Raw genomic sequence first — 72,089 nt, forward strand, 5'->3', positions numbered from 1 at the left:
AACACTACAGACTACAGAACGCTGCTGCGATGCTAGCGCTCCATGTTGTAGCATGTCACATTGCAGTGAACAGAAGACAAGCGACGTCTTTGATCAAATCTACAGCGAGGCCCTAGATTTGATCAAATATTGGACGGCATTTGACAAAGTTCCCTATTACACCATCAAATATCTTTGACAAAGAAATTTGATAGTGTAATACCGGCCTAAGAACCTTAGGCTTGGCAGACTTGCACGTTATGAGAAAGGGGGCGTTTGAACACCGTAAACAAAGAGGCAGAGTGGAGTAGTGTAGGCAGGCGACGCGCGTGCCTCGCAGTCGGCGGTCAGTGGCCTCTGGAGCACGCAGGAGCAGCGGCTGCAGCGGAAGGCGCGCCAGTCATGGCCGACACGCGGAGACCGACGCAGGCCCTGGGCGCGCTGCTGCTGGCGCTGCTGGCGGCCGCGCATGCGCACGCGCTGCCCGCCGACGTGTTCGACCAGCGGCAGAGCGGCCGCGTCAACGTGCACGTGCGCGTCGCAGACGCCGCACTCGTCGCCATGCTGCCCCACGGCACGCTCTCGGTAAATAACGCTCGGCACATCGCAGTTGTTTTACCGTCGCTATCCGTATTACTAAAACGCTGCCCTGGAACCCGGCGCCAGCTTCAGCGTAGGGGCAACAAAAATTCGATTTTGAATATTTCGCGTAGTTAATTATTTAAAATGGTTTCATAATCTACTCATTCAGACTTATAATCTTATCTTAGAAGTTAAACAGAATGAGACAAGTATTGCAGTTAAAAACTGTGTTTGTATTGAGGCAACGTAACTGACGGCGCGCAGGTATACGGATTTCATTCGAGTATTTGACAATCAGAGCACTTAGCGACTTTCAACCAAGTTTAAACGTAATTTCAAACCTTTACGAAATTTCTGCTCGCTGACACCTCCCACAAAACGATGAAAGGAAAAGAAGTTTATAGCTTACATTTTCGTTTTTCGTTCAGTCGAACTTCAGCATCAAGCATAACGTTTTACCTTATAACATCTTTACCACTAACTCTATTCGCAACAGCTTTCGCGGACTGTGTCCAAATCTGCCGCTGAATGTACCCACAAAAATATATCATTGTACGAGACATAGCTGACAAGGTATGACCTCAAGTACAGAGATGCGTGAAAAACTGCCTCATCATGTACGCCGTTTTAATTTATTACTTCTTTGTTACTTACCCTATTCGAAATTCAGCCGGCCCCAGTGCACGAGCGGTTCTAGGCACTTCAGTCTGGAACCGCGCGACTGCTACTGTCGCAGGTTCGAATCCTGCCTCGGGCATGGATGTGTGTGATGTCCTTAGGTTAGTTAGGTTTAAGTAATTCCAAGTTCTAGGGGACTGATGACCTCAGAATTTAAGTCCCATAGTGCTCAGAGCCATTTGACCATTTTTTTCCAGATCCAATTTGCAGGCAGTATCCACATATACTAGTGAATGTACCTGCGAAATTATATCATTGTGCGCCCAATAGTTCAGGAGGTATGACGTAATAAACATTCAGCTTGTGTAAATCCACCCTTATAGCAGGAGGTCTCTGGGACGACGGCCGTTTACTATCGTGACAAGTAAATAAAAACACCTACAGCCGTCCTTACGATTGTATTTTATTTTGTCGCTACCAGTTTCAACGCTACAATGCGTCATCTTCAGACTGTTTTTGATGCGATACAGGTTGATATGATTCCCATGAATACCACATCTGTTGCCAGCATTACTGGATACGCAGATAATGTGTCAGCACTCCAACCATAAAAATTTAAAACGTTTTAATACAGTAATAATATATTGTTCAACTACAATTAATATGTATAATGTTTGAACGTCATAATAAAACAATTTGTTTACATCAGTACCTTATTATATCTCTGAAGCATAATTTGCAAGAAAATACATGTCGGAAAAATACAACATTTGAGAAATACAGTGTCATGTAACTGACCTAGAACAATGCCAGCAACAAAGTCTCCCAAATTTGACAGCGTCGTATCTTACACGATACGAAATCGAAGATTATCATTAATTCACTTAGTTTAACAATTGAGAACAGAGGTCTGCAAACTGTGGCTATGCAAGCGAGTAAACTGAGGTGGCGGTGGCGGGTAGGGATTGTTTGTTTCAGACGTTCTCGCCTGCGTTGGGGAAAGTCAGTCTGTAAGTTATTGTTCTTTTAATCTAAGATTATCCTTTCACGTCTTGCCTTACTCTACACCTGTGGCTTCATGGTTCTACCACTGGACTGATGAAATGTGTCGGATTTGTTGTTGAGCGCAGGTATGTTCAACCTCTGCATCTGGTCAGGCACATGTACTACTTACCTTTCCCGTAGTAAACATAATTTCTAGTTTGTACACTTTCTTGTCATTTTCGAGCTTTATAGTTACCGTTCTACTTTATTCTCCGAAAGTTAACTGAGAGATTGGGAGAATTTATATGTGTAAAAATATAAACGCTTTTACCAAAAGGTCTTTTCGGGGGGCGGGGGATCGAGCGTGAAGGCCTTGTTGGACTGCGCCTTTTGGGATCATGGGAGCAGTGAAACAGATACGCTATCGGTTGTATTTTAAAATGAAAGACGCGAATTTTTCAAATGGTTCAAATGGCTCTAAGCACTATGGGAGGTCATCAGTCCCTGAGACTTAGAACGACTTAAACCTAACTAACCTAAGGACATCACACACATCCATGCCCGGGGCAGGATTCGAACCCGCGACCGTAGTAGCAGCGCGGTTCCGGACCGAAGCGCTTAGAACCGCTCGGCCACTTCGGCCGGCTCGCGCATTGTATTCACCCACACAGGGTGACGGCTTAAAATTATGACGACGGCAGTAGCAGCCGAAAATAGCACATCACATCAGCTGAACGGGTGGAATAAATGACAGTGATCGTGATATAGCCAAGGAGAAGCATGGGATTGTCTTTCACATTTACGACACTATTCTGTCTTCCTTGCTTGAGCCATCGTGCCACTTTTTTCTCTGTGGCGTCTTCATATCTGCATAGAGAAAAAGCCATGGTAAGATTTTGTTGGACTGAAGTGAATGAAACACAATTCACGAAGGCGCTTTTCTACCTCCCGCTCGTATAGCCGATCGGGTTAGCACGCCCCTGCCGTGGCCAATGTCTCTAGGGGGGAGAGGCGCTCCTAAATGATTGAAAATGAAGCGCAGACCATTCCCGCTTTCAAGAAAGGTAGCAAGCGGACGCACAAAACTACAGGCCTGTATCTCTGACGTCTGTTGTAGTATGTTGAAACGTTTTAAGCTCGCGTATTATGACGTTTCGGCAGACCGAAAATCTCCATTGTAGGAATCAACATGGTTCCTTAAACAACAATCGTGTGAAACCCAGCTCGCTCTGTTCGTCCACGATACCAAGGAAGCAGCAGATACCGGCGCTTAGGGTGTCGCCGTGTTCCATGACTTCCGGAAAGCGTTCGATACAGTTCTGCACTGCCGTCCAATGAACGGAATACGAGCGTACACAATATAGTACTGTGTGACCGGATGGGAGAATTTCTAGCAAACAGTACACAGCATGTCATTCTCAACGGAAAGAAGTCTTCACACATAAAGTCACTTCGGCGTGCCCCAACGGAGTGTTATACGACCATTAATTTTCACGATGTAGCATAATTGCAGAACAACCACTGGAAGCAATTACCTTTATAAAATACGAGGGCGTTCTTGGGAAATTAACACACCTTTTTTTCTGAAAACACGTTGGTTTTATTCACGATTCCAGTACATCCTGTTATTCCCTATTCTTCTGGCTACAAAACCCCGTTTTTGAACAGAATCTGCACTTTATGCGATAGCCTTACGCCACGTTACTCAAAGGGCTCGTGTTCCCACATGTACCACTCTACCGGTCGATGTCGGAGCCACCGTCTCACTGCGTCAATAATCTCCCCGCAAAATCCGTTTACTGCTTCCAGCGGAGTGCATCCTTCATTGGGCCGAACAGATGGAAGTATGAAGGTGCGAGATCCTGGCTGGAGGGTGGATGAGGAAGACGAGTCCAGTGAAGTTCTGTGAGCTCCTGTCGGGGACGCAGACTTGTTTGAGGCCTTACGTTGTCAAAGAGAAGGAGAAGTTCGTTTGCATTCTTGTGGTCACGAACATTCTGAAGTCGTTTCTTTAATTTCCTGAGGGTAGTACAGTAACACTTCCGAGTTGATCGTTGCACCATGAGAGAGGATATCAACGGAATAACATCATCGGAGTCCCACAAGACGGTCGCGATGATTTTACCGGTGGAGGGTGCGGCACTGAACTTTTTCTTCGAAGGAGACTGCCATTTCGTTTCCGGTCCGAAGTGATAAAATTGTCAACATCAGCCTCGTGCCGAGGAACCAACTCCGCACAGATGGTCCTTCGTTGCTCTGCATGATCTGTCAAGAGCGGACACACACCTTTGAGTATCCCAACTGGTGGATGAGGTGTTTGATCGTCAACCGTCGATCACCTCGAATGAGAGCGTGCGTGGGTCCGACACTGCAGGAGTCCTGAGCCGTGTGCGGCCGGCCGACACGCGGGGCATCGGGCAGATTTGCGCGGCCATGTTGCGATGATGACAGACGCCTCGCTCAACGACTCGCCGTGTTCTTGTTCGCTGCTAGGCCTTCATAGACATTCTACAAGCGCCTATAAATATCTTATATGCTCTGGTTTTCCGCCAAAAGAAATTCAATGACAGCTCTGCTTGGAACGCGCCTCCGTCACACACGCCATTTTAAAGGCTACGTACAGCGCCGCCACCTATCGGAACTTCATGAAACTACAGGCGCTGAAGTGAGAATATTCTAGGACGTCGCGCAACAAATTCCGCATTTTTTCAACCGAAACTAGCCGAAAAAATAAATGGTTTGCATTACTTATTGATCGTCTCTCGTACAGCGTACGGGGTAATTCGAAGTGGAACAACCACATAAAATTAACCGCGGGTAGGGAAGATACCAGATAGATTCATCGGATGAACGCTCTGAAAATCTAGTCCTTAAACAAATGGCGTAGCTTATAAAACACTCGTCTGATCAGTACTTAAATATTGCTCGGCAGTTTGGGATCCGTACGAGACAGGATTGTTAGAGGAATTAGAGAAGATCCAAAGAAGATCAGCACCTTTCGTTACAAGTTCTCAGGGAGGCTCCGCCCACTCCAGTGGCAGAGACTGCAACATAGACGTTCTGCATCACAGTGTGATCTACAGTAAAAATTCCGAGAAGAGCCACCCGTTATATTGCTACCTTGCAAGTACTTCTTGCGAAAAGACCATTAAGATAAATTTTGTGACATTCGAGCTGACAATCATTCTTCCAACGAACCATTCGTGATTGGAAGAGAGCGAAGATACAGTGCTACACAAAGTACGCCGCAAGGTGGCCTGCGGAGTGAACGTGTAGGTGGTGCAGATGTAGAAAGGCGACGGATGCCCCTGGAACTTCTTCAAACGCGACTTTAGAAGTCTTTCCTACAACTATTTTTGGGTCTGAAGTCGACGGACGCTGCACCTAGTCACTAAATCTCTGAGTCTCATAAAGTGTTACAACATTTTTTCCGGCAACAAATCGGTTCTCGATTTTTCCGGTGCACTTTCATCTTAGTCAACTCGTCATTGAGACTGTAGTTTTGTTTCTAGAATGTAACGGTGGAATCAAGTTTCGCCTATAAACCCGTAATGACGTCCTTAGAACTATTTTGAAATACGTAACCATGACATGTAAATGTTAAAACAGTCTAGTCATAAAATTATTCATCATCACAAGATTAAGATGAGAATTCTACTGAAAGTGCGAATACTCAGCCTATGGATGCTATGATTATGCAATACATGTCAGATATTTTTAAAAAATTTTGACATTTGCTGAAACACAAACTTTATCTATGTTCCACTTGAAAATAGCTGTACCCCCGAAATTGCTATAGAGGATTTTATGAATGAATAGTTTTAACATTCATAGGCGACGAGATGTCTTCCAGAAAGTTTTATCAACTGTGAACCATAGCCACGCAAAGTTAAACTTAGAATTATGCATGAAAGTTTTCAAAGAGCATTTTTTTCCAGCAATAAACCCGACAACCATCGCCCTCTCAGATTTCTCATATGAAGAAATTCATCAGGAAATTTTGTGCTCTTATTCATACGATCCTTGCAATTTCAACAATCTCCATACGATAGGGCTTTTTCGGAAGTTATCTCTATCCGGCGTATGGAATGTATCTTGTAATAAAGAGCTTGGTACTCGTGCAGAGGCTTTCCATGAATTTCTTTCGATTCGCTATTTGTCTTAATCAATGATCTCTATACTACATGGACATCGAACTCCAGCTGTTTGAATATGCTGGCCAAAGACGCTCGCAGTTCATTTCTTGCCTAATTACAACATGGCGGATTACGCAGTTCACAAGAATCTGTATGCACGCCGAAGTTCCCTGCTCTGAGATCGGAGATCTACATCCAGGTAGTATGGAATAGTTGTGCGCACTGCACTTGTTTAGAAGTTAGAACAAAACCGTTTAGAAACGGTTCTGCCGGTTCAAAGCGGGCGCATCGGCTGGATGCAGTGGTGCCGGCTGCCGGCGTTGGCGTCTCGCAGACGGAGCAGACACGCGTCCCGCGGGCTACGAGGAATGCGGGGACGTGCTGCCGTAATCACCTCCAGCCACGCCCCCCACCCCGCCTCCTGCAATTCCGTTTTCTAGTTTTTCCGGTCCTGGGTGAACGACTCCATCACAGCACACCGTTTGTGAGCTAATCCTCACACAGTTTGTTTTGCCCTCAAATTTCTTCCTCTTCATAGTCGTGCTTCCTGTTGATTCTGGTTTTAGTGTGTTAGTCCGACCTGACTTCCTGCTTAGCAAAGTTTTTCGACCAAATGTTTCTTTGCTCATCCTTCTTCCCCACAAAAGTATAGCTGTCCAAGCCTCAATGCAAATTTAGCGATGTCTTAATAATAATAAAAAAATACATCATCTGCTTGACACGAAACTCCCGTACTCCGATACAAATTTTGATCAAGCAGAACTATCTCATTTGTAATGAAATAACTGTTTCACTATTGAGTTACGGAGAAGCACTTATGGTAGAAAATATTTGCGATCTGACTTTCGAGTTCTTCTCTGTTTCGTGTCATTTTATAGCACTCTTACACTGATACACTCCAACATGTTGAAACCACTTATAGCACTGGGGTCCGATCCTGGACTTTTGCGTTTCGCATTCGACGCTCCTATCGACTGAGACATCAGACTTTGCCTCACAGCCTGATTAAAAACTTCCTGCACATTTTTGTTTGCTGTTGCTAACACCACAGAAGTTCGGGGCGTATCATAATAGACGAGTACCTCTGCAGGAGGACGACGGTTCAATCCCGCGTCCGGCCAACCTGATTTAAGTTTTCCATGATTTCCCTAAAGTCGCTCCTGGCAAATGCCGGAATGGCTTCTTGGAAAGGGCACGGCCGACTTCCTTCACCGCCCTTCCCTAATCCGATGAGACCGATGATCTCGCTGTCTGGTCTCCATCCCCAAACAACCCACCCACCCACCTCTGCAGGACGATATGACGGAGAAAGTCTAAAGTTTGTTTTCCGCAATGAGCGCCGATCATACAGCAAGGATTGCAAAATATTTTCACTACATTAAAATCTTTGGTTCTTACAGTTTATCACGTTTCCTGTTCGTACTAGCCCACATAAGAGAGACATAAATAGGTTTTTAGGGACGGTATGTCTAGACAACGAGGGTAGAGAACATGTAAATAAGAGATAATAGTACACTACTGGCCATTAAAATTGCTACACCAAGAAGAAATGCAGATGATAAACGGGTATTCATTGGACAAATATATTATACTAGAACTGACATGTGATTACATTTTCACGCAGTTGGGGGTGCATAGATCCTGAGAAATCAGTAGCCAGAACAACCACCTCTGGCCGTAATAACGGCCTTGATATGCCTGGACATTGAGTCAAACAGAGCTTGGTTGGCGTGTACAGGTACAGCTCCCCATGCAGCTTAAACACGATACCACAGTTCATCAAGAGTAGTGACTGGCGTAATGTGACGAGCCAGTTGCTCGGCCACCATTGATCAGACGTTTTCAATTGGTGGGAGATCTGGAGAATGTGCTGGCCAGGGCAACAGTCGAACATTTTATGTATCCAGAAAGGCACGTACAAGACCTGCAACACGCAGTCGTGCATTATCCTGTTGAAATGTAGGGTTTCGCAGGGATCGAATGAAGGGTGGAGCCACGGGTCGTAACACATCTGAAATGTAACGTCCACTGTTCAAAGTGCCGTCAGTGCGAACAAGAGGTGACCGAGACGTGCAACCAGTGGCACCCCATACCATCACGCCGGGTGATACGCAAGTATGGCGATGACGAATACACGCTTCCAATGTGCGTTCACCGCGATGTCGACGAACACGTATGCGACCATCATGATGCTGTAAACAGACCCTGGATACATCCGAAAAAATGACGTTTTGCCATTCGTGCACCCAGGTTCGTCGTTGAGTACACCATCGCAGGCGCTCCTGTCCGTGATGCAGCGTCAAGGGTAACCGCAGCCATGGTCTCCGAGCTGATAGCTCATGCTGCTGCAAACGTCGTCGAACTGCTCGTGCAGATCGTTGTTGTCTTGCAAACGTCTCCATCTGTTGACTCAGGGATCGAGACGTGGCCGCACGATCCGTTACAGCCATGAGGATAAGATGCCTGTCATCTCGGCTGCTAGTTATACGAGGCCATTGGGATCCAGCACGGCGTTCCGTATTACCTTCCTGAACCCACCGATTCCATATTCTGCCAACAGTCATTGGATCTCGACCAACGCGAGCAGCAATGTCGCGATACGATAAACCGCAATCGCGATAGGCTACAATCCGACCTTTATCATAGTCGGAAACGTGATGGTACCCATTTCTCCTCCTTACACAAGGCATCACAACAACGTTTCACCAGGCAATGCCGGTCAACTGCTGTTTGTGTATGAGAAATCGGTTGGAAACTTTCCTCATGTCAGCGCGTTGTAGGTGTCACCACCGGCGCCAACCTTGTGTGAATGCTGTGAAAAGCTAATCATTTGCATATCACAGCATCTTTTTCCTGTCGGTTAAATTTCGCGTCTGTAGTACGTCATCTTCGTGGTGTAGCAATTTTAATGACCAGTAGTGTATCTAGCATCTACGTATCTATACATGTTACAAAGTGCTTTTGCACACAGTTTCTTCAGACTAAACTACAGAAGGAATATTCATGCGGTTTGTACTTAGATAGATTGATTCATGAGGAAGTTTTGTGTATATAATTTATTATCGCTAAGTATTGGTGAGTATGTAACGTTTGGACTCACATGTCATGGCTGTGACGGGAGCTACGGCTGCTCAGCTAAAGGGGATACGGTAACTGGTGGGAAACCAGTAAAGTAAATAGCCGCAGCAGCTGCGGGGACCAGCAGAGCGTGACCAGCTGGTCGGGTAGAGATAAAGTGTGTGCCTGGAAACTGACAGGTTACGGATGGAACCCTGATCGGACCAATGATTTTTCAGTCTGCCTTCTAATGTAATATTTCCCTCTCAACGATGTGAGGATTCGCCAGAGACGACACGTGGTGTGTATTCCACGCTAACTGTACGTCTCCTTTCCCTGGTTTGGTTAGTGTCTGACAAGTTGCCAAAGTGCCGTCCAATTGAAAGATTTACACCAGACCATTGAACCACGTGAAATTATTATTATCAGGTTCTACACATATCTTCTTCTTTTATACATACTGTAAATTAAAGTCCCCAGCGCGTTTTCCTGTCCCTATGTGAAGGCTAATGTCAGGGACTAATCTAGGGATTTTAATACAGTTTTCTCTGATAGGTACAGTAATTTGCAAGGGAGGTTTGTGTATATCGTTTATAAATACTTCATGCAAACGTGGTAAAGTCCCCTAACACTGTGAAAATTATGCGAATTGTGACAGCTACGCCATTGGGTGGGTACAAATGCCACATGGCATAGCGTGCTTTGTACCAAGTGTTCCATGGCAAGAGACGCTTTGCACTGACATTGAGTGGTAGGTGGTGGCTAAAAATGGTTCAAATGGCTCTGAGCACTATGGGACTTAACATCTGAGGTCATCAGTCCCCTAGAACGTAGAACTAACCTAAGGACATCACACACATCCGTGCCCAAGGCAGGATTCGAACCTGTGACCGTAGCAGCTGCGCGGTTCCGGACTGAAGCGCCTAGAACCCCTCGGCCACAACGGGCAGGTGGTGCTCCGTACCAATACCTGCGGGGCAAAGGATGTTTTGTAGGGGCTAGGGGGCGATAGAATACTTTGCAACGATGTTGCGCTACGCAGGGTGCTTGTTATCAAATTTTTGTTGCAGACGGTACTTTGTAACGAGTTTTGGTGGCAAAGAGTGCTTTTTACCAATGTTGCATGGCAGAGGGAGTTTTGTTCCGAAGTTATGTGGCAGAGAGTGCTTCGTACCAATGTTGAATGACATAGAGTGGTTCTTACCAAGTTTACGTGGCAGATTTTGCTTCGTATCCTTGTTTCATGGCAGACGGAGCTTCTTATCAATGTTGCGTGGTAGAGGGTGCTTCTTACCAATCTTGCGTGCTGGAGGCTGCTTCATACCGATTTTTTGCGACAGAGGGTACAACCTGCCAATGTTGTGTATCAGAGAACGGTTCGTAGCGGTGTCGTGTTGGGCTATGTGGGAAAAGGTCACACGGAAATTGTAGCTCATGCAGGACTGATGCTAGAGTCGGGCAGCCGGTAAGTTGCTGTAGCGTGAGAAGAATTCCACTGCTGTTGGTCCAAACGCGCCGTACTGGCCGCTGCAGTCGGCTAGCTGACAACTGGCTCTTCCTGTCGCCGAACTGGTGTTGGCGCTGCAGTTGGGAAGACTGGTTGACACATCAACTCCCAGCTTCCGCCATTGTCACGAGATGTCACTCCAAACGCCAATTAAATGTAGAACAGGTACCATTTGTCTCTCCTGAGAATTTTCCTGGTGTGTGCTGCTTAGATCTAAGTTACATGAAAGTGGCGACATTCAATTCCCTAATGTTGTTCTCTGAATTTTAATCTTAACTCTACGTGGTGGACTGTCTACAAAATTACCTTTGTGCCACACAAACCATTCGACCATAACATTCAGTGCTACACGTGCGGAGCCGTGGTGAGTCGCTAATTTCTGTTATAAACTCGATGCTGTTGAATATTTTTAAAAGAAAAATTTAATTATTGTAATAAATCGAATATCTTCGCATTCTTCGGATATGTGCCGACGAAATAAAATCCAAAATTATTACCTGAAGAGGGAAATAATCTGTGCAATAACACATGACTAATAAATATAAACTTCAAAGTCATACGTTTATGATGTTTAAGTTATAAGTACGAGGGGTGTTTGAAAAGTCCGTGCGAAGTCCGAGAGATGGCACCACCGGCGCGTATCGAGGTCATGTCTAGTTAGTAGCAGCTTTGGAAAGAACGCACACCAAGTTTCAGCCATATTGGTCTATTTCTTTATGTTTGGCATTCGTGGAAATCAAGAGAGTCGAGTAATTGTCAAAAATGAATGAAAAAGAATTTCGTGTGGTGATTAAACATTACTTTATGAAAGGCAAAACGCCTCAGGAGACTAAAGAGAAGCTTGATAAACATTACGGTGACCCTGCAGCTTCGATTAGAACAGTATATAAATGGTTTCAAAATTTTCGGAGTGGCCATAAGGGGACAAGTGATGCTGAACTTTCTGGACGCCCTGTGGAGGTCACGACTCGAGAAATCATTGACAAAATCCATGATATGGTGATGGATAACAAAAGGTTTAAGGTGTGTGGGATTGCTAGTGCTGAGGGCATCTAGAATGAACGGGTACATAATATTTTGCATGAACATTTGGACCTGAGAAAGCTATCTGCAAGATGGGTTCCGCTATTGCTCACGCTTGACCAAAAACGGAATCGTGTCAAGTGTTAGAAAGATGGCTTGCAGCTGTGCAGGAAGAATCTGCAGGACTTAAAGCGTCGTTTCGGCACTGTGGATGAAACATGGATGCATTACTAAACTCTTGAGACCAAACAACAATATAAACAATGGATTACCAAGGGAGAATCAGTATCAAAGAAGGCGAAGACCTTTCCTCCAGCCGGAAAGGTTATGGCGAATGTCTTTTGGGATTCGCAAGGGATAATTCTCATCTACTATCTGGAAAAGGGTAAAACTATTACAGATGAATATCATTAATCGTTATTGGACCGTCTGAAAACCGAGATGCAAGAAAAACGCCGGCGATTGGAGCGCAAAAAAGTCATTTTCCATCATCACAAGGCACCAGCTCACACCTCAGCATATTTGGTCGCAAAATTAATGGAAATAAGATTCCAACTCGTTTCACATCTCCCCTATTCTCCAGACTTGGCTCCCTCGGACTACTATTTGTTCCCCAATTTGAAGAAATGGCTGGTGGGACAAAGATTTCATTCAAACAAGTAGGTGATTGCAGCAACTAATAGCTATTTTGCAGACTTTGACAATTCTTATTATTCGGATGGGATCAACAAATTAGAACAGCGTTGGACGAAGTGTATAAGTCTAAAGGGAGACTATGTCTAAAAATAAAAAAAAAAGGTTTACCCCAAATACGTTAGTAGTTTTTATTTTCGCATTGGCTTTTCAAACGCCTCTCGTATCTATGTACCGGTACAACTCTATGTACTGTACAACTCAGTAAGTGCAATTAGTTTTGTTTGTACAGGGTTATTACAAATGATTGAAGCGATTTCACAGCTGTACAATAACTTTATTATTTGAGATATTTTCACAATGCTTTGCACACACATACAAAAACTCAAAAAGTTTTTTTACGCATTCACAAATGTTCGATATGTGCCCCTTTAGTGATTCGGCAGACATCAAGCCGATAATCAAGTTCCTCCCACACTCGGCGCAGCATGTCCCCATCAATGAGTTCGAAAGCATCGTTGATGCGAGCTCGCAGTTCTGACACGTTTCTTGGTAGAGGAGGTTTAAACACTGAATCTTTCACATAACGCCACAGAAAGAAATCGCATGGGGTTAAGTCGGGAGAGCGTGGAGGCCATGACATGAATTGCTGATCATGATCTCCACCACGACCGATCCATCGGTTTTCCAATCTCCTGTTTAAGAAATGCTTCTGCTTTGGCCTTTTCCGTAAGATTTTCCAAACCGTCGGCTGTGGTACGTTTAGCTCCCTGCTTGCTTTATTCGTCGACTTCCGCGGCTACGCGTGAAACTTGCCCGCACGCGTTCAACCGTTTCTTCGCTCACTGCAGGCCGACCCGTTGATTTCCCCTTACAGAGGCATCCAGAAGCTTTAAACTGCGCATACCATCGCCGAATGGAGTTAGCAGTTGGCGGATCTTTGTTGAACTTCGTCCTGAAGTGTCGTTGCACTGTTATGACTGATGTGAGTGCATTTCAAGCACGACATACGCTTTCTCGGCTCCTGTCGCCATTTTGTCTCACTGCGCTCTCGAGCGCTCTGACGGCAGAAACCTGAAGTGCGGCTTCAGCCGAACAAAACTTTATGAGTTTTTCTACGTATCTGTAGTGTGTCGTGACCATATGTCAATGAATGGAGCTACAGTGAATTTATGAAATCGCTTCAATCCTTTGTAATAGCCCTGTATATATTTCGTCATTAATTAGTTGCTTAGTGTCTGAAATGGATTAGTGGTGTAGAAAGAATAGCTTCACTAGAAGAAGAGCAAACACACATTCGAAAGACATTGACATATTCTGCAACTAATAACACACACGTATTGAGCAAGAAAGTGCTGGGACCGGAATTGTTAGTTTGCAAGTGGAGTGGGACAATACACTGATCAGCCAGAACATCACGACCACTTAACTAATAGCCGATATGTCTACCTTTGGAACGAATAACAGCGGCGAGGCGCCGTGGCATGGAAGCAAGGAGGCGGCCTCGGTAGATCACTGGAGGGAGTTGGCACCACATCGGCACCCACAAGTCACCCACTTTCTGTAAATGCTGGGGAGGAGGCGATGAGCTCTGACGCCAAGCTCAGCCACGTCCCAGACCCATCAGGTTCAGATCTGGTGGGTTGGGGGCGCGGGGGGAAACACATCAGTTGGAGCTCCCCACTGTGTTCCTCGAACCACACCATCTCACTCACGGCCTCGTGACATGGCGCATTAATACCACTGACGTCGGGAAACATGATCGTAATGAAGTGGTGTACGTGGTCTGCAAGCGGTGCACGATACTCGTTGGCCATCGTGGTGCCTGGCACGAGCTGCACCGAACTCATGGCTGCCCACGTCAATGCTCCCCAGAGCATAATGGAGCCGCCGTCAGCTTGTCTCCATCCCGCAGTAGAGGTGTCAAGGAGCTGTTCCCCTGGGAGACGACGGATTCGCGCCCTCCCGTCGGCTTGATGAAGAAGGTATCGTGATTCATCAGACAATGAAACGCTCTGCTACAGTGTCAACTCGAGTGCTGATGGTCACGTGCCCATTTCAGTCGTAGTTGCCGGTGGCGTGGTGTTAACAGTGACACATGTTCGGGTTGCCGGCTGCGGAAGCCCAGCGTCAGGAGTGTTCGGTGCACTCCGTGTTCAGACACAGACACCCTTGTGATACGCCCGCTAAACCCGCAGGGCAGAACACGTGATTAGGATTGTGGACAGGGCCAAATAAGCTGTCGGTCAGGTTCACTAAAAAGTGTAATTTATTATAATTTAACAACACCTTTAAACCACAACGGCGGATAGCCGAACCTTTAGAACTACGAGTTTCAAAAAGGCAATTACACTCCTGGAAATTGAAATACGAACACCGTGAATTCATTGTCCCAGGAAGGGGAAACTTTATTGACACATTCCTGGGGTCAGATACATCACATGATCACACTGACAGAACCACAGGCACATAGACACAGGCAACAGAGCATGCACAATGTCGGCACTAGTACAGTGTATATCCACCTTTCGCAGCAATGCAGGCTGCTATTCTCCCATGGAGACGATCGTAGAGATGCTGGTTGTAGTCCTGTGGAACGGCTTGCCATGCCATTTCCACCTGGCGCCTCAGTTGGACCAGCGTTCGTGCTGGACGTGCAGACCGCGTGAGACGACGCTTCATCCAGTCCCAAACATGCTCAATGGGGGACAGATCCGGAGATCTTGCTGGCCAGGGTAGTTGACTTACACCTTCTAGAGCACGTTGGGTGGCACGGGATACATGCGGACGTGCATTGTCCTGTTGGAACAGCAAGTTCCCTTGCCGGTCTAGCAATGGTAGAACGATGGGTTCGATGACGGTTTGGATGTACCGTGCACTATTCAGTGTCCCCTTGACGATCACCAGTGGTGTACGGCCAGTGTAGGAGATCGCTCCCCACACCATGATGCCGGGTGTTGGCCCTGTGTGCCTCGGTCGTATGCAGTCCTGATTGTGGCGCTCACCTGCACGGCGCCAAACACGCATACGACCATCATTGGCACCAAGGCAGAAGCGACTCTCATCGCTGAAGACGACACGTCTCCATTCGTCCCTCCATTCACGCCTGTCGCGACACCACTGGAGGCGGGCTGCACGATGTTGGGGCGTGAGCGGAAGACGGCCTAACGGTGTGCGGGACCGTAGCCCAGCTTCATGGAGACGGTTGCGAATGGTCCTCTCCGATACCCCAGGAGCAACAGTGTCCCTAATTTGCTGGGAAGTGGCGGTGCGGTCCCCTACGGCACTGCGTAGGATCCTACGGTCTTGGCGTGCATCCGTGCGTCGCTGCGGTCCGGTCCCAGGTCGACGGGCACGAACACCTTCCGCCGACCACTGGCGACAACATCGATGTACTGTGGAGACCTCACGCCCCACGTGTTGAGCAATTCGGCGGTACGTCCACCCGGCCTCCCGCATGCCCACTATACGCCCTCGCTCAAAGTCCGTCAACTGCACATACGGTTCACGTCCACGCTGTCGCGGCATGCTACCAGAGTTAAAGACTGCGATGGAGCTCCGTATGCCACGGCAAACTGGCTGACACTGACGGCGGCGGTGCACAAATGCTGCGCAGCTAGCGCCATTCGACGGCCAACACCGCGGTTCCTGGTGTGTCCGCTGTGCCGTGCGTGTGATCATTGCTTGTACAGCCCTCTCGCAGTGTCCGGAGCAAGTATGGTGGGTCTGACACACCGGTGTCAATGTGTTCTTTTTTCCATTTCCAGGAGTGTATTTCACGGCAGAGGGCCTCCAAACAAGAAATCTTAAAAGTCAACAAAATAAAAATGCAGTTAAAATAGCAAATAAAATAGTTAAAACAAAAGTAGATAGAACAAACATATGCAAGGTGCGATACAAGCGGCTGAGAGCCACAATTAAATTTTAAAATTTTAAAATATATTACCATAATCTTTTAAGGCAAAAGGCCACAATGTTTTTGCTTAAAGGGTAATTTCAAGAATAAGGTTTTAAGTGGCTTAAGGCCCACAATTGAGTTTTCAAAATCAAAATATATAAAATGCAGTAAAAACAAGAATTTTTAAATCATTCGCTTTGGTAGAATATTAACAGAGAATTAAACACCGGTGAGAAGGACAGTGAAGAAAACGGCACTCAGAAGCTCCAGGGAGGTCGGTCTGCCCGCGTCACTTAGGTGAGAGGCGGTGAGCCCAACTACACTTGATCCGTCAGAATGCAACCAGGGGACAGCCACGGACCGACCGACACAACGACTTGCTTGCCACCGATCAGTACAAGAGAACTCAAACACAAAAGGTTACGAACGTGATTATCCACAACGAAATATGTATTAGCTATCAAAACTACACACCATGTTGGACAGCGGCAACAGGTGAGGAAAGGACGCTGCCTGAATTTACGACAGTGGCCAGGGCAGGTAACCAAAACACTAAAGGCCACAAGGCAGAAAATTCCGCTGGCGCACTCGAACTGTAGTCAACCAATATGGTTCATTGCACCGCATGGTGGCTAAATTTCAGCAATAGAAACACTCGGTGTTGTTCACAGGATAACCTCCGCAACAGCGAACCACCGAAACGAACCACACAACACGAATGCACGTGGTTTGGGTAGTTGAAACCACTACTCAACTTTGACGTCCTGGGTCGGTGAACCACGAAGCTAGTAGTGATCGGACAGCTCCACACACGCTCCGACACTGCGCAGGGACCGGCAGCGGACCCAGCCGACTGCACCACGCGGTGGTAACTTCCCTGGTCTGCAGCAACCGCCCGATAACCTCTAAAATAGTCGTCAGTGGAAGTAACGCCAGCAACACACACAATCTGCCAAAAACTTGCACGAAGATCTGAACGATACCCAACAGTAACTAAGCACACACGAAAACAAATAGGGAGTCGATGCACCCCCGCCCCTCTCCTCCTCCCCCCCCCCTCCCCACACACACAGCCGACTCATGAACGAGCCAACACGCGTCGTCCGGTAGGACGATTCACCAAGACCGTGGCCCGGCTCAAGTGATACGTGGCGGCAATGGTCGGGCGAGCCACGTCGACGTAGACCTCACTGCTGCTCCAACCCGACTGCACTAGTGCCGCTTTGCATCTCCCCGACTGGAGCGCGGACTGCGCTCGAGACGCGTTCCATCTGACTGGCTGCCCGAACTCGCAACCCAAACTCCTTACGACAGACAACGACCGGCACGTAATAGCAGTCGAGCAAAGATACTACGAGATGGGATATATCGATACACGCTGCTAACGCCGCTCGCGCTCAGACAAAGCAGCAACTCATTGACTGTAGGAATCTAAATTAACGTAGTGAGGTGGAAGTACTCTATACACAGGGTGTAAAATACATGATGTCGGGAACACGAGCCACGCACGGCTCACCTTGTACTCTGCCTACCATTAAAGTCTGATGTCAGTTCCGCCACAGTTCGCCGCCCGTCCTGTTTTACCAGTCTGTCCAGCCTACGGCGTCCGACATCTACAATGAGGGATGGCCGCCCAACTTCATGACGCCTGCACGTGGTTTCACCACGTCTTGAAGACACTCACCACAGCTCGAACACCCGACAAGTCGTGCAGTTTCCGGAATGCTCGTGCCGAGCCTCCGGGTCGTCACAACCTGCCCTCGGTCAAACTCAGATCGCGTGCCTTTCCCAATCTACATAGGGACAGCACGCTTATTGATACTACACACACTGTGCGTGTGTCTGACTAACAGTCGTCCCTAGCCAGATGACACTGCTATCACCTGGACGGGTCTATATCGATAGTAGCTCGATGGTCATAATATTCTGGCTGTTCAGTGTATGTAAGACAAAAGATTTGCATTTAAGTGAGAATACTAGAAGCGAAAATAAAGTAATGAGACTGAGTTTTTTTCAGCTGCTTTGTTCCAATAACGTTATAATTGAACATTATTCCTTTCAAAGTACTTGACTTGGGGAGCCACACGGAGCCAGAGACTGTCGTTCCACTAATCATACACTCCTGGAAATGGAAAAAAGAACACATTGACACCGGTGTGTCAGACCCACCATACTTGCTCCGGACACTGCGAGAGGGCTGTACAAGCAATGATCACACGCACGGCACAGCGGACACACCAGGAACCGCGGTGTTGGCCGTCGAATGGCGCTAGCTGCGCAGCATTTATGCACCGCCGCCGTCAGTGTCAGCCAGTTTGCCGTGGCATACGGAGCTCCATCGCAGTCTTTAACACTGGTAGCATGCCGCGACAGCGTGGACGTGAACCGTATGTGCAGTTGACGGACTTTGAGCGAGGGCGTATAGTGGGCATGCGGGAGGCCGGGTGGACGTACCGCCGAATTGCTCAACACGTGGGGCGTGAGGTCTCCACAGTACATCGATGTTGTCGCCAGTGGTCGGCGGAAGGTGCACGTGCCCGTCGACCTGGGACCGGACCGCAGCGACGCACGGATGCACGCCAAGACCGTAGGATCCTACGCAGTGCCGTAGGGGACCGCACCGCCACTTCCCAGCAAATTAGGGACACTGTTGCTCCTGGGGTATCGGCGAGGACCATTCGCAACCGTCTCCATGAAGCTGGGCTACGGTCCCGCACACCGTTAGGCCGTCTTCCGCTCACGCCCCAACATCGTGCAGCCCGCCTCCAGTGGTGTCGCGACAGGCGTGAATGGAGGGACGAATGGAGACGTGTCGTCTTCAGCGATGAGAGTCGCTTCTGCCTTGGTGCCAATGATGGTCGTATGCGTGTTTGGCGCCGTGCAGGTGAGCGCCACAATCAGGACTGCATACGACCGAGGCACACAGGGCCAACACCCGGCATCATGGTGTGGGGAGCGATCTCCTACACTGGCCGTACACCACTGGTGATCGTCGAGGGGACACTGAATAGTGCACGGTACATCCAAACCGTCATCGAACCCATCGTTCTACCATTCCTAGACCGGCAAGGGAACTTGCTGTTCCAACAGGACAATGCACGTCCGCATGTATCCCGTGCCACCCAACGTGCTCTAGAAGGTGTAAGTCAACTACCCTGGCCAGCAAGATCTCCGGATCTGTCCCCCATTGAGCATGTTTGGGACTGGATGAAGCGTCGTCTCACGCGGTCTGCACGTCCAGCACGAACGCTTGTCCAACTGAGGCGCCAGGTGGAAATGGCATGGCAAGCCGTTCCACAGGACTACATCCAGCATCTCTACGATCGTCTCCATGGGAGAATAGCAGCCTGCATTGCTGCGAAAGGTGGATATACACTGTACTAGTGCCGACATTGTGCATGCTCTGTTGCCCGTGTCTATGTGCCTGTGGTTCTGTCAGTGTGATCATGTGATGTATCTGACCCCAGGAATGTGTCAATAAAGTTTCCCCTTCCTGGGACAATGAATTCACGGTGTTCTTATTTCAATTTCCAGGAGTGTAGTAATGCTGGAACTTAGATACTGGAATAACCTTTAGCTGGTCGGTTAGAGCTATTTGAATATTGCCCAGGACTCCAAAGCGATGTCCGTGGATGTGTTTTTTCAATATTGAAATGAGAAAAAAGTCACAGGGACTCAAGTCGGGTGAATAAGGAGGCGGCGGAGCGACAGGAATGTTCTTACTGGTCAAAAAACGGTTTACGGTAATTTATGTGTGGCATGGCGCTTTGTCATAATGTTCCACCCAATTGTTTTCAATGTTCGGTCTCTGATGAACGGTTCTATGCCTAAGATTCAACTTTTCCCAAATCATTTAGACTACAGCCAGTGTCAACCGACGACCTGTCGATATTAGCATCAGTTCCTGAAACCGAAAACGTTCCACTACGAGTTCATCTTCAATTGACTATGCCTTCAACCACTGAAACGCCTGGACCATTGACAAACCGCTGTCTCTTCAGGCCTGCCGGAATGTACCAAATTTCCACGTTGCAACAGATCGAAGTTTGAAGCAAAATCTGATCGCACACCATTCCTCGAAATTCCTGTCGCTCATTTAGAAATGATAAACAGACAGCCACCATGGCACAAGCACAGTCCAATGCACACTAGTGGCGTATCACGTGTTTACCTGCCACCCCTCCAAGTCCGGTGTCGCCGGTGTTGCCGGATCGAAGACTACGCTATCAGTATACAGGGTTGGTCCATTGATCGTGACAGGGCCAAATATCTCATGAAATAAGCACCAAACGAAAAAACTACAAAGAACGAAACTTGTCTAGCTTGAAGGGGGAAACCAGATGGCGCTATGGTTGGCCTGCTAGATGGCGCTGCCATAGGTCAAACGGATATGAACTGCGCTTTTTAAAAATAGGAACCCCTTTTTTTATTACATATTCGTGTAGTACGTAAATAAATATGAATGTTTAAGTTGGACCACTCTTTTCGCATTGTGATAGATGGCGCTGTAATAGTCAAAAACATATGGCTCACAATTTTAGACGAACAGTTCGTAACAGATAGGTTTTTTAAATTAAAATACAGAACGTAGGTAGGTTTGAACTTTTTATTTCGGTTGTTCCAATGTGATACATGTACCTTTGTGAACTTAGAATTTCTGAGAACGCATGCTGTTAGAGCGTGATTACCTGTAAATACCACATTAATGCAATAAATGCTCAAAATGATGTCCGTCAACCTCAATACATTTGGCAATACGTGTAACGACATTCCTCTCAACAGCGATTAGTTCACCTTCCGTAATGTTCGCACATGCATTGACAATGCGCTGACGCATGTTGTCAGGAGTTGTCGGTGGATCACGATAGCAGGTATCCTTCAAGTTTCCCCACAGAAATAAATCCAGGGACGTCAGATCCGGTGAACGTGCGGGCCATGGCATGGTGCTTCGACGACAAATCCACCTGTCATGAAATATGCTATTCAATACCGCTTCAACCGCACGCGAGCTATGTGCTGGACATTGATCATGTTGGAAGTACATCGCCATTCTGTCATGCAGTGAAACATCTTGTAGTAACATCGGTAGAACATTACGTAGGAAATCAGCATACATTGCACCATTTACATTGCCATCGATAAAATGGAGGTCAATTATCCTTACTCCCATAATGCCGCACCATACATTAACCCGTCAAGGTCGCTGATGTTCCACTTGTCGCAGCCATCGTGGATTTCCGTTGCCCAATAGTGCATATATTGCCGGTTTACGTTACCGCTGTTGGTGAATGACGCTTCGTCGCTAAATAGAACGCGTGCAAAAAATCTGTCATCGTCCCGTAATTTCTCTTGTGCCCAGTGGCAGAACTGTACACGACGTTCAAAGTCGTCGCCATGCAATTACTGGTGCATAAAAATATGGTACGAGTGCAATCGCTGTTGATGTAGTATTCTCAACACCGACGTTTCTGAGATTCCCGATTGTGGCGCAATTTGTCTGCTACTGAGGTGCGGATTAGCCGCGACAGCAGCTAAAACACCTACTTGGGCATCGTCATTTGTTGCAGGACGTGGTTGACGTTTCAAATATGGCTGAACACTTCCTGTTTCCTTAAATAACGTAACTATCCGGCGAACGGTCCGGACACTTGGATGATGTCCAGGATACCGAGCAGCATACAGAGCACACGCCCGACGGGCATTTTGATCACAACAGCCATACATCAACACGATATCGACCTTCTCCGCAATTGGTAAACTGTCCATTTTAACACGGGTAATGTATCAAGAAGCAAATACCGTCCGCTCTGACGGAATGTTACGTGATACCACGTACTTAAACGTTTGTGACTATTACAGCGCCATCTATCACAAAGCGAAAAAAGTGATCCAACTAAAACATTCATATTTCTTTACGTACTGCACGAATATGTAATAAAAAAAAGGGGGTTCCCATTTTAAAATAAGCGGTTGATATCCGTTTGACCTATGGCAACGTCATCTAGCGGGCCAACCATAGCGCCATCTGGTTTCCCCCTTCAAGCTAGACGAGTTTCGGTCTTTGTAGTTTTTTCGTTTGGTGCTTATTTCGTGAGATATTTGTCCTGGTCACTATCAATGGACCACACTGTATATGTATGCATTTCAGGTTTTACCTCAATAAAGTAAGACAAAACGCGTCTCGAAAACAAAAAGTGCGTTTGCTGACGAATCTTCCAGGCTCTATGGCCGTGATTCCTGACGTTTTGTCCATAGCTACACTGAACATCTTCGGAGGTATTCCTGGCGACGCTGAATATTGCCGACTGTCGGCAAGAGTCAGCGTCACGTCGCCCGGAGCATCTGTGAAGACGTCCAGTGCAGCTCTCGAAGAAACGTCAGGAACCGAAAAAGTTTCTTACGTCAGGAACCAAAAAAATTTCTTCGACCACGGTCATGGAGCCCGGAAGGTTCAGCAGCAACTATGACTCCTGGTTCTGAAAGCATTCATTGTATGAAAAGTTGCATTTATTCACTTCAAGTAGGCAGACAGAAAAAACATTGACAAACAATAATAAAGTTGTCATCTTGTAGAATCGGGTGTACTGGCGGTGTTCCGCGTCTTCCTGACACAATATTTCGACGTCTTATCTCAGGAAACAACTGACGAAAATGCCGAGTTACGACGTCCAAATATCGTGTTGGGAATACGTGGAATACCGGCAGCACATCCGATTCTGCAAGATGACAACGAATCTCTGGGAAACTCTTAGAAATAATAATAAAGTCATTAGTTTGATATCTGTTTATCGAATGATATTATCCTTCGCAGAGAACGAATACTTCTCGCTGTCAGTGACTGTCACATTTGAAGGTGTTCAAAATGGTTCAAATGGCTCTGAGCACTATGGGACTTAGCTTCTGAGGTCATCTGTCCCCTAGAACTTAGAACTACTTAAACCTAACTTAACTAAGGACATCACACACATCCATGCCCGAGGTCGGATTCGAACCTGCGACCGTAGTGGTCGCGCGCTTCCAGACTGTAGCGCCTAAAACCGCTCGGCCACCCCGGCCAGCTTTGAAGGTGTAGCAAGTGGGGCAGTGAGCCGCGTGCAGTGTGACACGGAGGGCTGGTCTGGTGCAGGAGCTGATGGACGAGATGTACGACGAGTACGAGGACACGGAGGACCCCGTGGCGAGCGACGACGACCCGCCGGCCGACTCCCCGCCGGAGGCGGAGACGACGACGTCGTCGACGACGACGACGATTCTTCAAAACTCAGCTGCGACGCCTGCCATCGGCAACGCCACGTGCTCGGGTAAGGCCGTCTTTCTTAGTTACACTTAGCTAGTTTCCACAAGTATTAAGGAGATTCCGTATGATTAAAAACAACCGTGTTACGAATGTCGTCAAACGCAACCATAACAGGAAACACATGACATAGCAGATATAAAAGGTAATAACGTCGGTAAGAACAATCCGTACATTCAGCAACAAGTAAAGGAGCCAAACGAGAAATCTGGAAAGAAAGTTCAGGGAGGTGGAGCAAAAACTTTTGAGACTTCAGGTGTATCCGATAGAGACTCGAACAAGCAACCATTGCCTTTCATGGAAAGTGTTTTGAAGATTATGTTTTATTTTAATTAGGGCCTTCATCTTTCCCTATAACCTATATTTGCGCTCGCCATTTATCTTCGTTGGTGCGTGGACTCTGTGGCCTTACTATTTTGACTTCATTGGCGCGTTACCTTTGTTGTCATCGTATTTGCAGAATATCTAAAGACAGATCGTAAAACGATAAACGAGAATGAATAAAATGTCTTGAGTACCATTCGGAATTTATCTTGGAGTTTTCACGGTAGTTAAAAATGGAAATAAAATATTGTTCCTTCTAAATTAGAAGTTCATAGGAACTGGCTGCTTCAGAAACAAAGTTAAATTCTTGAGGCCATTTATCTACTAGTATTTTTGATGGAAGTTTACTTCTTTCTTCACAAAAGGTGAAGACGTGGCCTAGCTCGGGGTAAATGTTGCCTACTTTGATCGGTGGTGCTTTATCTGCACGAGTCATGACAGGGAAGAGTTCTATCGTATTTTACTGAATACAGGGATTGAACAAAAAATGGAAACACAACAAGTGATTGCTTGAACATAAATACAAACACTAGCCAGGCCTGCAGGTTGCGCTGTTGTATTTGACCACAAACGCCGCCTGTGCAATGTCCTCAGTACGTCGCAAGAGTCACTCGTGATCAGAACAGTGTTCTGTGTATATTTGTGAGTGCACTATGACGGAGCTAAGTAAATTCAAACGCGTACAAATTGTTTGTGCTCGTACGGTGGAAGCTTCCGTAACCAAGGTAGGAGAAGTGTTTGGTGTTTCAAAGGCACTGCATCGAAGATTTATGCGGAATTCGCGGAAAGCGAAAAACTATCCGCCAAGACGCAACGCGGACGAAAGTGTGTGTTGAATTATCGTGACGAACAATAATAGGACGACAGCTGCAGAAATCACTGCAGAACTGAATGTTACACTCACGAACCCTTGCGGCACCAAAACAACAAAAGAAGGGAGGTTCTTAAGCAGAGAATTGCAGGCCAGCAGGAATTCCAAAACCAGTCATCAGCGATGCAAATGGCCGTAACAGGAAAACGTGGTGCCGAAACCATAAAAGCTGGACTATTGAGCAAATGAAGAAAGTTATTTGGTCGGATTAGTGTAGTGGCACCCGGTTTCCATCTTCTGGACGAGTTTACGCTCCAAGAGTGAAACAAGGCGGTTGTTCGGCGATGATTTGGGCAGCCATATCGTGGTGTTCCATGAGCCCCATGGCTACTCTGGAGAGTCGCCTTACTGCCAAGGCTTATGTCACCATTTTGGCTGATCAGGTCCATCGCATGGTACAATGTTAGTTTCCCAATGGTGATGCTTTGTTCCAAGACGGCAGAGCTAATGTTCACACAGCTCGCATCGTCCAGGACATGTTTTATGAGCACGAGGATGAATCGCCGCAACTCCCCTGACCACCACAATCATCAAATCTCAGTATTATTGAGACTTTGTAGTCTATTTTGGAGAGAAGTGTGCGTGATCGCTTTCCACCTCCATCATAGTTATCTAACTTATCACTGTTTTACAGGAACAATAGCACAAGGATCCCGTGAAAACCATGCAGAACCTGTCTTTATACATTCCGAGACGACTGCAAACTATTTTGAATGCATACGGTTTCTTCTGCAAGGTATTGGGCATAGTAATGTGTTGTGTTTTTGAAGTTTCCATATTTTTGTTCGTCCCCTATATGCACCATAACTGCCTAGTTTACCTTTTCTTCGGTCTAAAGTCGCTCTCTGGAAAGGAACTTAGAATGTGTTTCCCCTACAGACATGGCGACAAGACAAAGCTAAGATATTTTGTGATATGGTTTCCAGTATTGGTAGGGCAGTGCGAAATGTTATATCTTGCTCAACACATCTTCATTACTGAAATATGCTAGCTGAAAGGAAAGCTCACACTGAGCTATCCAGGCAGGACTGAAGACCTGCCCTTACAGCTTTACGTCCGCCAGTACCTTATCTCCTATCTTCCAAACTTCACAGACGTTCTGAGGCATACCTTGCTGTGTGGTGGGTCATGAGTCATGCCTAGATAGCTCAGTCAGTAGAGGATTTGCAAGGGAAAGACGAGGTTTCCACCTTCGAGTCCCAGGTTCGAGTCCCTGACCAGCACACGGTCTTAATCTGCTAGGAAGTTTCAAATCATACTCCGTTGCAGAGTAATAATTAATTCTAAAAATACTGAGATCTGCTCATGACATTATCGTGGGGAGGCGGCAAACACCTTGGACGATCAAATGAACAGAATGGATACTGTCTTAAAACGAGTTTACAGCGTGAGTATCAACAAAAATAAAATGTGGGTAATGGAATGTAGTCGGATTAAATCAAGCTATGCTGAGGGATTGAGGTTAGGGAATGAGATGCTAAAAGTAGTAGATGAGGTTTGCTATTTGGACAGCAAAATAACTGACGTAGGCAGAAGTAGAGAGGATATAAAATGAGGGTTGACAATAGTAAGTAATGCATTTCTGAAAATGAGAGATCTGAATACATCGAATATAAATTTACGAGAGGGGTTTAATATGTAATGCAGGACTTTTTTCTGAGAGTAACTGGGTTTTATTCAGGATTTCAATACGCCATATTATTCCCCACTGTTTTGGTACAAAACCTTGTTTTTCAACATAATCTCCGTTCAATGTGTCGGCCTTACGCCACCTCGCTGGGATGGCCTGTATATCAGCAGGGTACCTCTCTAGTAGTCGAGGTCGGAGCCAACGTCTTGCTGCATCAGTAACCTCCCCATCACCCGCGAACTGCTTATTGTGAATGCTTCCTTAATTGGACCAAACAGGTGGAAGTGTAAAGGTGCGAGGTCTGGGCTGCACGGTGGATGATCAAGAACAGTCCAAAGAGGTTTTGTGAGCTCCTCTCGCGTGTGCAGACTTGTATGAGGCCTTGCGTTGTCATGGAGAAGGAGACGTTCGTTTGCATTTTTATGGCGACAACACTCTGAAGCCATTTCTTCAGCTTCCTGAGTAGTACAATACAGTTCCGACTTGATCGTTGCACCGTGAGCGAGGACATCAAAAAGAATAACCCTTCCAGAGTCCCAGAAAATGGTCGCCATGACTTTACCCCCTCAGCGTACGGCTGTGAAATTTTTCTTCGGAGGAGTGGTGGTGTCGTGCCACTCCATGAACAGCCGTTTTCTTTATGTTCGAAGTGATGAACCAATGTTTCATCGCCTGTGACGATGTTCGACAAAAAATTGTCACAATCAGCCTTGTAGCGCACAAGCAGTTCCGCACAGACGGTTCTTCGTTGCTCTCCATGGTCTTCTGTTATCCGGCGAGGAACCCAGCGTGCACACATCTTTGAGTATCCCAACTTGTGGACGAGGGTCATAGCTCTACCGACATATAGGTACAGTTGAATAACATGATGTTTTGTTGTGGTCCATCGATCACCTCAAATGAGAGTGTCCGCACGTTCCAACATTGCGGGAGTCACGGCTGTGTGCAGCCGGCCGGCATGCGGGGAGATCGGACAGGTTTGCACGACCTTGTTGCGATGGTGAGAGACGCCTCGCCGAACGACTCACCTTGCCCTTGTTCACTGCCAGGTCCCCATAGACATTCTACAAGCGCGTCTGAATATCTGCTAAGCTCTGGTTTTCCGCCAAAAGAAACTCAGTAACAGCTTTCTGGTTGGAACCCATCTTCGTTACAAACGCCATTTTGAAGGCTACGTATAGCGCCGACGCCAGTCGGAACTTCATGAAACTACAGGGGCTGATGCAGAAAGACTCCTTGATATTAGCATTTTTCAACCGAAATGGACCGAGAAAAAAGTGTGTTGTATTACTTACTGAACGTCCCTCGGCTGTGTAAGGAAGTCCTCTTAAGGTATTTGTCTGGGGTGTAGCCTTGTACTGGATTGACTCGTGGAAGATGAATATTTCTGACAAGAAAAGAATGGAAGCTTTTGAGATATGGGGCTACAGAAGAATGCTAAAGATTTGATCGTATGTCTGAAGAGAAGATACTGAATCTAATTTGTCAGAAAAGAAATTTATGACACAATTTGAGTTAAAATAGGTATCGATTGACACGGCACTTACTGAGTCATCGAGGAACTGTCATTTTGGCAACAAGGGGAAGTGTCTGGTGTAAAAATTGTAGTGAAGCACCTAGGCTGGACTTTGTTAAGCAGGTTCAAACAGACATAACTTGCAATAGTTACGCAGGTATGGTGAGGATTCCGCGTGGGGAGCTACATCAAACCAGTCTTTCGACCTAAAAGAACAACAAAATGGACGAATCAACTTTCGAACCCAACACGTTTGAAATGTGACGAAAGGATATGTCCTAGTGTTAAGTAACAAGTAACGGCAGAACTGAATGGTATTACATCAGTCACTGACACAGTACTCTTCTATCCTTCCTTTCAGATTAGACCGAACACTCGATATGACCAGAATTTGACTGTGTCAAGTTCGACTTCACTGTGATTTTTCGCAGTGCTCCCAACCTTAGGGGCTAGTCTCATACAAATTCCTCTCAGAGAGGAGTGTGCTAGTGTCATCTGTAGCTCTTAACTTGAGGAAGAACATTCTGAGAATGGACGTCTGGAGCATAGCACTGTATGGATATATGTCATGGGCTGGTAGGAAATCCCGAAAAGAGGAAAATTCGAATGTTTGAGATTCAGTGTTACAGAAGGTTGCCAAAAGTTAGGCAGTCTGTGAAGATAAGAAATGAGGAATACTTCACACAATCAGCGAGGAAAAAATATGCGGAAAATACTGACTACAAGATGGGAGAAGATGAGAGCGCATGTTTTAAGGCGTCATCAGGGAATAACTTGCATCGTACTAGATGAAACCATAGAAGTAAAAAAGTGTAAGGGAATGGATGTAAGTGTTAGGAAGTGCACCTCTCAGTTGGCGGAAAGTGACGTGGGTGACAACTTATGATAATCACGGATTCTTTGAATAAATATTTCAGGCAGTACGAAGTCTTGAATGAGTAATCCGATTTAGGGACGTGTTTGTAAACACGTAAATACGTAAACAACTTCCTGTTGCATCGACGTTGATGATCCTATCTTGAAATTCAATATTCAGTTATCTGTTATGTGTCCACGTAATTTTGTGATAGAGTGTGGAAGATGATCGATTACTCGTTACATGAGCTTGCAAATTTGCGTTTAATGTGTGCTGCAACGTGATGGTTATCCCGAAAAACTGAACAAATACCCAGAGAAATGTTTTCCAACAGGCGTCAGCCTCATAGGAAGAAATTTGCTGCCACAGAGAGAAATGTTCTAAGATCATTCCATGGTTATGGACGTAACATTTGTACAGTTTATACTGATGTGATAACATGAAAATAAAAAGAAAAGAAACAGATAGACGTAAATATGACACTGTATACAGCCAAGGTTTGATGATGTGAGCTGTGTTGATAAGCTACTAAACAAAGGAACAGTAAGTTTTACAGATGTAACAAAACCTTCACAATTAATGGACTGACCTTCTCGCATCTGTTTTTCAAGCCACAAGAGCTGGCCAAGGTACTCGACACTGAGTTGTTCGCACAGTAGTAACTGTGTTGGATCGTGTGGGAGAAGGTGCACTCGTCCGTGGAATGCACGCTTCGAATGCTAAGTATGCACAATACTGCCGGAGCAACTGAAGAAAAACTTATAGTACATGCATTGAGACTGGCAGTCTCATATTTTTACGTGTGATATGAGCTTAAGGTGCTTCATTAAATTTCGGGTGTGCTGCCGCATAAATTCAGCCTTTTGGGCTGTATATCACTCAGCCATCTTTAGAGTGAGCCGGAAGAATGATGGTTCAGTGCTCGTTCCGTCCTTTTAAAGTCACGGACTGCGCCACAGGCATGTGGCCACTGGATTTGTTACTCAACTGATACATACATACATTAATCCTTCTTCAATAGTTCATGAATACGACATTTCGTAATGATGTGGAACGTGTCACTTTAACATAAGTTTTCTTTACACAAAATAATTAATTAACTAATTTTTTATTTTTTAAAATTTTTTTTACAGTTCCCACTTCATATCTAAGACTTCATCTATTGAGTAGAAGGAGTTGTCATTTAGAAATTCGTTTAATTTGCTTTTAATGTTGGTTGGCTATCTGTCAAACTTTTAATACTATTTGACAAATGACCAAAGATTTTTGTGGCAGCATAATTCACCCCTTTCTGTGCCAAAGTGAGATTTAATCCCGAATAGTGAATATCATCCTTTCATCTAGTGTTGTAGCTATGCACTTCGTTGTTATTTTGAATTGGGATGGGTTATTAATGACAAATTTCATAAGTGAATATATGTATTGCGAAGATACTGTGAATATCCCGAGTTCCTTAAATAAATGTCTGCAAGGTGATCTTGGGTGGGTTCCAGCTATTATTCTGATTACACGCTTTTGTGCAATGAATACTTCCTCTCTTAATAACGAATTTCCCCAAAATATGATGCCATATGAAAGCAGTGAATGAAAATAGGCATAGTAGGCTAATTTACTGATATGTTTATCACCAAAATTTGCAATAACCCTGATAGCATAATTAACTGAACCTAACCGTTTCAGCAGATCATCGATGTATTTCTTCCAATTCAATTTCTCATCAATGCACACACCCAGAAATTTTGAGTATTCTACCTTAGCAACAGACTTCCGTTCATAGTCTATATTAATCAATGGTGTTATGCCATTTACTGTACAGAACTGTATAAACTGTGCATTCTCAAAATTTAGTGAGAGTCCATTTGCAGAGAAGCACTTAATAGTTTTCTGAAAGACATTATTTGCGATTTCCTCAGCTGATTCTTGCTTCTTGGGTGTGATTACTATACTTGTATCATCAGCAAAAAGAGATAACTTTACATCTTCATGAATATAGAGTGGCAAGCCGAAAATAAATATTAAGAACAATAAGGGACCTAAGACTGAACCCTGTGGGACACCATTCCTGATACCTCCCCAGTTAGAGGACTCTGCTGGTTTTTGTAGACTATCTGCACTGTTAATTTCAACCTTCTGCATTCTTCCAGTTAAGTATGAAGTAAACCATTTGTGAACTGTCCCACTCATACCACAATACTTAAGCTTATCTAGAAGAATTTCATGATTCACACAGTCAAATGCCTTTGAGAGATCACAAAATATCCCAATAGTTGATGTTTGGCTATTCATTGCATTTAATATTTGATCAGTGAAAGCATATATAGCATTTTCTCTTGAAAAACCTTTCTGAAAACCAAACTGACATTTTGTTAGTACTTAATTTTTACAAATATGTGATGCTACTCTAGAATACGTTAGTTTTTCAACAATTTTGGATGAAGCTGTCACAAGTGAGATTGGGCGGTAATCGTTAGCATCAGATCTATCTCCTTTTTAATGCAGTGGTTTAACAATAGCATATTTCAGTCTATCTGGAAAAATTCCCTGTTTCCGTGAGCTACTACATATGTGGCTGGGAATCCTACTTATTTTTTGGGAACAAGTATTCTGTTGGAAATGCCATCAATTCCATGTGAGCTTTTACTTTTGAGTGAATTTATTATTTTCCTAATTTCAGTAGGAGAGGTGGGTTGAATTTCAATTTTATCAAATTATGTAGGTACTGCTTTTTCCATATACTGCCTTGCATTTTCTAATGAATATCTGGAACCTATTTTCTCTAAAACACTTGAAAATGATTTTTAAAAATGTTTTCTAGTTCTGACTTCTTTTTAGCAAACTTTTCATTGTGTTTGATAGAAATACAGTCTTCCTGTGCTCTTGGTTGCCCTGTTTCCCTTTTCACAATATTCCAAATTGTTTTAATCTTATTATCAGATGTGCTAATCTCAGACATAATGCACATGCTTCTGGACTTTTTAATAACTTTTCTTAATGTAGTGCAGTAGTTTTTATAATGTTTCATTGTTTCAGGATCATTACTCCTCCTAGCTATAAGATACACTTCCCTTTTCTGTTTACAAGATAGTTTTATCCCTTTGGTAGGCCATTGCTTTTTACATGGTTTCTTACAATTGTATTTCACTGTTTTCTTAGGGAAACTGTTTTCAAATATACTCACAAAGGTATCATGAAATAGGTTAAATTTTAAGTTAGCATCATGTTCCTTGTACACCTCATTCCAGTCTAACTATTGCAAGCTTTCCATATAATTTTGAAGTGTTATATCGTTAATGGAACGCACTATTTTGGAGGAGTGTTTTGCATGACTGTTTGGAGCTATATCATATACTGTAACTAGCTGTGCATCGTGATCGGACAGACCATTCTTAACAGGAAAAATTTTTATTTGATTGATTTATCTTGGTCTATGAAAACGTTATCTATCAGTGTGCTGCTTTCTTGTACCACCCGAGTAGGAAATCCAATGACCAGTCCACTTTCGGAGCCACTGAGCTCCCCTGGCCAACCCGTTCTGTTGTTAGAGCTTTATACTGACAATACAAGATCAGACAGTGTGCAATACGTTTTGTGTTCGTCCTGTCAAATATGGTTCTGGTCTACGACACGTTCTCAAACTCACGGAATCGTTTATGGCATTAATGAAAATTCCGTAAGCTTGCCCGCTCTTGCATAAATGTGTACGGACGCCCAAGCGTGCGGAACAAGTAAATAATTTCGAACTTTTTTCCACAGAGGCTCCCGCCAGCACCACCACCACCGCCGCCCCATCCGCCGGCACCACGACCCCCGCCAGCACCGCCAGCTCCGTCACACCGGCGAAGCGCAGACGGCGCTGCAGGGACGGCTTTTATCGCAACCAGGCGGGCCGCTGCGTCCGCCTGCAGTTCGCGCAGTGAGTACTGTGCTCACCCTTCACTGCTTCATTCCTTGTGACAACTTAGAGAACTTCCGTACTAAGTGGCTGACCTTCTTCATATGAAGCAATAACAACATCGTCTTCCATTGAAAGAAGCACACTAGATTTAAAAAAATCACCCTAGGAGCCGGTCGCTGTTTGTTCGAATCCTGCCTCAGGCATGGATGTGTGTGATGTTGTAAAGATAAAGCATCAGTGAGAATGAACTGGGGTTTAGCTGTCTTTATATATACATATTGTCTAAGCACGTTGTTCTTGGTGTTTCTGTGTTATTGACGGAAAGTCATCGAGTAAAACAGAAGTGACTTCTGGCGTTCCCCAAGGTAGTATTATAGGCCCTTTGCTGTTCCTTATCTAAGTAAACGATTTGAGGGACAATCTGAGCAGCCGCCTTAGGTTGTTTGCAGATGATGCTGTCGTCTATCGACTAATCAAATCATCAGAAGATCAAAACAAATTCCAAAAAGATTTGGAAAAGATATCTGAATGGTGCAAAAATTGGCAGTTAACCCTAAATAACGGAAAGTGTGAAGTCATTCCCATGAGTGCTAAAAGGAATCCCTTAAACTTCGGTTACATGATAAATCAGTCAAATATAAAGGCCATAAATTCAACTATATACCTCGGAATTACAATTACGAACAACTTAAATTGGAAGGAACACATAGAAAATGTTGTGGGGAAGGCTAACAAAAGACTGTGTTTTATTGGCAGGACACTTAGAAAATGTAATAGATCTACTAATGAGACTGCCTACACTACGCTTGTCCACCCTCTTTTAGAATACTGCTGCGCGGTGTGGGATCCTTACCAGATAAGACTGACGGAGTACATCGAAAAAGTTCAAAGAAGGGCAGCACGTTTTGTATTATCGTAAAATATGGGAGAGGGTGTCACTGAAATGAGATAGGATTTGGGCTGTACATCATTAAAAGAAAGATGTTTATCATTGCGACAGAATCTTCTCACGAAATTCCAATCTCCAACTTTCTCTTCTGAATGCGAAAACATTTTGTTGACACCAGCCTACATAAGGAGAAACGATCACCACGAAAAATAAGGGAAATCAGAGCTCGTACGGAAGTATATAGATGTTCGTTCTTTCTGCGTGCTACACGAGATTGGAATAATAGAGAATTGTCAAGGTGGTTCAATGAACCCTCTGCCAGGCACTTAAATGTGATTTGCATAGTATCCATGTAGATGTTAGATGTCCTTAGGTTTGTTAGATTTAAGTAGTTCTAAGTCTAGGGGACAGATGGCTTCAGATGTTAAGTCCCATAGTGCTTAGAGCCATTTGAACCATTCACTTGCTGTTCCACGTAGTTCCACACATTTGATGTGCGATTGAAACTGGATAATTAAGCGGCCTAGTCGACCTGCTAGAGGATGCTCGAGCGTTCGTCAAATAACTGCCCGAGCCCTCCCTGTGAAAAATGCTGTTATCATCTTGGAAGATGGGAGTGTCCATGACACACACATCTGGAAATCCAAAAAATAATTAATGTAGAGTAATAAAATTTTTTGAATACAATTATCTAGGTGTCATATTTAAGTGGTTAACATTGCGAGATCACAAGTTAATGTAAGCACGAGATAAGCCATTGCAAATGTAAAATACTGGTACAGTAATAACCGGTATAACCGCCAGAATGTTAAATGTAGTCCTGAAAACTTGCATGCATTGTGTTGTATAGGTGTTGAATGTCAGTTTGTGTGGTGGGGTTCCATGCCTGTTGCACTTGGTCGGTCAATACAGGGACGGTTAATGCTGTTTGTGGATGACGCTGGAGTTGTCGTCCGATGATGTCCCATATGTGCTCTATTGGAGACAAATCTGGTGATAGAGCAGATCAAGACAATATGTCGATACTCTGTACAGCATGTTGGGTTACAACTTCGATATGTGGGCGAGCGCTTTGCTGTTGGATAACACCCTCTGCTATGCTGTTCATGACTGGTAGTACAACAGGCCGAACCACCAGACTGACGTACAGATTTTCATTTAGAGTGCGTGGAATAACAACGAGAGTGGTGCAGCCATACGAAATAGCACCCTACAGAATAACTCCAGGTATAGATCCAGTGTGTGTAGCATGCAAACAGGTTGGTTGCAGGCCCTCAACTGGCCTCCTTTTAACCAACACACGGCCATCACTGGAACCGAGGCAGAACCAGCTTTCATCACAACAACACACCTCCACCCTGCTCTCTCAATGAGCTCTCGCTTGACACAAGTGAAGTCACAAATGGTGGTGGTTTGGGGTCAGTAGTTTGTACGCTACAGAGCGACTGGCTGGGGCTGTTCTTGAAGTACACTATGTGATCAGTGGTATCCAGACACTCACAAAAACATACTTTTTTCATATTAGGTGCATTGTGTTGCCAACTGCTGCCGGGTACTTCATATCAGCGACCTCAGTAGCCATTAGACATCGTGGGAGAGCAGAATGAGGCGCTCCGCGGAATTCACGGACTTCGAATGTGAACAGGTGATTGGGTGTCACCTGTGTCATACGTCTGCGCGCGAGATTTCAACACTCGTAAACATCCCTAGGTCAGCTGTTTCCGATGTGATAGTGAAGTGGAAGCGTGAAGGACCACGTACATCACAAAAGCGTACAGGCCGACCGCGACTGTTGACTGACAGAGACCGCCGACGGTTGAAGAGGGTCGTAATGCGTAACAGGCAGACATCTTTCCAGACCATCACGCAGGAATTCCTAACTGCATCAGGATCCACTGCAAATACTATGACAGTTAGGCGGGAGGTGAGAAAACTTGGATTTCACGGTCGAGCGGCTGCTCATAAGCCACACATCACGCCGGTAAATGCCAAACGACGCCTCGCTTGGCGTAAGGAGCGAAAACATTGGACAATTGAACAGTGGGAAAACGTTGTGTGGAGTGACGAATCACGGTACACAATGTGGCGATCCGATGTCAGGGTGTGGGTATGGCGAATGCGCGGTGAACGTCATCTGCCAGCGTGTATAGTGCCAACAGTAAAATTCGGAGGCGGTGGTGTTATGATGTGGACGTGTTTTTCATGGAGTGAGCTGTTTTGCGTGGTACTGCCACAGCACAGGCCTACATCGATGTTTTAAGCACCTTCTTGCTTCCCACTGTTGAAGAGCAATACAGGGATGGCGATTGCATCTTTCAACACGATCGAGCATCTGGTTGTAATGCACGGTCTGTGGCGGAGTGGTTACACGACTGTGACATCCCTGTAGTGGACTGTACTGCAGAGAGTCCTGACCTGAATCCTATAGAATACCTTTGGAATGTTTTGGAACGCCGACTTCGTGTCAGGCCGAACCAACTGACATCGATACCTCTCCTCAGTGCAGCACTCCGTGAAGAATGGGCTGCCATTTCCCGAGAAACCTTCCAGCACCTGATTGAACGATGCAAGCGAGAGTGGAAGCTGTCATCAAGGCTAAGGGTGGGCCAACACATTCCAGCATTATCGATGGAGGGCGCCATGAACTAGTAAGTCATTTTTAGCCTGGTGTCCGGATACTTTTTATCACATAGTGTAAGTCTTCTGTAAAATTAGTTGCGTCCCTGCGGTGCCAACTGCTGCTCAAATTGCTGCAGCAGATGCAGTACGATGCGTCAGAGCCATACGCCGAACACGACGGTCTTCCCTCTCGGATGTGCCACGTAGCAGTCGGAGCCCAGTCTTCTTGCGAACGTAAATTCTCGTGATCACTGCTGCTAAAAATCATGTACAGCGTATATATACCCGTAAAGTCTTTCTGCAACAACGCAGAAGGAACATCCAGTTTCCCATAGCCCTGATACACGACCTTGTTCAAATTCAGTGAGGTGTTGATAATGGCGTCTTCGTTGCATTAAAGGCATTCAAATCACCACGTCGATTCTCAAAGGCAACTAACACTCAGGACCGTTACAGTGAGTATCAAAAGCAAATCTGAAGCGCCACTAACGCCACTCTTATGCGACTGGCGCGAAATCTGAATAGACATCATCTTTCATATGTAGTAAAACGCCTACCAGCTTTCGTTTATGTCGTATAACTCCTTCTTGGTGTTCCATTTTTTTCCGTCAGTGCATGTCGCCTTAGGTAATACATCTATTCCTATTACAGTTAAGTTGAATTTCAGGAATAAATTTCAGTATTTGAAACTAGTTCGTCATCAAAGATAAACGGCTGTTATCATCTTGGAAGACGGGAAGTGCCCCCAATATACATATCATGGAAATATAGAAGAAAGGGCAATTTTTATCGCCGAGATTTTCGTCTCTCTACTGAGCTTTTCTCCTTTAACATTCACTTGTAGTGTGGCAGCTGTGGATATCAATATGTCTGAAGCGCTTCCACTTCCAATTTTGCGGGAGATCATGCTTAACTCTCCTTCATGATTCACAAATTTCATTATATTCGTGAAATGGCTTTGGGTATCTTTTCTCTTCTAGCGTCAATCGTGCACATTTTCCCCTAAAGCTTGGAGGGTTTGTATGCATTTGTTACATTCAATATATGCAGCACCCTGACTGACTATTGTCGTGAGTGGTCATTGGTTTCAAAGCTTCACGATAGTCGAGATGAGTCAAAATTATACGGTTTCTATGTCCATTGCAAGAAACCAAGATTCGTTCCGTTTCCTCATACGAATTAGCCGTGACTGGAACACCTTTAACCAAATTCTTTGACTTGTCTTCCAAGTATCCTCGGAGGAAGACGTGCTTGTCTATAGCACACATTTCTGTCCAAGGACGACTGAAACTTTTTCCAAGTCTCAAACTCTAATCTGATGGTCGGGAGTTCGACTGTAAGTGTCACGGGAACAGAAGGTGCTGTCGCAACTGCAGCTGGCGTAAGGCCAGGTTTGCAACCGATGAGGGCAAACGTTTTGCAGTCTTTCTTGTGGCCTTCGGAATTGCCTTCCTACCTATGTCGACACATTCTTCGCACTTCGTAATGTCGATGTCATAGTCTGTGCCTCAGAGCAGATCCTGGATAGCTTGGTCTAGTACTACCAAACGATCTAACAGCTCTTGCAGTGTCTTTCGAAAGTATTAATAAATAGTAGCTTTGCTTGTGTCTCCTTCATCAATTGCCACAATGAGCCATGTTACTAGTGTTCTTTCAGTCTTTCATTTTCTTTTCAAATTTCGCAGACGTATTTCTGTATCCGTCTCAGTCAAGGTGTCTTGAATGGAGCCGGCCGCTGTAGCCGAGCGGTTGTATGAGCTCCAGTCCGGAACCGCGCTGCTGCTGCGGTCACAGGTTCGAATCCTGCCTCGGGCATGGATTTGTGTGATGTCTTTAGGTTAGTTAGGTTTAAGTAGTTCTAAGTCTAGGGGACTGATGACCTCAGATGTTAAGTCCCGTAGTGCTTAGAGCCATTTGAACCATTTCTGAATCTTGAACGACCATCACACGGGAATAATCAAACAGTGCACATATACATCTACATGTTTATTCTACAATTCACAATTAAGTGCTTGGCAGAGGGTTCATCGAATCACTTTTGAGCTTTTTCTCGAACAGCACCCGGAAGAAACGAACTCTTAAATCTTTCCGTGCAAATTGTGATTTCTCATATTTTACTACGATGGTCATTTCTCCCCATGTAGGCGGGCGCCAACAAAATATTTTCAGAGTCTGAGGAGAAAATTTGCGATTCAGGTTTCATGAGAAGGTGCTACTGCAGCGAAACACGCCTTGTTTTAATGGCTGCCACCCCAATTCGTTTATCACATCCGTGTCACACTCTCCTTTATTTCGCTATAGTACAAAACGAGCTGCGCTTCTTTGGACTGGTACTCCGTCAATCGTGCGTGATGCGGATCCCACGCCGTACAGCAATAGTCTAGAAAAAAATGGTTCAAATGGCTCTGAGCACTATGGGACTTAACTTCTGAGGTCATCAGTCCCCTAGAACGTAGAACTACTTAAACCTAACTAACCTAAGGACATCACACACACTCATGCCCGCGGCTGGATTCCAACCTGCAACCGCAGCGGTCACGCGGTTCCAGACTGTAGCGCCTAGAACCGCTCGGCCACCCCGGCCGGCAATGTGGAGGAAACAGTGACAATAGGGCTGCAGACAGGCGCTGGCACAAGGGGCTGCGCGGTAGGGAGAGGGATGAGGGTCGTGAGGATGATGACACCCTGCCTCAGAAAAGCATTTTACTGGAAGCATTTATACACTCCTGGAAATGGAAATAAGAACACATTGACACCGGTGTGTCAGACCCACCATACTTGCTCCGGACACTGCGAGAGGGCTGTACAAGCAATGATCACACGCACGGCACAGCGGACACACCAGGAACCGCGGTGTTGGCCGTCGAATGGCGCTAGCTGCGCAGCATTTGTGCACCGCCGCCGTCAGTGTCAGCCAGTTTGCCGTGGCATACGGAGCTCCATCGCAGTCTTTAACACTGGTAGCATGCCGCGACAGCGTGGACGTGAACCGTATGTGCAGTTGACGGACTTTGAGCGAGGGCGTATAGTGGGCATGCGGGAGGCCGGGTGGACGTACCGCCGAATTGCTCAACACGTGGGGCGTGAGGTCTCCACAGTACATCGATGTTGTCGCCAGTGGGCGGCGGAAGGTGCACGTGCCCGTCGACCTGGGACCGGACCGCAGCGACGCACGGATGCACGCCAAGACCGTAGGATCCTACGCAGTGCCGTAGGGGACCGCACCGCCACTTCCCAGCAAATTAGGGACACTGTTGCTCCTGGGGTATCGGCGAGGACCATTCGCAACCGTCTCCATGAAGCTGGGCTACGGTCCCGCACACCGTTAGGCCGTCTTCCGCTCACGCCCCAACATCGTGCAGCCCGCCTCCAGTGGTGTCGCGACAGGCGTGAATGGAGGGACGAATGGAGACGTGTCGTCTTCAGCGATGAGAGTCGCTTCTGCCTTGGTGCCAATGATGGTCGTATGCGTGTTTGGCGCCGTGCAGGTGAGCGCCACAATCAGGACTGCATACGACCGAGGCACACAGGGCCAACACCCGGCATCATGGTGTGGGGAGCGATCTCCTACACTGGCCGTACACCACTGGTGATCGTCGAGGGGACACTGAATAGTGCACGGTACATCCAAACCGTCATCGAACCCATCGTTCTACCATTCCTAGACCGCCAAGGGAACTTGCTGCTCCAACAAGACAATGTACGTCCGCATGTATCCCGTGCCACCCAACGTGCTCTAGAAGGTGTAAGTCAACTACCCTGGCCAGCAAGATCTCCGGATCTGTTCCCCATTGAGCATGTTTGGGACTGGATGAAGCGTCGTCTCACGCGATCTGCACGTCCAGCACGAACGCTGGTCCAACTGAGGCGCCAGGTGGAAATGGCATGGCAAGCCGTTCCACAGGACTACATCCAGCATCTCTACGATCGTCTCCATGGGAGAATAGCAGCGTGCATTGCTGCGAAAGGTGGATATACACTGTACTAGTGCCGACATTGTGCATGCTCTGTTGCCTGTGTCTATGTGCCTGTGGTTCTGTCAGTGTGATCATGTGATGTATCTGACCCCAGGAATGTGTCAATAAAGTTTCCCCTTCCTGGGACAATGAATTCACGGTGTTCTTATTTCAATTTCCAGGAGTGTATTTTCACATACATCAGTTTCCAGTTTCTGCTCACGAAGCGGCAAACCACAGCAAGTCGAGTTAAGCAAGACAGACCCTCCATCAAGAAAGAAATAACACAAAGACTGACATAACCGAACAGAAGCGAAAACGACTGAAAAAAATAGAATTATTTCCATTTAAATAGTTACACTGCCGTACTCAGCACACTTTTGTTCACAAGCGTAGTGTTCGGCGCAATTCTAATAATGGAGAGGCATATAACCATTTTACACTACTGGCCATTAAAATTGCTACACCACGAAGATGACGTGCTACAGACGCGAAATTTAACCGACAGGAAGAAGATGCTGTGATATGCAAATGATTAGCGTTTCAGATCATTCGCACAAGGTTGGCGCCGCTGGCGACACCTACAACGTGCTGACATGAGGAAAGTTTACAACCGATTTCTCATGCACAAACAGCAGTTGACCGGCGTTGCCTGGTGAAACGTTGTTGTGATGCCTTGTGTAAGGAGGAGAAATGCGTAGCATCACGTTTCCGACTTTGATAAAGGTAGAATTGCGGTTTATCGTATCGCAACATTGCTGCTCGCCTTGGTCGAGATCCAATGACTGTTAGCAGCATATGGGATCGGTGGGTTCAGGAGGGTAATACGGAACGCCGTGATGGATCCCAACGGCCTCGTATCACTAGCAGTCGAGATGACAGGCATCTTATCCGCATGGCTGTAACGGATCATACAGCCATGTCTCGATCCCTGAGTCAACAGATGGGGACGTTTAAAAGACAACAACCATCTGCACGAACAGTTCGACGACGTTTGCAGCAGCATGGACTATCAGGTCGGAGACCATGGCTGCGGTTACCCTTGACGCTGCATCACAGACAGGAGCGCCTGCGATGGTGTACTTAACGACGAACCTGGGTGCACGAAAGGCAAAACGTCATTTTATCGGATGAAGCTAGGTTCTGTTTACAGCATCATGATGGTCGCATCCGTGTTTGGCGACATCGTAGTGAACGCACATTGAAAGCGTGTATTCGTCATCGCCATACTTGCGTATCACCCGGCGTGATGGTATGGGGTGCCATTGGTTACACGTCTCGGTCACCTCTTGTTCGCATTGACGGCACTTTGAACAGTGGACGTTACATTTCAGATGTGTTACGACCCGTGGCTCTACCCTTCATTCGATCCCTGCGAAACCCTACATTTCAGCAGGATAATGCACGACCGTATGTTGCAGGTCCTGTACGGGCCTTTCTGGATACAGAAAATGTTTAACTGCTGCCCTGGCCAGCACATTCTCTAGATTTCTCACCGAATTGAAAACGTCTGGTCAATGATGGCCGAACAACTGGCTCGTCACAATACGCCAGTCACTACTCTTAATGGACTGTGGTATCGTGTTGAAGCTGGATGGGCAGATGTGCCTGTACACGCCATCCAAGCTCTGTTTGACTCAATGCACGGGCGTATCAAGGCCGTTATTACGGCCAGATGTAGCTGTTCTGAGTACTGATTTTTCAGGATCTATGCACCCAAATTGCGTGAAAATGTAATCACATGTCAGTTCTAGTATACTATATTTGTCCAACGAATACCTGTTTATTATCTGCATTTCTTCTTGGTGTATCAATTTTAATGGCCATTAGTGTATGTGGGCAGCTTGCTTAAATAACTATTGTTATGTTATTTCTTCACATGTTTCTTTATGTCCCCTCTAATATCCCTGTAATGCAGTGGAACGCATTGTTTCTGAGAGCAGTGAGTTAGAGGCATGTACTTGTTTACAGAACTATCTAGTGCCCAGGAAGGCAGTAGTTGTGATTTGAAGGGGATACGATGGACGTTACCACTATAAGAATAGAATGGAGCACTTTTGTGAATGGGCGATAGTATGAAGTAGCAAAACAGAGATTATGTGTTGCTGCTTTTAAAGTAAGACGTGGACTTTATCATATTTTATTATATTCTATTACATTTTATTTTATTTTATGATTATTTTATGCATTACTTAAGTGCCTGTGTATGAAAGATTGAACGCAGGCAGCCAGGTAGGACTCCCAAAGCGCTTAGCTATGAGTAACATTCCTCTCATTTGTGCGGTTTATGCTAAATAGCGATAACGATTTTCTTTACAGTTGTTACCTTCTAACCTTAAGACGGATAATATGAGAAATTTTATTTGCTCATTCGACAGAACGGTCTCAGAAAGTCTAACGCTATATTTGGTTTGATCGCACATATTAACAGCAACAGTGTAACACGAAGAGTAACCAGTACTCCAGCAGCGACTGTGTAGCTCTGTTACATGGTGGCAGCACGGAGGCTGGGCGGGGCGACCAGCGCACGAGACTGGGCAATTCGCCCAAAGCAGACGCTGTAAACAGATGTCGCCGACCCTTCGGTTTCTGCTGTTGCTATCGAAAGGATTAGAGACTAATACAGAATAATCCACGAGGTCATAGAAGCAATACAGCTCGAGATGTTATAATTTTCAAGACATTTACACAGAACAGCCTAATGCTTCATTTTCTGCATCCCCACCACCGTAACAAATGCTGAGAGTTTAAAGCAAACTGCCGTTTCCAGTGTCCTCTGGCAATCGTCACATCGATAACCATTAAATGTTTCGTTCATCATTTTTTTCTAGGCGTGTCGGTTCCAGGTATTTTGCTGTCTCTGTTAACAGCTAAGTCGAACACTGAAGTTGACCAACTTTGTGCCGCTCAGTCGAATGGACAAATACTGTTTTCACTGTGAGAACATTTTGTTTGCAATGAGAAGAAAAGCTATGCCTCCCTTTGAAATAGGGCGACGCGTGAAAATAGTGATCAGAAGATCCACGCACAGCAGAAACGAAATTTCAAATGCGTTATGAAACATCACTGACAATGTGCGTGATGACTCTTTGGAGACAGTGATGCGATGTCTATTCGATATGTACAGAAAATCAAACGACAAAGAGATAATTCTGAAAGGAATCGAAATGTTATGTCCCGTTTTTACAAATGACAGTACAATGATCACACTAAGAAGATTTCATGGAGCTGCTTTTCTAAATTGTTTCATGGGCGATAGTCACACATATTATACTAAAGTAATAAGCGGTTTAGAGCAATGTCCCATATCTGTCTAGTGCTATCATCCAGCTAGAAGCTTCCACGGTTTGGAGCTAAATACTATTGACCATGGGCTGGAAATAAAGAAGGCTGAAAGCGATCAAGAGAGGCGCTGTGTATTTCTAGAAGGCACAGTCATTTGTTTCACGAAAATCACAAAATGGTTCAAATGGCTCTAAGCACAATGGGACTTAACATCTGAGGTCATCAGTCCCCTAAACTTAGAACTACTTAAACCTAACTAACCTAAGGACATAACACACATCTATGCCCGAGGCATGATTCGAACCTGCGACCGTAACAGCCGCGTAGTTCGGGACTGAAGCGCCTAGGCCGTGCGGGATTAGCCGAGCGGTCTAGGGCGCTACAGTCATGGATTGTGCAGCTGGTCCCGGCGGAGGTTCGAGTCCTCCCTCGGGCATGTGTGTGTGTTAGTCCTTAGGATAGTTTAGGTTAAGTAGTGTGTAAGCTTAGGGGCTGATGACTTTAGCAGTTAAGTCCCATAAGATTTCATACACATTTTTTGAAGCGCCTAGAACCGCTCGGCCACCGCGGCTGGCTACGAAAATCACATCTAATTACCATCTTCTCTGTTTCAAGATTGTCAGAAATGATTGTGTTTCGTTATACATCATAGACATTCCACCTTCACATTGTATGTTGGAATTTGTACGCGGTAATTCATATGTTGTCATGAGAGTAAGTGTGTTTTGGTATTGATTTGTGATACGCTTTTTACGTTTGCCATCGTGATAAAATCCTTATACAAATAAAAATTTAACTTTGAAAACCCAGTTTCAAATGATATCATCGACCTAGTTAGGTTCGTGGGTCACAAGTGTCCCACCCAATCGATTTCCAAGATCACTCGCCTTAAAATGTTGTTGTTTTTTATCATAAGAGAAGACAGTTTTTGAACTTTTAGTTTTAAAAAATGTGTAAAGTGAGCTGTAGTCACGAATGGGAAGGCACTTTTGTCGCAATATGCGTTGTTCCTATAATTAAAATATTGACGTTAATTATTGACTAAAACGTTGACTAAACATAAAAAAGGAAGAAGAATTTTCGTCTGCAAATTATCTGTGGTGGTAAGATCCTATGGGAGCAAACTGCTGAAGTCATTGGTCCCTAGGCTTATACACTACTTAATGTAACTTAAACTAACTTACGTTAAGGACAACACACACACCCATGCCAGATGGGAGGACTCGAAACTTCGAGGGGGAAGCCGTGCGAACCGTGGCAGGGGGACCCAGTATCTGTCGTTACTGCTAAAAACGTCCCCGTATACATCCAATAGTCTCCCTGTGTATACAATATATTCATGAACGACAACACCACTTTTATCCTGTATAAATACTACTTATTTCTACTTTAAGTGTTGCTTTATAATTCTGGCTGTCATTCTCGCCCATTTGCATGACGTAACAAAGTGTCAGGCAGTTCAAACATATGGCTATCAAGTGATAATTCTGGACGAAATTCACGCAAACATTATACAATACGCATCACATATTAAAACTATTTGTATTAAATGATGTCTCACTAATAAGTACTACTGACACTACGCATGGGACGAATTTTGGCACTACTGACACATCAGTTAAAAATTTTACTTGTCAGAGTTTCAACTTTCAAACATAATATTATTTATATTGAGAATAGAAATTTCCATCACTGTAAGTGTGATGCTAAGCGGAGCAATGTATTATCATCGACACGCTCGATACCAGTGAGGAACGTGTATTCAGTGCAGCAACCCATTGACCCGGAAATTTCCTGGCACTACTTTCTAACAACGCACTATACATGGCGTCAAGAACACCCGGCACTCCTCCAGAACACGACAGAGAAATATATTTTCCTTGACCTGGCGTCATGCGAAATTTTGTTTCCGACCTAAAATGTGCGACATATGATAACTTGGCACCTAATGCAGTGAGCACAAGGTAGCTAACAAACGTGGGCTCACTGTGTTTGTATATGTGTGTGTTCTGTAATGCCATCCGAAAATGGAATATGTAAATGGCTGCTGACTGTGTTTATGAGAGCTGTTATTGAAACAGCAGCTCCATTATACTCTAAAAGATCGATTGTTACAACATTTGGTAAACCGCTAGTATGAGTTCTGCATCACCTTAACTGCAGGTATTAGAACTTTAAAACCAGGAAAACGTTTCTACCTGAACTGTGTGTATGGAAAACTTCAAATTTACAGTCATAAAACTCAATTATTGCGAGTATGGTACAAAGTAATTTTAGAAAATTTTAGTATCGTTGGTATGATAAACAAGTCTGAGATAACAAATATTACGTTGGCAATATTTGTAACCATTCTTCCTCTGTTAGTAGTGCTTTGCTGTTTATCTTGTAGTTAAAACTATTATTCGTTTTTGCAATTGATTCTTTTTGGTCTAACATGTTTCACCTATTTGTTTTTGGTATATCAGTGCAGCAGAAAGAACAGTAGTAGTTATTTGCTTCGCTATAAATATTTTGCTTAACAATTTATTTGGCAATGTTGCTCCAGCAAGATCAAAACTGCACACTGTTTTCTGCAACATGTTTCAAGGTTCGTCCCTAAATGAGTAATAGTGCCTGCAAGCAACATTTAAACTCTGGTATACAGCGATATTCTCCTGTCTCCGGTGTAAAATTTCTGAATAGTGTGCATCTTTAGCAGATATCTTGCAAGGTTATGTGGGCTTGAGTTACCAGTGTAGCAGTTTGATTCGATTTTCCTTTATTGTGCAACGAAACAACTTATAAACGGAAAGAGAAAGTCTTGAAGGTGAGTTGTTATACAAATGTTTTGGCGAGTTCTACCGGGGACATTGCAAATGGAGTTTCATTTTCTGGGGAGACGAAGCCTGGCTTTGATTATTAGCTGGACAAAAAGGCCAGAAGAAGGAGAAGTAAACATGTAATCCTGTGCCAGTGAATGATGTACGATCTAACAGTTTCGGTCACTGGCCACAATATGGGCCAGAAGTGAAGATGTAGTCTTCGCCCTCAGGGATAATCTAATGTAAAATTTGCAACAAGTGGAATTGTTCTGTGCTTTGCAGGAAAATTGAATTGTTCTAAGACATTTCGCATGCAGTAGTGCAAAATGAAACCATTTTTCCAGTCACAGGAACAGCGTCGTGATAGGACCTACTTTCTTTGTAGTACCTTTTGTGGGCAATGATATTTAAAGGTAACATGCTGTGTTTCGAAATTATTGTAAGCAAAACGATTCGCATCACTCCATAAATCTAATTTAAGTAAGTTAATACTTTTTTCACAATATTTCTGTGCATGCCAAATAAAGAGTTTTAGTCGTTTTGATTTAGATATGTAGGGATCTGTAGGAGATCTTTTAGGTTGACTCATTGTTTCCGTTAATGAAAGATAGATGATGTTGACTGAGTACTGTTCATTTCTCCTATGCTTTATGTATGTCCACTGTCTCTTCCATAAGTACTCTGGACCGAAATTTCTTTCCACTCCTACACAGGTTTTCACGCAACATAATTTCACACATAGCGAGATGGCGCAGTGGTTAGCACACTGGAATCGCATTCGGGAGGACTACGGTTCAAGCTTGCGTTCGGCCATCCTGATTTTCGTTTTCCATGACTTCCATAAATCGCTTCAGGCAAATCCCGGATGATTCCTTTGAAAGGACACGGCCGACTTCCTTCCTCAGAATTTCACACAGTTTTCATGTTCCTACATTTTTGTGTGATGTCTGGACTTCTTCCCAAAATATTGGGATTGAGATCTTAATGTGCAGTAAAGTGGTTTGGTCACCCATTATTTGTAAGTGATCACTCAGCCACCGTTAATTATTTTTACCTGTTTTGTACTGCTATTTTATTTTTAGTTTTATCTACCTGTTTTGATGTGCTGTGTCCAGTCTTGAAATTTGAACATTTACGATTCTCGGAAAGATCGGCTCTGAATTGATACTTGTTTAACAGATCTTGGCTGCACTCGTCAACATTTCTTTTGGGAGCGGGCGCTGATAACCTCGTTGTTGTGCGCCCTAAAACACTAATCATCATCATCATCATCATCATCATTGACCTTGCTGTTACGTTAACTGAGGATCATGGGAGTCTGTGAAATGTAGACGATGACAGCTTAGTGCGGATGTTGCAAAAGAGGAATGACACTTACTCGTATCTGCCTCCACAGCGCGTCTGACTGCAGTGCATAGGACCGGGGTTCAATTCCCAGTGTTGCCAGCAACTTTTCCTTCGTGGTACGATTGGAGACGGGTGCATTCAGCCTCGTAAAGCCGATCGAGGAGCTACTTGAATGACAAGTTGCTTTTCGAAGGTCGGGTGGAAAAGCGGTTTGTCAATTCCGTACCCGTCCATATCGCATCCAAATGACGCCCTATGGCACAGGATGGCACGGCGGCCGGTTGGAATTAAGTGGTCCTCTGGGCATGGTGGTGGAATTAATTTTACTTACTTTATTAGAAGATAAAGAACGCAATAAGTTTTATTTCAATACATGTGATCAATTTCTTCTTGTATTGTAGTACTTGTTAGAAGGAGAGCACTGAAAGAGCGATTGCTACTGTTTCAGAAACGGGTATAAACTGAGAGTGCTGCCTTTTACCTTCTCTTAACCGGTGCCAGAAGATGTCTCCCAGGCGCAGACCACGCTCCTCCATCGCCGCAGTCCGCAGATGCGACAGCCACAAACGCGCTACAGCTCGGCGGTCTCCTGTTGACGCCATGCCTGTGGCAGCAGTCTGCAGTTGTGTCGCATTTTCAGACTGCCACAGTCGCGCAGTGGTCGTGCCAAAACTACAGTACAGACGGCCGCTGACTGACTGGTACACACATGTGTTTGTATCAACAGTAACACTTCAGTCACAGTCTCATACCATTCATGTAAGCTACACTATCTTCAATATTGTACTACACATTACGCTGAACATGTAAACTTTTTCTCTTGATACCTGTTTATTCGTTCACACAGTAGCCAACTGAAAGTATTAAAAATGGTGCGTAGGGCTCCATTGGTGCAGAAATGCCAGTTGATGCCTAACGTACTCCGGCGAATTTGTAGGTTTAATAAAAATGTAGCAAATGACAAACCTTTTTTAGAAGCAAAAAAAAAAAATTATTTCAGTGTAATCTCCGCTGTGCACTACGAAGTCACTCCGGTGACATGTCTTTTTTTGAACTCTTACGAAACCTTGTTTTGAATTGTAGCTAAAGCTCCTTTACAGCGCAGCTAATCTGTTTTGTGCAAAATAAATTCTCTCAGAGAAGAAACGGATTTCAGTTCTCGAGGAAACTTTTTTTCATGACGGATAACCGCTTCATTCGGATAAAAAATTTTTGCTCTCCTAATCATTTTCTGGATTAGGAGTCAGAAAAAAAATTAAACGAGCACAAATCTTCGAAAAAAGGTAAGTGGAACTCGAGCAGTTACGCCATTGCTTCAGGATGTATACAGACTCTACCGGGAGGAATAGCAAACACTTCGGGAGGTATAGCAAATACTTCTGGAGGTGGTAGTATAGACTGAATCGAATAAAACGTCCCATGAAACATGTGTCCAAATTTCATTGGTTAAGAGAACCCAAAAAAATACTCACAGAAGGTGGTAAGCAAAAGTAAATGACTAAGATCAACGCTGACTTTCATAAATTCCACCAAACACTTCAATGCAATTTTTGATTCTCTTGACAACACTTCTTGTAATTCTTCTGACGTTTCTGTTTTGGAAGAGCACAACTGCATGGAAGCCACTGTTCTCGTGCAAGATGGGTAAACACCTCATGTTGCTCGTCTAGCCAAAGATCTAATTGATGCACCTTCCACAAACGTATCATCTACAGAGGACTTCCAGATACATAGCCTGCAAGATCACCTGATCTGTATTCATGCGACTTTTGGCTCTAAAGATGTCTAAAAGAACGCGTTTACCATGGTCATTTTCGAGCTCTACCCGATCTGAAGTCCAGTAAACAGACACACGTTGCTCAGATTCCACCGGAACAACCGCGAACAACCGTTGATCACTTCGTTTTACGGATGCAGCATCTCGTTTATGTTCCCGAGCTCATATTGAACAAATTGTGCAAGCGGTGGTTAATAACAATCAACATTCTGCTCAAGTACCGTTCCTAATGCAGTACATATGGAAACACTTCTGTACGTCTACCTTGCATTCACAAGTCCTGACGCGCATCTGGTGGCCAAAATTGGAACTAATTTTTTTCCATCGAAAGTCGCTTTCGCATTAACGTTAGGATATCTGCCAAGTTTCACTATCATACGATAATTGCAGCCGACGCTGGACCTCTGTGAGTAGCTGCTCTTTAATCATAAGCACCCGGTACATCCGCAGTCCAGCCTGCTGCAGGCTACTCCATTGCTATGTGAGGATTTTACGAGTATATTTTACAGTTCTGTGCAACAAGACATGCCACTACACTTGTCTATACTGCTGTACTGGACTCGACTCCCCTTGATCTGAATACGGCTCTTTTCGCACATAACACCCGACTCGAAGTGTGGGGTATATACATTTACGTTAAAAAAAATGAATGGAGGGTCAGAGCCGATCCAATCTGTGGTGTCACCGCCAGAAACCACACTTGCTAGGTGGTAGCTTTTAAATCGGCCGCGGTCCGCTAGTATACGACGGACCCGCGTGTCGCCACTGTCAGTAATTGCAGACCGAGCGCCACCAGACGGCAGGTCTAGAGAGACGTACTAGCACTCGGCCCAGCTGTACAGCCGACGTTGCTAGCCATGGTTCACTGAGAATTACGCTCTCATTTGCCGAGACGATAGTTAGCATAGCCTTCAGCTACATTTGCTACGACCTAGCAAGGCGCCGTATTCAATTGATATTGAGATTCTATTAATGTATCATCAAGAGCGATGTTCTACAAATGTGGATTAAAGTTAAGTATTCCAGAAGCTACGTACTTTTCTTTATAGCATTCATTACGTATCCTGTTTCAGACCTCACGCCAGCCTGCGTGAGTTTACGCGCGTGCCTTTCGGCTTCCTCTCATTGTGTCTAGGCTGTCTTGTCTAGACACAACACAATCTACAGGCCACGCAGTACATTTTAGACAAGAGTTGTGAGGAGAACTTGAATCTACATCCAGTACAGTATATGAGCAGACTAGAATAACTGAAGGAGAGCAGGTGGTGTTGAATGACCAGACAGAGTAAATGTAATGGAATAGTGTCAGGAAGTAATGGAGAACAATGCGTAAGTAAAATAAATGTAACTGTCGGACTGAAAGTTCAAATCTAATGGTAGAACATTAGACATCTGCTCAAAATTTGGACCAAGAGCTTATATCTGAAAAGAGCCCAGGAAGCAGTAAATAACATTTTTAGACCTGATAAATTAGTTTACAACTAATTTGTTGAAAACAGTGAGTGTAATTTTGTGAATACTGTACCAACGAGGGCCAAAGTTTCAAAAGAGGCTACGTCCTCTCTGAAGATAGGATATGTTTGTTCCTGTTTGTGAGTTGGCTTTCATCTCCGCCAACTAAACTATTTTAAAATTTTACCAGAATAAATTTCATAAATGTCCCAGACAGGAGCGGCGCAACAGTGGATGTGGATCGTCGGAATTTTAGAAAATGCAACTTGCATATCGCGATTTGATAAGGGCTCTGTGCTGTGTGACTGATTTGAAAAACACGAACTTCCTCTCGGAATATCTGCAGGCTCTGGTCTTAGAATAAGGAAAAATGAACATTGCACATAAGTAACGAATCACGCCAGTGGTGGATCGGTGCCAAATCGAAGTATTGCGTCTTCCCTACGAGAAATGTTGAAAAATAGAACTTCGAGATAAACATGTGATCTGGTAAATTAATAGGGAATCAACAGATTTCTAACGCAAAATAAGTTAGTATATTAAGAATAATTTATAACTACAGTCCACAATGCTTACATTATAGCAGCTGGAAGAAGAAAGACAAAAGTAAACAGCCAGACTTCTCCTAGCTCCTCTCTAAAAATTTGAAGGCTGCGCCTTCATTTATTACAGCGACAAGGCAAATATGAACATCGACTCTTTGGTCGCGAATTTTTACACAAAATTTTACATACAAAACAATTTTTAGAAAGGGGTATTACTGTGCATCCTGAATGGCTACGATGCACTTCGTTGCCTAATTGGGAATACTCGTTCATCTAGAAAGAAAAGTTAATAAGCATTCATTTTTTTCTTGTTCGATTAAAACAGTTCCAATTAGAGACCTGAGTTTCTCCTGGCGTATACAACTTTCAAATAACTTCCGGGAATTCAGCCAGGTAACACTTTCAGCGACCGCCGATACTTCGGCGGGAGAACATCCCGCCATTTTCAAGGCAAACTGTAACGGACAGGCGACGTACATGCAAATTTAAAACCACGGTTCTCAGACCGATGCAGGAGAGATAACACACACACTGAACACTAGTGCCATCAAAAATGACCAGAGTCAGAGATATCGATAGTGAGACTGCGTATTCGCAGGTGACGAAAAGTAACCTCAAGATGGGACAGCTCAGCTGGCAAAGTCTCAGCGGCGGAAACGACTTGTGCCCTGTGTACAAAGGTACGAAGTACCCCTTCACGCTGAGCTGGGTGGTGACAACTATTAGCCTGTAAGTACAGGTCGGTGTGAATACGTTTCCTGTAGACTGCATGTCGCAATGGTCCATCATCTTTCCTCCTAACTAACACGTCAAGAAAGGGAAGGCAACCATCGTCAAAATGGTTGTAGTGATTGACAGACTGAACGTGCGCTGCGCTATCGACCAATGACTGATGATAATTTTGAGTCGACACCTAAGTCTACTGCCTTTTTACCTTACGTAGGAAACACTTCCAACAAGATCGGTCGTATTTTATGGAAATAAGATGTTAAATGTGTTTTCCCACCTCCATCTAAAATTAGAGTGCTGTTGAGTTCTGTTAAGCATGATCTTGGTCTGCGTAAGGCGGTTGTATATCGCATTCCTTGTAGCTGCGGAATGGCATATATTGTTCAAACTATCAGGACCGTGGAGGACCGATATACTGAGCATAAACGGCACACACGATTACAGCAGCCAAGTAGATCTGCTATTGTCGAACATTGCTTGGATACTGGTCACCCCATGTTATATAACAACACCGAGATATTGGCATGAACGTCCAGCTATTGAGACTGTTATTGAGGAGGCAGTTGAGATTAAATTAGCGAGCAACCTCGTTAACCGGGATGGAGGTTTTTGTTTAAACTCTGGAATCCGGCTCTCTCCCTTGTCAAAAAAGAGAGGGACAGAGTCAATGCTACCTCACCTGCGAGTTCGTAGTCTCACTATCGATGTCTCTGACTTTGGTAATCTTTGGTGGCACTAGTGTTCAGTGTGTGTGTTATCTTTCCTGCATCAGTCCGAGAACCGATGTTTTAAATTTGCATGTAGGTCGCCTGTCCGTTGCAGTTTGCCTTGAAAATGGCAGGATGTTCTCCCGCCGAAATATCGGCGGTCGCTCAAAGTGTTACCTAGCTGAATTCCCAGAAGTTATTTGAAAGTTCCAATTAATGTATTATTTGTCTAAGGTAAAGTCATTGGCACAAACTTGTCACTCTGCACAGGGTAAACAGCAGGTTATATGGGCAACACAATGCTTAAAGGCTAATATTGATTCCAAGCACTTGTCAGTTTCGTAGGTGATGTAATGCAGGCTGCGAGTATGTCGGAGGAATGACATGAAACACGGACTGTGACGTCAAAAGCGGGTTGTGGCGTCAGACACGGGGCATGAGACATCACTCAGCCAGCGTCAGGCCGGATTCGTCTGATCTCCTCAGTCCCATCGATGTTCACACACACAGTGTTGTCTTGTTGGTTCTCACCCCAGTGTCCATTCGCATACGTGCAGCAGTGCTGAGGCTCTGTGATTCGTGAAACATTTGTTCCATGAGATCAATCTTTTGAAAGGATGCACTTGTATGGTACATACAGGGTTAAAATACAAAACAATATATAAAAAAATTGAATTCTTTCCCTTACAGCAGATAACAACATTGGATCAGACTGGACAAGTACTCATGTTTCGTCAAATTTTTATAAACTGGAAAGACTTGGACATAAGAATAATAAGAATAATGTAAAGAAGAGTATTGCATAAGAATAACGAAAGTTCAGACAAAACTGAAAGTTCTTTCTCTATTTCCATGATAAAAAGAACAAAGTTTTAAATTCACACGAGTATTAACGTGTCTGTAACTTCATTTACATTTACGCGTATCAGTATTTTAAATGTTCAATACCGCGCACCGCACAGACATCCGGCTCCAATCACATTTTACTGCTGGCCTGCCCGCGGCCAAGTTCACACATGACTGTTGGGCGTGGCATACCGTGTTTACGTGATGTGGAGTTTTTTCAGCGAAGATACATTTTGAGTTCCCCTGCCATCGAATACACCGACTCCCTTCGGTAGCACAACCTCTTGGAGGAAACGGCTTCAGTTTTTTCATGAGGTAAGTGCACAACTTTGAATCTGTCAGTAACGCTATTTACAGGTCCTAATGTTCGTTTAGCACTCCACCAGCGATCAGAATTACACATAATGCACTAATTCTCTATCGCAACACAAGACTAGTCACTGTTTATCACAGGCACACCACTAGTTTGTTTTTCATCATAATAGAAGTCTATATATCCTCGTACATGATTACTTATTTACTGCAGGTTTTTATATTTACAGGTTGTCCTTGCAAGTCATTTTATCTATTAGTATTCATCCATTTACCAGTCTCATGTTTTTACAAATTTGAACTTATTTTCAGCCTTTTAAAATACGCTCCAAAGTCTGGGTGTAAGATTCACATATCATCAAGTTAATATTTAATTTTTATATAAAAGTCAGGTTAGAGAAAAGTCACTAAACACATCAATATCTAAAGCGCTTGAGAGCAAAATAGGGAAGTATCCACTTTTAAAAACGATTCAGTTACAAAACAAGCAAATGCTAATCAAAGGGAGCAGAGGAAATAGACCTCTAGCGACAAGTTTCGTGTCAGCAGTACACCACCATTCATGTTTATTGGTAGTATTTTGATGTGAGTGTAGTGCTGATTTACATTGTGAATAGGCTAATAACTGTACAGACGTGTGATCATGTTGCATTTAGGTAGTGCATGGCATACAGTGCAGTGTATCTGTATAAATATTTTCATTTATTGTCAGAACATCATTATCTGGGATTTTACTATTCATCCAGTTTTATCAGTTCATGACCATCTTTCATTCTATTCACAAAACAACTGTCGTAGTATTAGAATGCACTATGCATGCAAAGTATTCATCCATTTATTATTCTGAGGTACACCTTTGCATACAAAAATAACAACATTATATCTATATGGGTGGAAATACTTGGCATTAAGAAAACATAGAAAAGTCGTACATAAAAATGACTTGCTGCTGGTGCAAATCATCCTCAAAGTAGTGTGTGCATATGAGTGCAAATATGCAAATACAACTTCAGCTAGCAAATATTCTCGTAGCTGGTATTTACCTTTCATAATGTTTATTTGTTGGATTTATGTGTGTTGAAACTTGTGTGGGTACAAATCTTGAAACTTGTTGATTCTAGAATTTGTGAGGAAATAACAACCTGGGTGTGGAATGCATGTGATGACGTATGGTCCTTCACAGAGTAGTGCCCACTTGCTGTTCTTACATTTGCGCTGTGAAGATTTGGGGCGAGTTCTGAGTAAAACTAAATTTCCTACTTCATGGTTCTGCTTGTTTGTGATATTCTCGTCATACTGATGAGCCTAATGAGTGAGTACAGTTCACAGGATCTTATCTTTTCTTCTTATGGTTCTGCTTGTCTTGGAAATTTCGGAAAAGTATCTACCCTTTCGTTGTTTTCTCTGACATTCAACATCAAGACTGCAGAAATGTATTGTGTGTCATAAATAGGAAGATGGTTCACTACCTGCTCACAGAAATCAAGCGACTGCACTCAACACATGTATAGCTAGTGTGAATAAGTGCTTATGAACCCGTTTAATTTGCGGAACACCTGTTCACAGGGATTTGTTTGAGTATTAAAATGTGATATTAAAATTATTTGAATGCCATTATCTTGCAAAAATTGTCTCCCTTTATGGCCGTGAAGTAAGATGCATTGTCTGTTAGCAGTGACTTGGGTTTTCTACTGTGGTAAAGTAATCATTTGAAACGCTTTTGATAATTACTACAGCCATAGCGGGCTTAGCAGCATATAAGCTTTACAAACTTGGAGAAACAGTCATATGATCCAACAACATACTTCATATCTCCATGGGTGGCAGGGTATGTACCAGCAATATCAAAAGCTACGATTTCAAGCTGTTTACTAGGCAAAATAGAGCGCAGTTCAGTCTTAACAGTTCATTTTTATGAACTTTGCTTTCTGATAGATGACACAATTGCTGAGTGATCGATGAACTTTTCGTCGCACCTGGGGAAGGTAGCAAAACAGGCGAATCTACGTTTTCAACCGGAGTTCTTTTATTAGGATGTCTACAATAGAACAATGCGTCATTGTGTGGGGTGTGATGTTATTTCCGATTGCCTGCGTTATCCTGTTTCAACTGTGTTCTCATCGTGTGCCAACGTCGATCTACTTCTTGTAATTCCTCATGTTTCTGCTCACGTCAGTATAATATTGCCCACACAATTGCAAGTGTTTCTAATTCTGCGGTTGAATAAGAACACTCGCATTCAGTTAGTGTTCTACTCGCAAAGCTAATGACTTTTACTTCACACTTACCCTGTTCTTGACCAATCACACATGAGCCCAAACCTGAGTTTGAGGCATCTGTAGAGACACAAAAATCTTTCCTCATACCAGGATGACATAAGATATCTGAATTGAATAATGCTTCTTTTATTGCATTAAAATCATTGGTCAATTCCTGTGTTCAAAGCCATGAGTGGTTCTTCTTAAGTAAACCTAGCAATGCAGTACTATTTAATAACTGGTGTGGAGCGAAACGTCGAAAGAAAGAGCAGAGTCCAAAGAATGCTCTATCTGGTTTTTGGTGTTTGGATGTGGAAAATTCTTGATTGCGTTAATTTTTTCAGGATTTGGACATATTCCTTACGAGGATATTATACGTCCTAAAAATTTGATCTCCGCTATTGCAGACATAGAATTTTGTAAATTTGCTGTAATTCCTGCTTGTGAAGACTTCTCTAGTGTTTTCTCTAAAATGTTCTTCTTAAGTATTTGTTGCTATCAGAATATCGTCAGCATATAGCGTTGCACTTTCTAGCAGTTCTGGACCCAGTACTGTGTCTAAAGGAGTGATGAACACTACAGAACTAATATTAAGTATGAAAGATAGGGAGCAAAATTGATAACGCCACTTCCAAAAATTAATGACATATGCTTTCTAGATTGTAGTGTTAGTTTTACCTGCCAATATTAATTTTTTAAATCAATACTTGTAAGGTATTTGACGCCATTAAATTTTGTAATCGCTCATCAAGGTTTTCTAGTCCTGAGCGTACAGATACAAATATTTAATTTATGCCATGTACATCCAACACAAGACAAATATTTCCATTAGTCTTGGTTACCACTAACAATTGACTGCAGTATGGTGATGCAGATGGTGTAGTTGCTTGATCTTATCTCTCACTCCTGCTCCCTTTGACCAAGGGGAGGGGGGGGGGCAACGTCTACATTGTAAATATAGGTTTTAACAACACCTGGTTTTTGCGAAAATATCTATAAGTAGTGTACAAGTAAGTCATACAACTTACCTTGTTGTTTCTCAGTAGTTGCTGTAGATTCAAACACTTTATCACTTACGAGTTCCTTTAAGTCCGATATTTAATATTTTGTTACGGAGAGACAAAGGTTATGGCTATTATCATAGCCTAAGAATTGTATCTGATAGCTCTGGCGATATTTACCTTGTTTTAACTTTTGTCTGTCCAGAAATACGTCCATCTCTTCGCCATTGTGCGTCAAGAAACATTTTCCTAAGGAGAAATCAATTATTGTGTCTTTTTCTTTCAGAAACTCTATGTCTATCAGACCGTCAGTGATTAAATAATCTATTGCTAGTAATAGGCATTCTGTCTCTCCATTCCCCAGTTAACTGTCACAAAAACCTGCTTCCTAACCTCAAGCAATTAAACGCCAACCGCATTCACCTTTCGGCGTTTCTGGAGAGAAAAATATGGAATGAGGCCTAATTTCCTCGTCCTCTTATACAAATTATATGATGCAGCACATATTGCTATCCCCGTATCTGTAACGGTTGTGGTTGGTACACCACCTACGACAGCTTATGCTGCGCCTGTATCATTTCACTCTTTGGGCCACGACATCTCGTATTTTCTTCTGTTAACTGGTCGCGAAGATCCATGTTTTCCCTGTACAAGGTCTGTGTGATTACTATCCGGTCATTATGGTTCTTGAACTTAACTGAAGAGAGGTAGTTGTTACCGATATGATCCCCAGCCATCATCTGAAGGCAAGATCAGACAAAATCTAATTTCACAGGCCGTCATTTGACGATCGAGGTACATTCGCCACTTCAGTTATATTCACATGAGGATGCTGTGTCCTCCAGTCCCCTGAACCGCACCATTTTGTGCGTTGTTTTTTGAGCTACTTTGTTTGTTACTGTTATTATTATTATAGGCAGACAGGTTTCCAGTATAATTATTTTTGTTGTTTGGTAAGTACCACTGCCATTGTCCATTTCTATAATTACAGTTATTGCTGTTATTACAGTAGTTACGGTTTTCATTGTCATTCCTGCTTCCATTCCAGATGTTCCATCTATTTTGGTTCTTCTCTTGTTTGGCGAGTTAGATCCATAGTTCTGAGGAGAAGGATTCGCATTTGTCGGCTGATTAGCCGGTCCTACATGGTTAACAAAGTACTGGCCTCGTGAATTAGGTTGGCTGTACTGTCGCGACTGAATCACGTTGGCTGTCTGATTATTGTTATTTCGCGGGTCGTGCGTGTCTTTCTCGATGAAATCCAGTGAGTCGAGTACAGACGGAAAGTATTCTATGTGTGTCTCCGGAACTTGTATAGGTTTTTCACATATCTCACTCAGTAATTTTGCTTTCAATATCCGCAACACATCACGTTTGGAGACAGAATCGTTCTAGTAGCGAGTTATATTTAGGTTCTCTTCAAAATAACGTCTTAGGCTTCACTGACGTGGACTGAACAATTTTGTCTTGGAAGCCTTTTTCCTCGATTTCTCCTGAATGTAGCCTGACCAAAATTTCTTGAGGAAGGCACTTCCAAACTGTTTGTAATCGATATAGTTATCCGCTGTTTAGCTTGATCTTTTGACCGCCTCGCCTTGTATTTAGCCTTTCACATAATTAATCTTTTGTCGATCAGTCCAGGACGAAGACAAAGCTGTTTTAAATGGTTTAAGAAAAACGGCAAGGTGAATAGTCTTTTTCTCTTGGATGAATACCTGAAACTGACGCTGTTTTAGTAAATTCTCTTCCAGTAATACAGTTGACAAGTTAGGTACTGCCCCCGGATTATACAACATGTCACTGGTGAAGAACTGAGTACCATACACATTTTCGTTACCATAATTTCGTGCAGTTTGCACCTGCTGTAACTTCCATGCGTGAGTGCAATCTTGGGTGAGGAATATGTTACACTTGCCTGTACTTGTCTTAACACCTTTTGCAAACTAGACAGTATTGAAGACTCATTTTGTTGCCAAATCTGCAGATCTTTATCAAAGGTGCCTCTAAGTTGCTTCAATTAATGATTCTCAGACTTGTGTGGGGCCGAGCGATATCGTACTGCAGAAAAACATCTGTGTTGCTGTGGCCCCGAAGTCGCCGGAAGCGCAGCTTGAGTTTTGTTATTATGTTTACTATGCTTCTGAATTAATGGTACTCCCACTTGGAATCACATAAATGAGAATCACACCTTCACACTCCCAGAACACGGCGATCATGACCTTATCAGTGGAAGCAGTTGCTTTGAATTTTTTATTCTGTGGGGAGTGCGAATGGCGCCGTTCCATCGACTGTCTTTTTGTTTTGGGCTCAAAATGGTGAACCCAGGTGTCATCACCCGCCACAATACGGGACAAGAAGGCCTCCCCCTCAGCTTGAAAACGTTGCAACAAATCAAGACAAATGTTTTTTCTGTGTGATTTGTGATCCACCGGTAGACACCTCAGGACTCATCTTGCACACACTTTTGAATATCCACTAGTGCGGATAATTACATCCACACTTCCTTTGCTGGTTGACAGATGCAACGCTAACTACCGAATCGTAATGCGTCAGTCCTCGTGAATGATAACATCAGCTCGCTGCATCATGTCAGGTGTGACAGCCGTGGTTGGTGTCCCCAACAGCTGCAAATCGTGGAGCTCCGCCGAACCGCCTTCTGATGACCTCACACTCCGTGTCCAGATACTAACTGTACTTCTGTCGACAGAAGATGCTCCAAAGACTTTGCACTAGCGTTTGTGAATATTCCACACAGTTGCTTTCTCTGCAATGAGAAATTCAATGACGACACGTTGCTTATAATGTACGTCACCTACAGACGCCATTTTGAAACTGTCCTGCAGCCACGATATCTGTCAGAATTGATGGAAACTTGGCGCGCTCACTTGGGGGACTTCAAATAAAGCATACGTACGTTTCACATTCGTAGCATTGTTTTTGGCTGAGAAAAAGAAATGCGGTGCATTACTTTCTGGGCAACCCTCCTATTGTGTATTAATTTGGTATTTTATTCCATGTAAAACCACAGTATCAGGAACTGATATAATTGACCTTTTAATTACCTTTACAAAATGTGTTTTAAATAGACATCATATTTTCGTATTTTGCGAAATCTGCTTACTTCATATAAAAATCAGCTTAATGAACACATCAAGCAATACACCTGGAATTTGCGGAAATGTTACCAAAAAATTGAATTTGTAATTAAAAAGAAAATCAATATTTTTTATTTTACGTTATTAGATCAGATATAGAGGATTATTTTACACAGTAAATTACCAAATTCGTAATTACAACCACTATGTGTCAATTTAGCAATTTATTTACTGTGAGACTGCTGCAGGAAGAACATTTTTGATTCTACATTCGCAATAAATACCAAGAAGACGTAAAGTGGTTCGATTCCCGGCGGGGTCAGGGATTTTCTCTGCCTCGTGATGGCTGGGTGTTGTGTGCTGTCCTTAGGTTAGTTAGGTTTAAGTAGTTCTAAGTTCTAGCGGACTGATGACCATAGATGTTAAGTCCCATAGTGCTCAGAGCCATTTGAACGTAAAGTGGTATCAATTTTTATAAAACCTGGATCCCATCAAGTATGATTTCTCAGGCTGTGAAGACAGATTCATACCTTGGATTCTATTTGGAGAACTACCAAGCATGAGATGAGAATTGCAGTGCACTAACATTACTTGCAGTGACAAATATTTGCTTGAAAGTTCGTCATTGGTCGTATTTTAAGTATAAATATTTATGCTTGGTTAGCTGACAGTATGTCATAGAATCTTTGTATATTTCAGTGACTTTGCTCTGAAAAAACTGTATACCTTCATACATAAGCAATATTTCGGCAGACAGAACTTATTGCCAATCTCATTCAGAATATCACATAACTTACAGTGTGATCAGTATAAATTAGAAGTTCCCTTTGTTTACACAATCTTAACCCCACACCTTAAAAGACATACCATACTTGATATGCTTATGCACAATGACATTTTTCAAAACATTTAGAGAAGCAGTTTATATTTCATGTGTTTGTATATATGTATCTCATTCTGATTTTATATATTTGCACTTGATTCTGTTCTCAAGTTTGTGTGTATGTGACTGTTCTTACGTTGTTGGTATTAGACCAAGGTGGAGGTGAGGCTAGTAGTGAATAGATCCTAAAGAAGCATTCGCCTGGCATTAAATTGTACTGAGAAGACTGAGGCAAGCTAAAGGTTTGTCACTTTCAAAGACAATTCCTGATAAATAATGCTCAACAGCAGTATTGCTGGCTACCTATATACAAAAATTAGTAACAGAACGACACTTTTTAATCGTTTTGATACGTTATAGTATCACATAATAATCAAAATAATGTAATTTTCATACTATTTTAGTTTCTTGTCCGTGATTGTCGATTAAAATTGGTAGTAGTCAGAAAGGCTACTCAGTGCTTAAACTTATTCTTGGCATTATTGTAGAATACTGAGTAATGAAGTTTATGTATTGAAGGATTTGTGAACTGATAATGATGATTGTGTATTTTTCTGGTGCAGAGAAACATTACAGCTGAGTTGTTAATTAAGATGAGAATTATGGAGACTACTGTTAGTTGATTCAGGACAAAGAAATCTCTTTGTCACTTAAACCAGAAGAGGATTTAGAATTTATGTAGAACTGTAAGATTGGAAGTAACCTGATAGGTATTTATTTTACAATGAAAGGCCACATTGTGTTTCTCAAGTGTAAATGTACAGATGAGCTGATGCAAAATTGGATGTTGTCACCAAAGGACTAATGAAATGAGAGCTTGATCTGAAGACAAATAAGAGTGAGAAAACTGGAAGTTACTACTGAGTGTAAGAATAATATATTTTGACCATGTTTTTTTCATATTCTTCTTTTTCTTCCTCCCTGAACTGTAGTGCATTGGTGTTAGCCAACAAGATAGTAGCTTTTTGATGAGTTAAGAATTTCTTTTTATTCTTCAGTGGTAAAATGGAATGTGATGAGACAAAATTGATCACTCAGATATTAAATGTTTTGAATATCTTTCCTTTTACTCCTCACAGTAACACAGTGATTTGATGTAAACTGTCCAGTGAACCAACATATCAGAGGCTGTTTATTGATTTTCTTTCCATCTGTTTATGGTGAATGTATTTTTATCGTAATACCAGAATTATGGAGTGTAGCCATGTATGGAAGTGAAACATGGACGGTAAATAGTTTGGACAAGAAGAGAATAGAAGCTTTCGAAATGTGGTGCTACAGAAGAATGCTGAAGACTAGATGGATAGATCACATAACTAATGAGGAAGTATTGAATAGGATTGGGGAGAAGAGAAGTTTGTGGCACAACTTGACCAGAAGAAGGGATCGGTTGGTAGGACATGTTCTGAGGCATCAAGGGATCACCAATTTAGTATTGGAGGGCAGCGTGGAGGGTAAAAATCGTAGGGGGAGACCAAGAGATGAATACACTAAGCAGATTCAGAAGGATGTAGGTTGCAGTAGGTACTGGGAGATGAAAAAGCTTGCACAGGATAGAGTAGCATGGAGAGCTGCATCAAACCAGTGTCAGGACTGAAGACCACAACAACAAACAAACCAGAATTAATATAGTAATGCTTCATTAATAATCTTTGTCTTAGTGGAGGTGTCTGGCGAAAATGATGAATTATAACATTGGTGCTTCATGTTTTCATGTTGCTCTTAATTTATTTTTCTTGTTGGATTGTGAGAAAATCTTGTGTTTTATTGTGTTATTATGTTTGCACTTTATATTTTCATGCCCATATTCACTTTTTTTTTTTGCCTGTTCTTATTTTGTATTGTCTTAGCTGTTGGTAATGATGTACATGTGTCAGAAAGATGAAAAAGAAGTGCTACTATGAATTGTAATGATGATGATATGAAAAATGGACCAGTTCAGCTGTGTCTAGTATATCTTTGTATCTAATGGCTTTATCTCTCACCGTCAGGTGATATGAAGGAATTGTCATTGAGATTGAACAAAGGGATCCAAGTGACACATTTTCCTCCATTATCTTAAGTGCCCTATTGCATATTTGTTTTACATTTTTTTGTTACATCAGGAAAACGTTGTAACATAGTTTGCCTTATTAGTAACTGAATACATGTACAGGTTCCTGTGTTGCAAGATGATGATTCCGTTTGTGTAAACTGAGCTAATTTTATTTGTTTAACCTGGACTAACGCTTTTCTCGATAGATTAAGAAATTATTTTTTGTATTTCAGCAAACGTCAGGTAGCTGAGTCTTACATTCCAGATCAAAGGTGTGACAACCAAGAATGTTCCCTAAAATAAGTGGTACTTGCCGGCCGCGGTGGTCTAGCGGTTCTGGCGCTGCAGTCCGGAACCGCGGGACTGCTACGGTCGCAGGTTCGAATCCTGCCTCGGGTATGGGTGTGTGTGATGTCCTTAGGTTAGTTAGGTTTAAGTAGTTCTAAGTTCTAGGGGACTTACGACCTAAGATGTTGAGTCCCATAGTGCTCAGAGCCATTTGAACCATTTGAACCATAAGTGGTACTTGAGCCTACCAGGCTGTAAGATTGATCTAGACCAGGCATGTGAAACCTCTGGGGGCCTGTGGGCCTGATTCACATAGTGACTGAAGCTCGCAGGCCACTTTGTCACGTGACGCGACAACACCGGTCCTAGCATGTAAATTCAAAACCAAAGCATTGTGGTGTTAATGTTTATGGCACCCATTTCCAAACACACCACGCTCATAAATTATGCCGCAAAAGATGCATTTTTGGTAGTACATTCATTTTGTGTTCAATCCCATCTTCAGAAGTTTACAATTATTTGTACACTGAGAATATTGTTTCTTTATTTACGACGTTTTACAATTGCTGTCTTAAAAACTTCCATTACAGTGTTCTGCAGCGCCTCACTCTCTCTCTCACGAATTTCTTCACCAGGCCGCACCAAAACAATTGCAGGCTAGATCTGGTCCGCAGACCACTGGTTTACCCACCCATGATCTAGACCCAGTGTAGAGTGATGTATTGTAGTCAGTGTTCCGTAGATGGAGTATTTTTGAAATAGACTGAGTAACTAGAGTGTTGTTTGGTGTAGATACGTGTTACCGTATCTTAGAAAAGTTGCAGATGGTATCACCAGACATGTATGGAATGGTTACAAAAAACTATATTGTATAGCCCTGGAGGGGCCTGAGATTATTTTGGACCATTTCAACTATTTTAAGAACCTAGGCATTTTCTAAAAACGGGGATATCGATACACAATTACCTACATCGTATTATTATTTTACATAAAATAAATTGTTTCTGTGACATCCTATGACAAAATCAGAGCCTATTGATTGTACATTGTATGATATTGTACAGAATATTCAAGCTGTTGTATTATGTTTGTTATTGAACTAACCATCTAGTCATTACTTGCCTGAGACATTGCTAATCTTGATACTGTACGTAAGTACAACGTTTTTCTACTTTGTTAGAGTTTATCCTCACGTATTAAATACATTCATTTTGAATGAACAAATGTGCCCAACTCTATATTTTTTCTCATTATGTATTTCATGTATCAGAGCTGACAAGACTGTGGGCATTGATTAAAACTGAGGAAGTATGTATGAAAGGACCACAAGCTGATCAAAAAACTAACAGCCTATCAATGATTAAATATACACTCCTGGAAATTGAAATAAGAACACCGTGAATTCATTGCCCCAGGAAGGGGAAACTTTATTGCCACATTCCTGGGGTCAGATACATCACATGATCACACTGACAGAACCACAGGCACATAGACACAGGCAACAGAGCATGCACAATATCGGCACTAGTACAGTGTATATCCACCTTTCGCAGCAATGCAGGCTGCTATTCTCCCATGGAGACGATCGTAGAGATGCTGGATGTAGTCCTGTGGAACGGCTTGCCATGCCATTTCCACCTGGCGCCTCAGTTGGACCAGCGTTCGTGCTGGACGTGCAGACCGCGTGAGACGACGCTTCATCCAGTCCCAAACATGCTCAATGGGGGACAGATCCGGAGATCTTACTGGCCAGGGTAGTTGACTTACACCTTCTAGAACACGTTGGGTGGCACGGGATACATGCGGACGTGCATTGTCCTGTTGGAACAGCAAGTTCCCTTGCCGGTCTAGGAATGGTAGAACGATGGGTTCGATGACGGTTTGGATGTACCGTGCACTATTCAGTGTCCCCTCGACGATCACCAGTGGTGTACGGCCAGTGTAGGAAATCGCTCCCCACACCATGATGCCGGGTGTTGGCCCTGTGTGCCTCGGTCGTATGCAGTCCTGATTGTGGCGCTCACCTGCACGGCGCCAAACACGCATACGACCATCATTGGCACCAAGGCAGAAGCGACTCTCATCGCTGAAGACGACACGTCTCCATTCGTCCCTCCATTCACGCCTGTCGCGACACCACTGGAGGCGGGCTGCACGATGTTGGGGCGTGAGCGGAAGACGGCCTAACGGTGTGCGGGACCGTAGCCCAGCTTCATGGAGACGGTTGCGAATGGTCCTCGCCGATACCCCAGGAGCAACAGTGTCCCTAATTTGCTGGGAAGTGGCGGTGCGGTCCCCTACGGCACTGCGTAGGATCCTACGGTCTTGGCGTGCATCCGTGCGTCGCTGCGGTCCGGTCCCAGGTCGACGGGCACGTGCACCTTCCGCCGACCACTGGCGACAACATCGATGTACTGTGGAGACCTCACGCCCCACGTGTTGAGCAATTCGGCGGTACGTCCACCCGGCCTCCCGCATGCCCACTATACGCCCTCGCTCAAAGTCCGTCAACTGCACATACGGTTCACGTCCACGCTGTCGCGGCATGCTACCAGTGTTAAAGACTGCGATGGAGCTCCGTATGCCACGGCAAACTGGCTGACACTGACGGCGGCGGTGCACAAATGCTGCGCAGCTAGCGCCATTCGACGGCCAACACCGCGGTTCCTGGTGTGTCCGCTGTGCCGTGCGTGTGATCATTGCTTGTACAGCCCTCTCGCAGTGTCCGGAGCAAGTATGGTGGGTCTGACACACCGGTGTCAATGTGTTCTATTTTCCATTTCCAGGAGTGTACGAGCATTCTATTGGAATGCTGTTTCACTTGACATGACAGAGATATTCGTATCATGTAAATCAAATCATGGACGTCTCTGGACGATATGGAGGGTATCACAGAGAGCCAGTACTACTTGAAAATCGTCCTGCAGAGAGGGACTCACCCAGGTTGGACTGACGCTGGTAGCACTTATCTGGGCAGGGTGAGGTACTTGCTTAACAGACAGAACTTCAATTTTAATTTTAATGTGTCTTGTATAGGTCAGTTAATATGAATGCTTAATAATTTGACAGGTCTGTTTAACAACACCATTTAATCGTTAATCCTCTTATTGCAGTTAATATAATATGGGTATATGGGTACTGTAATGGCATGAATGCCTGTGGTGAAGAGGTTTACTGGAGGAAGTGGACAGTAAGTGCAGACAATGTAGGTATCTAGTGGTTAACAAAACAGTTAATTGATTCTCTAGTAAATAGGCATAAAAACTCTGTGTCCATAGGTGGTGGGTGTCAAGGTGGCAGTTGGTGATCCCCAGGGCAGGGGTCGCTTTCACATACGCCATTGTCAATGCTTCTCCTCCATGTGGCTCTGACGCTACACTGCTAGCCGCTGAATCACAATGCCGGGACTGGCAGTGGAGCCTCAGCTCTCATAGCTGCAGGTTGTTGTATTCAGCGTCAACGGTAGTCGGCTGTGTTGCCCAGTGTAAAAATCCGAGATAGCTGGCAGGAAATAGGTGGCTGTGTTTGCAGACTCAAATGGCTTAGGGCTGGGAGGCCAGACAGCAGAGCATAGGCAGCCAGCTGGCAAAGCCCATCTGGCAGTAGTAATTGGTTCGTAACCACAATCAATTGTTGATTGTTGATAGCTTCATTAGCAGAGACTGGCCAATGGCAGATGCCAATCTGAAGCCTGGTCATGCCTGTGGCCAAGTGGTATATATACAATAAAATGGAGCCTGTTAATACGGAAGTCACGTACTACTACATACTTTGGTGCTTTCAAAACTTACTGAAGGCTGGTCTTTGCTTGGAGAATTGGGTCGCTGTCGAGGAAGCATCCTGAATATAGCACTAGCTCCAGTCTTGGCCCGTAATATTATATGTCCTCCCTCCTAGGAACATTCCTGCTTGAGAAATTAGTTGTAATAGAAGCACTAATATACTTGTATTTATAATTGTTTATCTCTTTGAATTCTCCCACATGAATCTAAACTGTCTGGAATAGCCTATACCTTTGGTGTTCGTTACCCTTTTTCATATTTACTCTATGTTAGTTGTCTCACTTTTATGAGGCACAGACATGGAGTGTTTAGGTCCTATTTTTCTCTTCATTACTTCAACTCTTTGTTTCAGTCTGGTAAGCAGCTGTGTCATTTTACCTCGTAGGACGGAGGATGAGGATCAGGCAGACATTCTATCACTGTAACTTCACTAATCTTATCCACTTTTGTGATACCTTTCTTGCCATCACTAGTCAGAAGACATGAGTAAGGTGTACGTCCCACAGAGCCACGCTCTGTGTTATCGTAAGCAGACGTTACTAGACGCTCCTCCAGCAATCAAGACCAAACCACGAGCTTCTTGGCCTATACGAACTTATCTAGAGGCACAGTGACAAACTGCGCGTTATCACTAATAACGAATAAGGATAGAGATACAAAAGAAAGGAGTCCGTGGTACTATTGTTATAGTCGCTTTCACTGGCAAAATTATCGTAAAAGAATCAAAACTGCGTTGTTCAGTGGAGCAAAACCTCAGTTTCTTGATAGCTCTCACTTCGAGGGACTTGTCCTGCCCATCGTACTGCATGAGCTCGCTGGTATCATTGACTTGCTTCCTGGGTCACAGTCGATTTCCAACTACCCTCTTGTGCCTTAATCATATTTCATAATACTCCTTCGTATCTTATACATTGTCCCATATTGTTATATCTTTAGCTTGCCGAGGTGCGGAGGTATCTTAAACGGATTTTCTGCTGTCGTGCTCACCGTATCTTGAGGGACCTTGGCCAGTATCACGACGATGTCACGTCTAGAGACCATCTCACACCGTGCTATCCCAGTGCCTTGCTGCTCTGAGTCAATATTGCATGATGTAACGACAGAAAACCCTAATCATACACTGAAGAGCCAAAGAAACTGGTAGACCTGCCTAAAACCGTGTAGAGTCCCCGCGCGCACGCAGAAGTGCTGCAACAAGACGTGGCATGAACTCAACTAACGTCTGAAGTAGTGCTGGAGGGAATTGACACCATGAATCCTGCAGGGGTGTCGATAAATCCGTAAGAGTACGATGGGGTGGAGATCTCTTCTGAACAGCACGTTGCATGGTATCCCAGATATGCTCAATGATGTTCATGTCTGGGGAGTTTGGTGGCCAGCGGAAGTGTTTAAACTCGGAAGAGTGTAAAACTTTGAACATAGCTGCTAAGGTTCAGCGACCGTGAAGAGTGTTCCTGGAGCCACTCTGTAGCAGTTATGGACGTGTGGGGTGTCGCATTGTACTGCTGGAATTGCTCAAGTCCGTCGGAATGCACATTGGACATGTATGGTTCAAATGGTTCAAATGACTCTGAGCACTACGGGACTTAACATCTGAGGTCATCAGTCCCCTAGAACTTAGAACTACTTAAACCTAACTTACCTAAGGACATCACACACATCCATGCCCGAGGCAGGATTCGAACCTGCGAGGACATGTATGGATACAGGTGATCAGACAGGATGGTTACATATGTGTCACCTGTCAGAGTCTTGTCCAGACGTATAAGGGGTCCCATATCACTCCAACTGCACCCCCCCTCCTCCTCCCCACACCACTACAGAGCCTCCACCAGCTTGAACAGCGCCCTGCTGACGTGCAGATTCCATGGATTCATGTTTGTCCATACCAGTACACGTCCATCTGCTCGACGCAATTTGAAATGACTCGCCCGACCGAACAACATGTTTCCAGTCATCAACAGTCCAGTGTCGGTGTTGACGGGCTCAGGCGATGCGTAAAGCTGTGTCGTGCACTCATCAAGGGTACACGAGTACGCCTTGGCTCCGAAAGCCCATATCGATGATGTTTCGTTGAATGATTCGCACGCCGACACTTTTGGTTAGCCCAGCACTGAAATCTGCAGCAATTTGCGGAAGGGTAGCACTTCTATCACGTTGAATGATTCTCTTCAGTCGTCGTAGGTCCTGTTCTTGAAGGATCTTCTCCGGCCGCAGCGATCTCGGAGATTTGATGTTGTACCGGATTCCTGATATTCACGGAACGTTCTTGAAATGGTCGTGCGGGAAAATGCCCACTTCATCGCTACTTCAGAGATGCTGTGTCCCATCGCTCGTGAGCCGACTACAACACCACGCTAAAACTTGCTTAAATCGTGACAACCTGCCATTGTAGCAGCAGTAACCAATCCAACAACTGCGCCAGACGCTTGTTGTCTTTTGTAGGCATTGCCGACTGCAACGCCGTATTCTGCCTGTTTACATATCTCTGTATTTGAATACGCATGCCTATTCACTCTTCAGTATATGATATTGTTGCTGCACTTTTGACACATGTTCTTCTCTGTCAGTACTGTACTATTCTTACATCTACCTTATTAGAACTAACTAGCATTTACTAGTTGCTGCTCTGGTGGTTGTCACAATACCAGGTAATACGTTTTTAGTCAGATTACAGTTATCCTATTTAACTGTATATGGCACTCACTCTACTTTGTAAAGACGTGCCATATACACTGTTACAGACTGCTAAACTCTCACTTCTCTGTTTACAATATCCCTATTCTCTACACTGGTCTAAATTTTCTTGGTTTCCATGGTCTTTCTTGCCTTAGCCGTTTTCGCTGTACTGTCTGGTGTAATGCCCTTTGTGTCGGCATACCCAGCAGACTACGTCATTTGATGCACACAGGGTTGTGTATCCCAGGTAAATTACATTGAGTAAACACAACCGGTGTCATCATTTTATCCTTTTGGCCCCTTGCACAATGGAGAACAGGACAGTTAGAAGAGGACAAACCCAAGGATACAAGGATCCTACGAGTGGTGTAAGCCACCATTGCAGTCTACATAAGCACTCTGTCTGCGTCTGTACCTTTCCACTTCAGTCGCCACTTGAAATGAGTAGATGGTTGTGGGTGAATGGTTCTCTGCAGGTGGGTCTGCTACGGCCTTGCTAACAGCTGCCTTGACACGCTGAGCCAGACTGCAGTGCCTAAGCTCCTGCAGCTGTGAGCAGCGTGAGCCCACATTCAGTGTCAGTAGTTGTTGATGGTGTTTCCCAGCGTCAAACCCATAACCAGTGGCTGCAGAGCGTCAGCTGGCATTGCCAGACCTCAACATCTCAGAGCTGAGAGACGTTCAGTTTATACCTCGGACCAAGAGGTAACAGCTGGAAGCCTGGCAGACTGTCACATAGAGATGGCGGTAAAGTGTAGCTGATCACATGACGAAGGCCATCCGTCAATGGTCGTTTGTAAACCTGCTGCGTTGGAGACAGACATATAGTGAGCTCCATACAAAACTCATCCACGCTGATGACCTTCTAGGCTAACCTGGAGGCATGTGTATTCATGCAAGCAGGGTTAGCTCTTTGCACGGTTCGTGTCTTTGTTTGAATAAACGAGGATCATATCTATTTTTAATTGAGTCATCCGCAAATACTTTCACACTACATTCCCACTATTTAAACTATATCACGGGAATAGAAAGCATATGGGACTGTTTTTTGTATTTGTAAGTGTGTAGTACTTCACAGCAACCTGTATGTATTATTCACGAGCTTTCGTCTTCATTTTAAGAGTAGTAACCAAATATAAAATCAAATATCTCATGAACTGCTTTTGCTCATGAAGACATTTTTCAATGCTCATTTGCACATGTTCTCATTTAGCCTTTGTCCATACAAGCTCCATGTATGAGTGCAGTCTATTTGAATGAACAGCCTTCAGCAGAACTAGTATTTCTTAAGCTGCTTTCAGCAGTCATAATTTTGCACGATATTATGTATAATTTGCAGGCAAATAAGATGAGTGAAAGTCGCAGTGAATGTTGAGACATGAGCTGCAGAAATGTACATCGAGATTATTCTTTCGAATGTATCATTTTCCTTACGAGAGGCGTTAGAACATACAGTGTACAGTTACATTTGAATGGCACGTAGTCTTTGTTGTTACGTTGTGTTATAAAAGTCTGTTTACTAACTCGTATTTCATTAAAAGCTGTCATATCGTGTTGTTGTTGACTCATGGGTCAAAATTCATACTTTACTTTTATGCGATCAGGCCCAGCGGACAACGTGCTGCTACGATTTCCTTCTCCAGTATCTTCTATCCATCGCTGCCATCTGCCATTCACCCACATCTATCGCTGACTGCTGCAGTTCTTCATGGAAAAGTTCTGTATTGCTCTACCTGGGGGGTCTCTACCTATAGGGATGAAATCCAGGAGCTTCCGCGGCCAACGGAGTCACAAGTCTAGCCAATTGTAGTCACTTGCTTCTGATGATATTGGCATCTCGGCACAGTTCATTTAACTCATGGTTGTGTCTGATCCCCCGTGTTTGAGTGAAGCATCAGAGAAAGGATCCTCCGCAGCACTTTTCTCTCAAGACCAAGAAGTTTATGAAAGTCCTGTTTTAGGATACTCCATGTCTCCCAACTATATAGTACTGAAGACTG

General features: G+C 44.1%; 1 protein-coding gene across 1 annotated transcript; it reads left to right on the forward strand.

Annotated features, from left to right (window-relative positions):
- Positions 1-445: 445 nt before the first annotated feature.
- Positions 446-48,844, forward strand: LOC126173928 (uncharacterized). Its single transcript, XM_049920994.1, has 4 exons — positions 446-564; positions 23,544-23,718; positions 32,662-32,821; positions 48,149-48,844. The coding sequence occupies exons 1-4, from the start codon at positions 541-543 to the stop codon at positions 48,189-48,191; spliced, it is 402 nt and encodes a 133-aa protein (XP_049776951.1). The 5' UTR covers positions 446-540; the 3' UTR covers positions 48,192-48,844.
- Positions 48,845-72,089: the final 23,245 nt, after the last annotated feature.

The sequence above is a fragment of the Schistocerca cancellata genome, chromosome 1 (assembly GCF_023864275.1).
Source record: "Schistocerca cancellata isolate TAMUIC-IGC-003103 chromosome 1, iqSchCanc2.1, whole genome shotgun sequence".
In the NCBI taxonomy this organism is placed as follows: domain Eukaryota; kingdom Metazoa; phylum Arthropoda; class Insecta; order Orthoptera; family Acrididae; genus Schistocerca; species Schistocerca cancellata.

Bases quoted from the DNA above. Each gene is read 5' to 3' on its own strand.
- LOC126173928 (XM_049920994.1), top strand. From the start codon at position 541: ATGCTGCCCCACGGCACGCTCTCG. The intron at 23,719-32,661 runs GTAAGGCCGTCT...TTTTTTCCACAG, and splicing joins CGGCAACGCCACGTGCTCGG to AGGCTCCCGCCAGCACCACC. The intron at 32,822-48,148 runs GTGAGTACTGTG...CTACTGTTTCAG, and splicing joins GTCCGCCTGCAGTTCGCGCA to AAACGGGTATAAACTGAGAG.